Below are 72,089 nucleotides of genomic sequence, written 5' to 3' on the forward strand. Positions count from 1 at the left end.
GATTATTATTGGGACCTACTGTAATGGTTTTTAATTGTTAAGTGAAAGAAATTTAGTATGAAACTATTAGTTTTCTCTAGAAAATATTTTAATACAGAAGCTAAATATTTTGCTACATAATATGTTGGAGAACCAATGATGTTGAAAATAGGTCTAAGGTCGTAATCCTGCTTTGTCAATCACAGAGAGAAGACGAATTGTAGAGTCATGAGGGGTGACAGCCTTTTTCGCGGATTCTGATAGAGAAGCCTTAATAACATATTTAAGGTCGCGTTCCATGGATGACGTGGGATCTTCTGTAATTTGACGATAGGATCCGTCTGCAAGAAGATCTTGAATTATTTTCCTGATATTCACTCGTGATCATGACGCGTGAAGAATTTTCTTTATCTGCTCTATACACTCCAACATACGTTTTATCAATGAATTAAAAAACTAATAATAATCTTGCATTCTTAGATATGATCAATAGAAAATCAGACTTAACATTGGGTCAGTTTGTTTACAGAAAACCTACGCACACAGACCGATAACTTACTGCACAATCTGGCCCAAAAATCATAGGTTATCATGAAATATAACGTGAAAACTAGATTTACAACTTGTCCAAAAATCTCCCAACATCTTCGATCCGTCAAAGACAAAATTCTGTTTGAGATGCCAGGAGTTTACAGCATTCCATGCATATACAGCAAAGAATACATTGGAGAGGCCGGACGAAATATATTAACTAGGCTCATAGAACATGAAAGATCCTTAAGACTACGACACGTAAACTCACCAACAGTTGCCAAATACAACCGTGAAATGAAACTAAAATTCTTGCAAATTCTTCTACCAAAGCAAAATGTAATAATATATCAAAACACCAAAACACAAAAAAGTACATTATTAAAAGTTAATGTTTAAATTCTTTTTCTCAAATGCAAAATTAGCACATTTTTATAATCCTTTGAATAGTGTCAAAAAAGGCTAAATAAATTGCCCCTCGAAGTTCTGCTACGCTGTCGTATCGTCATTTGTCATTTTGTATATAGCTTAAAAAAATCTTTGAGGAAAGTTATTATTAAGAAATGCCCTTAAGAGCCTACAGTTATGACTTGCAGTTCTGAAATAACTTACCCAAGATTTTCTGGATATCTATGTGCTGCGAGACTTCCTTTAAAAATGCTATAAACTATACGTCTGCTGAAAACAAACCAAACCAAGATACCCCAAATCAAAAGCGTGCTTTCAAACATTAAATTCTGATTCTCAATATGCCAGTTCCTGGTACTATAATAATTAAAAATGCCTGTACATAAGAAAAATCATTCGCCGGACCAGATAACAAGTCTGCCAAATAAATCATTTTCCTTCTCAATTTTTCTACCTGAGGACGAAGGGTTGCTTCTACATATCCTAAGAAGATATGCGAGTGGTGGCAGAAAATGCAATATTTTCAATTTTGCTCTCTATCTTAAAAACTAAAAGAGCTATGAAAATTTTGTTAACGGCATCTTTAGTTCCACCAAAAAGTAAAACTGCAACTTTCTATCTATAAAAATAAAGGAAATACACAGAAAAAATACAAAAATTGGACACTTTGTAAATACGAGTAGATAATATTATTATCTTAATATCCAGCTAGTTCGTTTTAAAATACTGGGAGATCAATGTTTGTTCATACATGTCAATTTGTTTTCATAAAATCAATATTTGCATTTTGATAACGCTTCAGATGTATCTGTAGAAATGTAATAATTATTCAAATTAACAAAAAACATAACAAAATTCGGAGCTTTGAAGTTAATTTTTTACAAAACAATTCAGTCTCGTCATCATTATAGACAGGTGAACGCAGTAGTGACGGTCGTTTTCTACGAGTGGTCGTTTTATGAGAGTGGTTTTACTGTATTTAATGTCACCGTACTTTCTATTATCACTAACACCTCCTGCGTCAGTTTTTGTTGAGTCGAGCTAGCTAACGTTTCGCCAATCATCCTGATGGCTTCTTCAGAGCTTAACTGAAACTGTCTCGTATTTTACTCAGTACCTGGTGTTACATTGTTTGAGGGGGACGAAGCTAAATGAGCATATTGCTGACAGGTAGAGACCTGAGTCGTAGTTAAGATTATTAGGTTGTTTATAGATTTCTATAGACTCTCGGATTTTTCGTTGGTACAAGAATTGATTAAATGCAAGAATTTTAGTTTTATCGAATAATGCACCTTAATGCATTGTCACATCACCATCCGGCCCAAAAATCATCGGTTATCAACTCTCTTGTTTACAGATCCGTAAAACTATCTCAGCCCGTGTCATTGAACCCAGAATTAAAACACTTTTCCTCTGCTCTTCTCTCTAATAATTTCCACATTAAAGATATTAAGCGTTCCATTGTAAAATATACTTCACCACAACCTTCCAATACCAATGAAGCCGAAATTAATCCCACACTTGCCCCTGTTGTCCTTCCTTATATTCAAAACATCAATGACCACATATCAAAAGTTCCAAAGAAATATAACGTCAAAACCAGATTTACCACTTGTCCAAAAATATGCGGCACAGAATAGATTAGAGAGACCGGACTAAAAATATCAACTAGGCTCAAAGAACATGAAAGAGTCTTAAGACTAAGACAATAAACTCATCAACAGTTACCGAACACAATCGCGAAACCAGACATAAAATTTAATACGATGAAACGAAAATTCTTACATGTAATCAATTCTTCTACCAACGAAAAATCCGAGAGTGTATAGAAATCTATAAGCAACCTAACAATCTTAACCACGACTCAGGTCTCTACATGTCACCAATATGTGAATCAGTCATCCGAGACGGTGTTTATGCCCCTCATTTAGCTCCGCCTCCCCTCCAAACAATATAAAAGCAGATACAGGGTAAAATATGAGCCAGTTTCAGTCAAACTCTGAAGAAGCCAACAAGATGATTGGCGTAACTTTAGCTAGTTCGACTCAATCGACGCAGGAGGAATTCAGAAGTTTCTTTGAAAAATTAATACCATTTTATTAATCCTATATAATTGAAAAGATAATATTTAACTACAATTACAATACCGATTGGTGAGGTGTTTTATTGCCATCGGCAGGTTATTTTGATAATTGCCCTCAAAAGCCAAGACGATATATTTCTATATCTATTTCTGTAATCTATTATTGAACTTTTATAACAATCACTCTAAATAAATAAAAATAAATGATGACGTGAAAAAAAAAATCAATCCACCCAATTATCAGAAACTTTTCTAAACTTTTATTGTGATCAACCACAGCTGACCACAATAATTCTGAAGACTTTAATTAAAAGCCACATGCAAGTCTAATAATTTTATTTTATTTAAACCTTCATAGGCAGCGATATTACACCCGCGCACCGCCTAATATCATACCAGATAACACAGATAACATTAGAAGAATTGATAAATGAAAATGCCGATTGATTTAAACATTATTGTTAATGGTGCAAGAATAAAAACCGAACAAATCCAAATTAAATTACAAAGTCTCTCTGCTAAACTTCGTTTAGTGGATTTTTTTGTATATTCCATGGCCGGATTGTCCTTTTTTACTGATCTGCAGCTTACGGCATTAAGATTTTAGTGAAAGTAGTCCAGATGAGCTTGTAAAAAGTGTTGTTTTATGTTCATATTACATCCCATTTCCTTAAATTTCAACATGTTTTCTACAATATTTTTGTAATTTGGATATTGTTGCCTAGAAACATAACATTAGTAAATAAAATCCATACAACCTTTTCAGATTCGATCATGGTATTCACAAAAGTTTTAATCTTCCATTAATCGTCTTATTTGAGGTCCTACAAAAATTCCTTCCCTTAATTTTGCATCTAAAGCTTTTACGTACTGCTTCATCAGTATTAATTTAATATGCAAGTGTGGTAAGACTATCGTGAAGAATATTTTCTTGATCCGAGATTTAAATTAACTCTTTTTGGTCAGTTCTTTTTCACCCAGTGTTGCTGTTTCTACCGTCACGGTCACACAAAAAACAGGGGTACTTAGTATATCCTGACTGCTGACCTAGTAGAATAATTTTTAATGAACCACAAATTATCGTCCTCGTATTTCATTTTCTCAAGCAGTAGTTCCAGATTAGCATTATTTCATTTGTGCAGAATGAGCAATAAGTACAGAAGCAAAAACATTTCTATTGTGCAAAAGAGCAGCTTTAAAGCATCTCTTGGGTGAGTCAATAAATTCTGTTTCTCCCTTCCGTAGATATGAATTTTAAAGTCTTGTGTCTTATGTCTTTTTATTTCGAAGTCTAAATGATAAAATTTAGGGAACATCCGTAGGAAAAAAATTCTCTCATTAACTCATTCAGTCCTGATTGTGAAAATAACTACGGTTGCTGAGAAACACTCCATATATCACCAACATCACTAAGGGTATCTTCATCTATATCAGGTTCGGAAAAATTGGTGGCCTATTCGTCTAATTTCGCCTCATTCTCAAATATTGGGACATCTGGTTTACCTTGAACAGCAATTGTATTAGTATTGGTATAATTTGGTATTGACAGGGGAACGTATCTCTAATATTTTTTAAAAATCTTGGCATTTTAAGAAGAAATGTAGCTGCACAACGATCACTAACGATCACTAACGAAACGACTGCCTACAACAAACGCTATTTCACGGCAATGTTTTGACTACATATTTGGGAATCCCAAAAACTGTATTTTACTTTCGGGGATGCCCTGCTAGTATTCTGTTGATTTATGCAAAATGTATGCTAGTGGCGTAACAATTACACTCTTCAGAATGTTATATAACGTTCCTATTTTTAAAACAATAAATATGACACCTACAAAATGAATTCGAAAATATTGCGTGATCGAAACAAAAACAACATTGTTTTGCTATTAGTTTAGTTCCCATATCTCCAAAAATATGAAAAACACCATATCACAAAATCTTTGTTGACCGGTGAATCGGTGCCTTTACTCGTGGATGCCCAAGGATGCCCCTTGGTTAAATATCACGCTAACTAAAAATTCACCAGAGGCCAAGTCTGCGTGTAAATTGGTTACCTATAAAAGGACACCGTTTTCTATCGGCATATCAGTTGATACCGAAGTCTGCTACATTTACGTTCGACATTTACCCGAAAATAAAAAAAACTTTCAAATGAAAATGGTGAGTTTGAGTCGCCATTATTTTGTAAATGTTCGGGAATCTTTTTTTCGTTTTCGTTCATATGGCATTAAATGTGGTCCATAGCCGTGACTTAAATGTATGTAATATTTAATGTGTGTTTTCAGATCGTCGTCTTTTCCGCCCTTTTGGTCCTGTGCTTAGCAGCCCCTCAAAGACTTGGCGACAAAATCGATGGAAATATGTTCGCGTGAGTGTCAAAAACCGTTTCTATAATTTTGGACATAATTTTAACGTCATCTTAATAAATCCTAGGAAAACTGTTTAGAATATTGACAATTCCAAGACAAAATGTATTGTTTTTTAAATATTTTGAGAATTCATGGGAGAGATGTCCTTGAAATTTTGTAGTGTTATTCATTCGAGTACAACTCTTACCGGATTAACTTTTCTCAAAAATTTTTTCGCTTTTAAAAAACCAAAAACAACTAAATCAAACATTAAAACTGCCCAACGCTAAAATCGATATTCAATATTATATCATACCAAACTGGCTACCTATAATAGTAAAAGTACACAATTCGCGCCAAAACCGTTTAAAAATGAAAACATCGCCACTTTTTTATAGCTGTCAATAAAACTACTGGTGTGAAATTTTCACTGGTAATACCACTAGAGGTAAAATTAATATTTTTACAAAATTAATCCTCGTCATCGACTCCAGATAATTTTAAAAATATTCGTGAGCTCGAAAAAGTTTCCGAATCTAATTTGACCTAGTGTGGTATTAAATCAAATAATTAAAATTTATTTTTCGATTTTCAAGAACGCTAATACGTTTTGAATTATTCACGAAATGTTGAATTTAAACTATTTAAAATTCGAAGTGCTAAATGGAAAGAAGGTGAATGAAATAGTGCCCAAATATTATATATATTTCACTATACACAGACATTTAATTTGTTCCATTCCAAGTACTGCATTTTAGCCATTAAGAAGAAAGAAGGTGTCTAAAGAATATAGAAAACATCTTAACCCTGTACCTGAATTGCATCAAAATTACGATTACGATTTAAAATACAAAAAAAAAGTATTTTATGAAAAATTGGTTCTATACAAAACTAAAGTTAGTGTATGTATTAATATTACTTTTTAAAAAACGGTATGGCAAAAGTGTTGGTGTAGTACAATTATAATTTTTATTATTCATTAAAACTTAATTTAATCAAAATATAAACCCATAACTCCAACGTTAAAAAACAATTAATGTACTTTATTCGGTTAATGATTTTTTCTACTCCCGTCTGTAAAATGCCTAATTACACACCGATCTAGCGTGCGGGAACCGTGACTTTACCACTTCAGTTTCGTTTCACATGGATCAGAGCCACTTCGGACATTTCCGGGATTTTACCGCACGGGTTTGTGAACAATCGGATGTTTTCGGAGATATTCGTCTTGTTTTGCGAAAATGTACCCAAAAACTAACGGTCGTTAACAATTTCAGCGTATCGAGATACGAAATTGTGTTTTTTGTTCACAACCTTTGGCGAAATTCCTTAAAATTTAACTTAAAATAATAAGCATATTAAGAAAAATACGTTAGTCAATAGTTGATTGCATACTCCATACAATGGCTTATAGAACCCAAATAATAAATATTGCCAATAATCCCCCTTCTTTACAACATTTAATATAAAAAATAATTTTGCAACCAATAACAAAAAATGAAGAAAGCTCTATTTTAATGGCGCAAATTTCCATTCTAGCTACGAGGCGAAGAACGGTATTTCCAAGAAGAAAGATGAAGCACTGCAAAGCGTGGGTAACCAAAATAATTACTTATATACTGACGCAGACGGAGTCGTCTACACAGTGCAGTACGTCCCAGACGCGGACGGCTTCAAACCGAGGGGAGTTCATTCACCAAAACAGGGCAAATAAGTTGAAATTTTAGTTAGGAAACCCATAAGGGCGATATCATAATGACCGCAAACATTATTTGCACAGTCTTTCCTCTTCTCTTTCTTCATACGTTTAAGAAACAGTTGAGCACGACTACTATGAACACTCACCCATTACCGGCGATCGTCGAGGCTGTGGCTCAGTATTTAAATGGTCCGTCGGATGGTCTCAAAGGGCCTTGGCGTATCAGAGCGTCCTACCTAATCACGACTATTTTGTTACATTAAAATACTGTTGCCTATTTATACATTTGTGGGTATATACAGTTTTTATATACGATGACGAAATGAAACTTATTTTTCATAGTGATCATTCATTTGATTTCAAAATGTAGGGAGTTATGCTTAAAGCAAATGCTCGCCCGACTGCAAGGATTAATGTTTGACGTACCACGGCCCATTCGATCTAAAGATTAGCTCTGTGTAAACTTGAAATTGTAATTTCTAGCAATGTTTTCTCAAAATTTTTTAAATTTAACGCGTGCTAGTAGATGAAACTTGTTTCTTGTGCTAGTGAAACGTCACCAGCCAACGATAAAGTTAAAGCTGCTTTGTTAACTGATATATTTACTTTTCCAGTATTCCACATATCCAAAAACCATGTCCGTTTTCTTTTTATTGCGTTAGGTGTCAAAATAACAGCACCCAAACGCTAATTCGTATATAAATGATGCATTAATCTTGTTTCGAGTGGGGCAGATCAATGTAGCGGTAGGTGACGGCTTATACCATTATTTTCTCTACTGTAAATGCCCCCAAAATTCAACAAGCAAATCTATCATAGACACCAGACACATTATACACGCAACGAACTCTGCAAAAATAAATAACGTTTGGCACAACTGTTTAATCTCGAGTTTTATTGTTCCTTTAGTTGGTGTGTCGTAATAGGTCATGTTAATAAATCGTTTATTGTGCAACTATAGTGTGTCTATTAAGATGACATTTTGGACCAAAGTTTAAAGTTTGTGGCTGGTATTCGCTTAGGTGCGAGTTGCATCAGCGGTATCTCCTTTCTCTGGCAATTAAGCCGAAACTTGTGGCTGCTGCAATAACGTCAGTCGATTGCGGAACGATACTAATGAGCTGCGAATCTAAATTGCAAACTTAGAAATAAAAATCAGCCGCCTTAAACTCCCACGCACATTCATTTGACCCCCTAAGAATTTATTGTAACTTCGGTTATCGCACTCATAACTTTAATTCCCAAGCGCAATTTTCGTGGAAGTTTCACCAAGCGATATTTATCAAGGGCAACCTCGCATTTTTGTGGTGTTTGCAATTAGTTGTTTTTAAGTCCTAATAAACAGTTTGATTTATGCTGCACTTGCTAAACATCCCTTGATATTTACCACTAAAAGCAGTCCTAAAAATCAACCTTGTTCTCTTTCTTTTATTTTGCAATCACTTTGTTATGTATTTTTATTTCGGGGTTTGAAATAAGCCCAAATGATGGCTTAAATTTTTGTACTACTGTTTGTCTAACATTGTCGTCCATATTTCGGCAATAGGTATATTTTATATTGTATTATACCGCAAGATAAAAATTGCTAGTTTTAACGTTTATACAGTTACTAGTAAACATTTTAAATACCTAAGGCGCCATCTCCTGGCAGGGCGATGAAAACAGCGCTAATTTCACCGCGCCTTTTAAACAGTGGACTTTTGAATGTATTTATGTATTTTATTTCTTTTTTTATAAAAATCTAAAACTCAAAAGGTAAAACTCACCTTTTCCGATGGGGTGCATAGCAGTACTCTCGTTTATACCCCCGGTAGACTCAATTGCCTACGTTGCCATCTCTTCAAAGGCGACTGCACTATTTCACGCTGTACGGCATTTTACAGCAATTTAATACTTGTTCGAAAACAAACAATTTCCTGGGCAAAGAAAATAGAAATGCTAAAATTAAAATCGACTATTTAAATTTTACTGTGATCTATTAGAATCAAGTAAAGTAAGTAATTATTTTGCTAAAAATGATGAGCAAAATCATGTTTGTCCCGATTATCTGACATACGCTTTACCAAAAAATAACACTAATAATCGATTAATGCGACTTTTTTATACCGTTGCTGAGAAACACTCCATATATCACCAACATCACTAAGGGTATCTTCATCTATATCAGGATCGGAAAAATTGGTGGCCTATTCGTCTAATTTCGCCTCATTCTCAAATATTGGGACATCTGGTTTACCTTGAACAGCAATTGTATTAGTATTGGTATAATTTGGTATTGACAGGGGAACGTATCTCTAATATTTTTTAAAAATCTTGGCATTTTAAGAAGAAATGTAGCTGCACAACGATCACTAACGATCACTAACGAAACGACTGCCTACAACAAACGCTATTTCACGGCAATGTTTTGACTACATATTTGGGAATCCCAAAAACTGTATTTTACTTTCGGGGATGCCCTGCTAGTATTCTGTTGATTTATGCAAAATGTATGCTAGTGGCGTAACAATTACACTCTTCAGAATGTTATATAACGTTCCTATTTTTAAAACAATAAATATGACACCTACAAAATGAATTCGAAAATATTGCGTGATCGAAACAAAAACAACATTGTTTTGCTATTAGTTTAGTTCCCATATCTCCAAAAATATGAAAAACACCATATCACAAAATCTTTGTTGACCGGTGAATCGGTGCCTTTACTCGTGGATGCCCAAGGATGCCCCTTGGTTAAATATCACGCTAACTAAAAATTCACCAGAGGCCAAGTCTGCGTGTAAATTGGTTACCTATAAAAGGACACCGTTTTCTATCGGCATATCAGTTGATACCGAAGTCTGCTACATTTACGTTCGACATTTACCCGAAAATAAAAAAAACTTTCAAATGAAAATGGTGAGTTTGAGTCGCCATTATTTTGTAAATGTTCGGGAATCTTTTTTTCGTTTTCGTTCATATGGCATTAAATGTGGTCCATAGCCGTGACTTAAATGTATGTAATATTTAATGTGTGTTTTCAGATCGTCGTCTTTTCCGCCCTTTTGGTCCTGTGCTTAGCAGCCCCTCAAAGACTTGGCGACAAAATCGATGGAAATATGTTCGCGTGAGTGTCAAAAACCGTTTCTATAATTTTGGACATAATTTTAACGTCATCTTAATAAATCCTAGGAAAACTGTTTAGAATATTGACAATTCCAAGACAAAATGTATTGTTTTTTAAATATTTTGAGAATTCATGGGACGATGTCCTTGAAATTTTGTAGTGTTATTCATTCGAGTACAACTCTTACCGGATTAACTTTTCTCAAAAATTTTTTCGCTTTTAAAAAACCAAAAACAACTAAATCAAACATTAAAACTGCCCAACGCTAAAATCGATATTCAATATTATATCATACCAAACTGGCTACCTATAATAGTAAAAGTACACAATTCGCGCCAAAACCGTTTAAAAATGAAAACATCGCCACTTTTTTATAGCTGTCAATAAAACTACTGGTGTGAAATTTTCACTGGTAATACCACTAGAGGTAAAATTAATATTTTTACAAAATTAATCCTCGTCATCGACTCCAGATAATTTTAAAAATATTCGTGAGCTCGAAAAAGTTTCCGAATCTAATTTGACCTAGTGTGGTATTAAATCAAATAATTAAAATTTATTTTTCGATTTTCAAGAACGCTAATACGTTTTGAATTATTCACGAAATGTTGAATTTAAACTATTTAAAATTCGAAGTGCTAAATGGAAAGAAGGTGAATGAAATAGTGCCCAAATATTATATATATTTCACTATACACAGACATTTAATTTGTTCCATTCCAAGTACTGCATTTTAGCCATTAAGAAGAAAGAAGGTGTCTAAAGAATATAGAAAACATCTTAACCCTGTACCTGAATTGCATCAAAATTACGATTACGATTTAAAATACAAAAAAAAAGTATTTTATGAAAAATTGGTTCTATACAAAACTAAAGTTAGTGTATGTATTAATATTACTTTTTAAAAAACGGTATGGCAAAAGTGTTGGTGTAGTACAATTATAATTTTTATTATTCATTAAAACTTAATTTAATCAAAATATAAACCCATAACTCCAACGTTAAAAAACAATTAATGTACTTTATTCGGTTAATGATTTTTTCTACTCCCGTCTGTAAAATGCCTAATTACACACCGATCTAGCGTGCGGGAACCGTGACTTTACCACTTCAGTTTCGTTTCACATGGATCAGAGCCACTTCGGACATTTCCGGGATTTTACCGCACGGGTTTGTGAACAATCGGATGTTTTCGGAGATATTCGTCTTGTTTTGCGAAAATGTACCCAAAAACTAACGGTCGTTAACAATTTCAGCGTATCGAGATACGAAATTGTGTTTTTTGTTCACAACCTTTGGCGAAATTCCTTAAAATTTAACTTAAAATAATAAGCATATTAAGAAAAATACGTTAGTCAATAGTTGATTGCATACTCCATACAATGGCTTATAGAACCCAAATAATAAATATTGCCAATAATCCCCCTTCTTTACAACATTTAATATAAAAAATAATTTTGCAACCAATAACAAAAAATGAAGAAAGCTCTATTTTAATGGCGCAAATTTCCATTCTAGCTACGAGGCGAAGAACGGTATTTCCAAGAAGAAAGATGAAGCACTGCAAAGCGTGGGTAACCAAAATAATTACTTATATACTGACGCAGACGGAGTCGTCTACACAGTGCAGTACGTCCCAGACGCGGACGGCTTCAAACCGAGGGGAGTTCATTCACCAAAACAGGGCAAATAAGTTGAAATTTTAGTTAGGAAACCCATAAGGGCGATATCATAATGACCGCAAACATTATTTGCACAGTCTTTCCTCTTCTCTTTCTTCATACGTTTAAGAAACAGTTGAGCACGACTACTATGAACACTCACCCATTACCGGCGATCGTCGAGGCTGTGGCTCAGTATTTAAATGGTCCGTCGGATGGTCTCAAAGGGCCTTGGCGTATCAGAGCGTCCTACCTAATCACGACTATTTTGTTACATTAAAATACTGTTGCCTATTTATACATTTGTGGGTATATACAGTTTTTATATACGATGACGAAATGAAACTTATTTTTCATAGTGATCATTCATTTGATTTCAAAATGTAGGGAGTTATGCTTAAAGCAAATGCTCGCCCGACTGCAAGGATTAATGTTTGACGTACCACGGCCCATTCGATCTAAAGATTAGCTCTGTGTAAACTTGAAATTGTAATTTCTAGCAATGTTTTCTCAAAATTTTTTAAATTTAACGCGTGCTAGTAGATGAAACTTGTTTCTTGTGCTAGTGAAACGTCACCAGCCAACGATAAAGTTAAAGCTGCTTTGTTAACTGATATATTTACTTTTCCAGTATTCCACATATCCAAAAACCATGTCCGTTTTCTTTTTATTGCGTTAGGTGTCAAAATAACAGCACCCAAACGCTAATTCGTATATAAATGATGCATTAATCTTGTTTCGAGTGGGGCAGATCAATGTAGCGGTAGGTGACGGCTTATACCATTATTTTCTCTACTGTAAATGCCCCCAAAATTCAACAAGCAAATCTATCATAGACACCAGACACATTATACACGCAACGAACTCTGCAAAAATAAATAACGTTTGGCACAACTGTTTAATCTCGAGTTTTATTGTTCCTTTAGTTGGTGTGTCGTAATAGGTCATGTTAATAAATCGTTTATTGTGCAACTATAGTGTGTCTATTAAGATGACATTTTGGACCAAAGTTTAAAGTTTGTGGCTGGTATTCGCTTAGGTGCGAGTTGCATCAGCGGTATCTCCTTTCTCTGGCAATTAAGCCGAAACTTGTGGCTGCTGCAATAACGTCAGTCGATTGCGGAACGATACTAATGAGCTGCGAATCTAAATTGCAAACTTAGAAATAAAAATCAGCCGCCTTAAACTCCCACGCACATTCATTTGACCCCCTAAGAATTTATTGTAACTTCGGTTATCGCACTCATAACTTTAATTCCCAAGCGCAATTTTCGTGGAAGTTTCACCAAGCGATATTTATCAAGGGCAACCTCGCATTTTTGTGGTGTTTGCAATTAGTTGTTTTTAAGTCCTAATAAACAGTTTGATTTATGCTGCACTTGCTAAACATCCCTTGATATTTACCACTAAAAGCAGTCCTAAAAATCAACCTTGTTCTCTTTCTTTTATTTTGCAATCACTTTGTTATGTATTTTTATTTCGGGGTTTGAAATAAGCCCAAATGATGGCTTAAATTTTTGTACTACTGTTTGTCTAACATTGTCGTCCATATTTCGGCAATAGGTATATTTTATATTGTATTATACCGCAAGATAAAAATTGCTAGTTTTAACGTTTATACAGTTACTAGTAAACATTTTAAATACCTAAGGCGCCATCTCCTGGCAGGGCGATGAAAACAGCGCTAATTTCACCGCGCCTTTTAAACAGTGGACTTTTGAATGTATTTATGTATTTTATTTCTTTTTTTATAAAAATCTAAAACTCAAAAGGTAAAACTCACCTTTTCCGATGGGGTGCATAGCAGTACTCTCGTTTATACCCCCGGTAGACTCAATTGCCTACGTTGCCATCTCTTCAAAGGCGACTGCACTATTTCACGCTGTACGGCATTTTACAGCAATTTAATACTTGTTCGAAAACAAACAATTTCCTGGGCAAAGAAAATAGAAATGCTAAAATTAAAATCGACTATTTAAATTTTACTGTGATCTATTAGAATCAAGTAAAGTAAGTAATTATTTTGCTAAAAATGATGAGCAAAATCATGTTTGTCCCGATTATCTGACATACGCTTTACCAAAAAATAACACTAATAATCGATTAATGCGACTTTTTTATACCGTTGCTGAGAAACACTCCATATATCACCAACATCACTAAGGGTATCTTCATCTATATCAGGATCGGAAAAATTGGTGGCCTATTCGTCTAATTTCGCCTCATTCTCAAATATTGGGACATCTGGTTTACCTTGAACAGCAATTGTATTAGTATTGGTATAATTTGGTATTGACAGGGGAACGTATCTCTAATATTTTTTAAAAATCTTGGCATTTTAAGAAGAAATGTAGCTGCACAACGATCACTAACGATCACTAACGAAACGACTGCCTACAACAAACGCTATTTCACGGCAATGTTTTGACTACATATTTGGGAATCCCAAAAACTGTATTTTACTTTCGGGGATGCCCTGCTAGTATTCTGTTGATTTATGCAAAATGTATGCTAGTGGCGTAACAATTACACTCTTCAGAATGTTATATAACGTTCCTATTTTTAAAACAATAAATATGACACCTACAAAATGAATTCGAAAATATTGCGTGATCGAAACAAAAACAACATTGTTTTGCTATTAGTTTAGTTCCCATATCTCCAAAAATATGAAAAACACCATATCACAAAATCTTTGTTGACCGGTGAATCGGTGCCTTTACTCGTGGATGCCCAAGGATGCCCCTTGGTTAAATATCACGCTAACTAAAAATTCACCAGAGGCCAAGTCTGCGTGTAAATTGGTTACCTATAAAAGGACACCGTTTTCTATCGGCATATCAGTTGATACCGAAGTCTGCTACATTTACGTTCGACATTTACCCGAAAATAAAAAAAACTTTCAAATGAAAATGGTGAGTTTGAGTCGCCATTATTTTGTAAATGTTCGGGAATCTTTTTTTCGTTTTCGTTCATATGGCATTAAATGTGGTCCATAGCCGTGACTTAAATGTATGTAATATTTAATGTGTGTTTTCAGATCGTCGTCTTTTCCGCCCTTTTGGTCCTGTGCTTAGCAGCCCCTCAAAGACTTGGCGACAAAATCGATGGAAATATGTTCGCGTGAGTGTCAAAAACCGTTTCTATAATTTTGGACATAATTTTAACGTCATCTTAATAAATCCTAGGAAAACTGTTTAGAATATTGACAATTCCAAGACAAAATGTATTGTTTTTTAAATATTTTGAGAATTCATGGGAGAGATGTCCTTGAAATTTTGTAGTGTTATTCATTCGAGTACAACTCTTACCGGATTAACTTTTCTCAAAAATTTTTTCGCTTTTAAAAAACCAAAAACAACTAAATCAAACATTAAAACTGCCCAACGCTAAAATCGATATTCAATATTATATCATACCAAACTGGCTACCTATAATAGTAAAAGTACACAATTCGCGCCAAAACCGTTTAAAAATGAAAACATCGCCACTTTTTTATAGCTGTCAATAAAACTACTGGTGTGAAATTTTCACTGGTAATACCACTAGAGGTAAAATTAATATTTTTACAAAATTAATCCTCGTCATCGACTCCAGATAATTTTAAAAATATTCGTGAGCTCGAAAAAGTTTCCGAATCTAATTTGACCTAGTGTGGTATTAAATCAAATAATTAAAATTTATTTTTCGATTTTCAAGAACGCTAATACGTTTTGAATTATTCACGAAATGTTGAATTTAAACTATTTAAAATTCGAAGTGCTAAATGGAAAGAAGGTGAATGAAATAGTGCCCAAATATTATATATATTTCACTATACACAGACATTTAATTTGTTCCATTCCAAGTACTGCATTTTAGCCATTAAGAAGAAAGAAGGTGTCTAAAGAATATAGAAAACATCTTAACCCTGTACCTGAATTGCATCAAAATTACGATTACGATTTAAAATACAAAAAAAAAGTATTTTATGAAAAATTGGTTCTATACAAAACTAAAGTTAGTGTATGTATTAATATTACTTTTTAAAAAACGGTATGGCAAAAGTGTTGGTGTAGTACAATTATAATTTTTATTATTCATTAAAACTTAATTTAATCAAAATATAAACCCATAACTCCAACGTTAAAAAACAATTAATGTACTTTATTCGGTTAATGATTTTTTCTACTCCCGTCTGTAAAATGCCTAATTACACACCGATCTAGCGTGCGGGAACCGTGACTTTACCACTTCAGTTTCGTTTCACATGGATCAGAGCCACTTCGGACATTTCCGGGATTTTACCGCACGGGTTTGTGAACAATCGGATGTTTTCGGAGATATTCGTCTTGTTTTGCGAAAATGTACCCAAAAACTAACGGTCGTTAACAATTTCAGCGTATCGAGATACGAAATTGTGTTTTTTGTTCACAACCTTTGGCGAAATTCCTTAAAATTTAACTTAAAATAATAAGCATATTAAGAAAAATACGTTAGTCAATAGTTGATTGCATACTCCATACAATGGCTTATAGAACCCAAATAATAAATATTGCCAATAATCCCCCTTCTTTACAACATTTAATATAAAAAATAATTTTGCAACCAATAACAAAAAATGAAGAAAGCTCTATTTTAATGGCGCAAATTTCCATTCTAGCTACGAGGCGAAGAACGGTATTTCCAAGAAGAAAGATGAAGCACTGCAAAGCGTGGGTAACCAAAATAATTACTTATATACTGACGCAGACGGAGTCGTCTACACAGTGCAGTACGTCCCAGACGCGGACGGCTTCAAACCGAGGGGAGTTCATTCACCAAAACAGGGCAAATAAGTTGAAATTTTAGTTAGGAAACCCATAAGGGCGATATCATAATGACCGCAAACATTATTTGCACAGTCTTTCCTCTTCTCTTTCTTCATACGTTTAAGAAACAGTTGAGCACGACTACTATGAACACTCACCCATTACCGGCGATCGTCGAGGCTGTGGCTCAGTATTTAAATGGTCCGTCGGATGGTCTCAAAGGGCCTTGGCGTATCAGAGCGTCCTACCTAATCACGACTATTTTGTTACATTAAAATACTGTTGCCTATTTATACATTTGTGGGTATATACAGTTTTTATATACGATGACGAAATGAAACTTATTTTTCATAGTGATCATTCATTTGATTTCAAAATGTAGGGAGTTATGCTTAAAGCAAATGCTCGCCCGACTGCAAGGATTAATGTTTGACGTACCACGGCCCATTCGATCTAAAGATTAGCTCTGTGTAAACTTGAAATTGTAATTTCTAGCAATGTTTTCTCAAAATTTTTTAAATTTAACGCGTGCTAGTAGATGAAACTTGTTTCTTGTGCTAGTGAAACGTCACCAGCCAACGATAAAGTTAAAGCTGCTTTGTTAACTGATATATTTACTTTTCCAGTATTCCACATATCCAAAAACCATGTCCGTTTTCTTTTTATTGCGTTAGGTGTCAAAATAACAGCACCCAAACGCTAATTCGTATATAAATGATGCATTAATCTTGTTTCGAGTGGGGCAGATCAATGTAGCGGTAGGTGACGGCTTATACCATTATTTTCTCTACTGTAAATGCCCCCAAAATTCAACAAGCAAATCTATCATAGACACCAGACACATTATACACGCAACGAACTCTGCAAAAATAAATAACGTTTGGCACAACTGTTTAATCTCGAGTTTTATTGTTCCTTTAGTTGGTGTGTCGTAATAGGTCATGTTAATAAATCGTTTATTGTGCAACTATAGTGTGTCTATTAAGATGACATTTTGGACCAAAGTTTAAAGTTTGTGGCTGGTATTCGCTTAGGTGCGAGTTGCATCAGCGGTATCTCCTTTCTCTGGCAATTAAGCCGAAACTTGTGGCTGCTGCAATAACGTCAGTCGATTGCGGAACGATACTAATGAGCTGCGAATCTAAATTGCAAACTTAGAAATAAAAATCAGCCGCCTTAAACTCCCACGCACATTCATTTGACCCCCTAAGAATTTATTGTAACTTCGGTTATCGCACTCATAACTTTAATTCCCAAGCGCAATTTTCGTGGAAGTTTCACCAAGCGATATTTATCAAGGGCAACCTCGCATTTTTGTGGTGTTTGCAATTAGTTGTTTTTAAGTCCTAATAAACAGTTTGATTTATGCTGCACTTGCTAAACATCCCTTGATATTTACCACTAAAAGCAGTCCTAAAAATCAACCTTGTTCTCTTTCTTTTATTTTGCAATCACTTTGTTATGTATTTTTATTTCGGGGTTTGAAATAAGCCCAAATGATGGCTTAAATTTTTGTACTACTGTTTGTCTAACATTGTCGTCCATATTTCGGCAATAGGTATATTTTATATTGTATTATACCGCAAGATAAAAATTGCTAGTTTTAACGTTTATACAGTTACTAGTAAACATTTTAAATACCTAAGGCGCCATCTCCTGGCAGGGCGATGAAAACAGCGCTAATTTCACCGCGCCTTTTAAACAGTGGACTTTTGAATGTATTTATGTATTTTATTTCTTTTTTTATAAAAATCTAAAACTCAAAAGGTAAAACTCACCTTTTCCGATGGGGTGCATAGCAGTACTCTCGTTTATACCCCCGGTAGACTCAATTGCCTACGTTGCCATCTCTTCAAAGGCGACTGCACTATTTCACGCTGTACGGCATTTTACAGCAATTTAATACTTGTTCGAAAACAAACAATTTCCTGGGCAAAGAAAATAGAAATGCTAAAATTAAAATCGACTATTTAAATTTTACTGTGATCTATTAGAATCAAGTAAAGTAAGTAATTATTTTGCTAAAAATGATGAGCAAAATCATGTTTGTCCCGATTATCTGACATACGCTTTACCAAAAAATAACACTAATAATCGATTAATGCGACTTTTTTATACCGTCACAGCATTTAGTATTTTTAATAATTGCAGTGCATAAATAAAAATTGGTGACTGTCGTTTAACTGTCATGGAACCGACCGTCCTATAAACTTCATTTTTTTACTCCCGCCTATCAAATACCTAATTATAAATAATATACGTAATATAGCGTAAATACGTGATATAGCTTGCGGGAAGCGTCACTTGACCACATCACTTTCGTTTCCCACGAATCCGAGCCACTTCGGACATTTCCGGAATTTTACCGCACGGGTTTGGGAGCAATCGGATGTTTTCGGAGATATTTTCCACGCTTTGAATTTTGACGTTTGTCAATTCTGACGGTCATGTCAGTGAATGTATTCGTGTTCTGCGAAAATGTACCCAAAAATTAACAGTCGTAGAAAAAGTATAGTATGCAACACGTTCGCTAGACTTTTTAAATCGCTCCGCTCGTGTCAAATTAACTCGCGAGTGAAATGCCGTTTACCGCACTTGTTGCATAATATACTATTGTATTTGACTTCTGTTTCGATTTGGCCAAACTACAAAAGATGTATTCGTTTCATATTCAATCTAAAACTCAAAGACCATGTTGATGAAAAGCTGAAAGGATTACGTTGGCTTAACATCGCCGATAGACAAAAACCGCACCTAGCCTCCTTTTAACATAAGATGTTAAATCCTTGTATACGTTTTAAAAATCTTTATGGGTTACCAAAAATTCACAAAGCTATGTCTCGGAATAAATTTTCCTATGTGACTGCTAAGTTGTTAAATGGATAGCCCGAGATAAGCATGCTCGAACTCATCCATAGCGCATTTTAAACAAAATTTTGAAAGAAGCTGATTATATAATAAAAATAATATTTATTTAAATCAATAAAAATATACAATTTAACCACTTATTGCAATGTAAATATTAAATAAATATTAATACAAAAAAAAAACACTTATATTCAAGGTATACTAAGTTAAAAATTTGACGGCCATCTTTGAACGTAACGCAGATTAATTTAACTATATTTCCCATAATATGAAAAAAAAAACATAATATTCTACCAAAAAAAGACACGATTTTATATAGTTACAATACATTATGTGAATTTGACTTATAATAAACATCCACTTAGAAGCTTAAGTTACAATTTCGCATCAACAAGCCACTAGGTTAATTTTTTTTTAAACAATTTTAATTTAATTTTATTTTCCAGTTCCAGAGGCAGTGCGTTTTAAATTTTTTGACCAGTATAAAAGTAACTTTTTTGTCCAACAGATAAATGCATTTTTTGTAAAGTTAAATTTTCTCCAAGTTTAAAGTGTGTTTCATAGAATTTGAAATTGAGTAAAAATTAAGTCCCATGGATATCGCAGATTTAACTTAAATATAATTTTCAAATTACTTTTTTGTATTACGTAAAGGGGCTGAAGAGTTGTATGATAGGCAGTACCCCAACCAATTATTCCATAAGATATAAGTGATTGTACCAGTGAAAAATAAGTAGAAAGAAGTAATCGCTTATCAGATATTTTAGTAAGTTGCCAGAATAAATACATTAAGGATCGTAACTTTTTCACTATTTCTTCGTATGGAAGTTCCACTTTAGATTTGAGTCAATATGAATTCCTAGGTAGGTAACATGCTCAGGTCTACGTAAAGACCAGCAACTGTTCCTAAACAGTAGTTTTATAGTAAGCTTATTGTTTGTAGGTAGTCGATCATTATAATTTGAAAAGGGCAAGTATTGTATTTTATCTAAGTTGATTGTTAGTAAATTATTGTCAAGCCACTGTGACATAAGTTACAAATCCGAACTAATGCGGTTCCCGACTATGTCCCAATTGTTACCTTCAACAAACAAAACTTTATAATAAGTTACATTTTTGTACTTTTTTTCTCTCGTTTATTATTATTGTTAATCTATTGTTATAGTTAGCTCATTAACTAATTTATTTACGATATTTGTTGTAAAATTTGCCTTATTGTAAGTTGATTTAGCGCACCTTCGCCGAGTGAAAAATGAAGGTGTTTTTATTTATTTAATTTTACTCAATTTAAAAAACAAATATGGCGATTTTCAACCGATTCCAATTTGCGTTGAGCTCATGTGAATCCGGCACTTCAAAATTAGTTGGCATTAAGAGGATGACTTACGGATTACGATTACGCTGATGAGTTCTTTGCAAGCACAAACTTCACATCGAATTCTTATGAGTAAATGTTTAAATTCATTTTTTTAATTAAATAAATATTTGCACTTATATGTTTAAATAAAACCATTGTTTCACAAAATTATGTGTTGTGTAAAAACCTCTAATAAAAGGAAATTTCGGAAATAGTTTTATTTTAACTACGTTGACGATAAAAAAAACTCTACTGTCCACACACGGCAAATTAAAAAAAAGGGGGGTCGCAAATGAAGATAAGTTGCGCACCATGGGCTTATAGAACCCAAACAATAATTGTGGAATACTTGGAACGACACCTAACATAAAAAATAATTTGTAATTTGAAAACAATTGTTGAAAATATCGTGTCTAGACCCGAATTTGGATTTTATTTTAATGGTGCTAATTTCCGTTCTAGCTACGAGACGAGGAACAATATTTCCCAGAAGAAGGATGGAAAACAGCAAACCGCAGGTGCCGGACATAACTACTCCTACACCGGCGCAGACGGAGACGTCTACGTAGCGACGTACGTCGCAGACGCGGGCGTTCCTTTACCAACCCGAGCAAATAATGTGACATTTCATTTAGAAAACCCATAAGGGCGATACTATAATTAGCAAAAGCATTGCTTGCATGCTTGTTGCTTCTTCTTCTTCTTCATAGGTCCGTCGAGATTGTTGCTCAGTATTTAAATGGTTTTTGTAATTTTGTTGGAGGTTCTGAACCGACATTGCCGTGTCAAAACGTAAAGACATTCGAAATTCTACCATTCTACATCCAAAAACAACGGCCGTTTTCCATTTATTTTGGAAGCCTAAATAAAAGCACCAAAACGCTAACTTGTATATAAATAATGCATAAAACTTGTTTCGATGGCGTCACCGCAGCGGTAGGTGATGGTTCTGATTCGATTGGTGATTAACCAGTTATGACAGTTTATATAAATGTTTTTTCTACTGCAATTGTCCCCAAAATTCAAGAAGCCAGTCTAGCATAGACACTAGCAACACACGTTATACTGAAAAATCGTTTCGTAAAAACTTCTTCAAAAATAAATTACGTTTTGCACAACCGCTTAATCTTGGGTTTTATTGTTCCTTTAATTGACAGGACGCGTGTCGTAGTCGGTTAGGTTAATTGGTTGTTTACATCTATAGTGCAGCATATTAAGATGACATTTTAGGCGAAAATTTAATATTTGCCGCTAGTGTCCGCTTAGGTGCAACTTTCATCGGCGGTAAAGTATGTTCATAGCTATAAGAAAGTGACTAACTGATACGAATTAAGAAAAGACCTGGGCAAGCTGTAAGAATGAAATATGGCCGAACAGGTATGTACTTTGCTTAGAATTTAATTATTTGGGGTTTTGTTAGGAAAGATATTAAACAATATTGCTTTATTTATGTTTGTATTTATGTTTAAATCTAAAATAAAATTACAAATTATTTTTATCACCTACTTAAATTTCTTAAAATTATTCACATAATATATCAGTATCACTATCGCTATCATCGCCTGTTCTAATTATTATTTGTTCTATATTATTTGCAATAGGGATATGATTGTTCTGCTTTTTCTATATGTTTAACAGAATTTGCCCAACATTGTGGAGGCATGTTAAAAACTTCGGTTTCTATAAGTTTTTAGGATATCGGTAAAAGGGTGCGGCGATGCTAAAAATGTGGAAAAAAATGTAGGCCTACTAATTCTTCTAATGTTAATATTGTCCAAGTTATGTATCAAGACTCTAAACGCACGTCCATGGTACATTCAACTGATGGAAACAAACACTGGAAAAAACTAATTATTCTGAATAATAAAATTACTATAGAGAGAAAATAGAAGAAAATAAAGGAGGTTGAAGAAAAATATTCAAAATGTGACAAACGAAAATAAGTCAAACCAGATTTTGATAAAAATTAAGTAAAATGAACAAACCATAACGAAGTCAAAGGATATAATTAAATATAAATAAATTATAGTTAATTATGTTAATAATTGCAGGCATAGGGACAACTTTATATTGACGTTAGCCCAAATAACCAATAACTGAAGCAATGCAACAACTCAGATATATTGTGAATTAAAACGATTAAAACCATCTCACTCTCACTCTCATAAATTGGTATATTAATTATTACTTCTTTCAAATTTTCTTTGCTGTGATGCAATGTATACAAACTTTTGAAATGGTCTACAAAAATCACGAACGAATCCAATATTATCAAGTCAAATACTTTCAAGTGTTATTAGGATTTCCAGTATCGTTTCCTCAATATAAATCAGCTCTTTTTCAGAAATGCTTTTCCTATTGTAATGCTAAAGCTTACTGCCTCCTTCACTCAAAAAAAAATTCTATAAGTTCTTGCAAAATCCACACAATGAAACTTTTGCAGATCACATTTTTTTAATCACATTTTATTTTCCTTTGTAGTAAGTTGGTTTTGGTAGTCGTTTATCTTGAATTAAATTTAGCCCTGATATTTAATTCTTATAAGTTTGGTCAATTTTTGTTTTGTGCCATTTTTTCTTCTGGTATTTTTTCTTTTTCAATTTTGCGTTTCTCTATTTCATTTCGTAATTATTTGTATATATTTTTTGAAAAATAAAGATCATTTTTTATTATTATACTTTAGGTTGTCGTATAGGTTACTTTTCTTTTTAGGCAAATGTTTCATGTTTTATAACGGACTCACAGAATGGGTGGCTGATCGGTACATAAGAGAGACTGTTGAAATTCACGTAGTCTCGTTTTCTTTTTCTTTTATAGGCGACAATACCGAATACCTGCAGGAAGTTAACATTACTGCCATGAACTGACAGCTTCTACAACATTAAACACAATTTAGAACCATAGACCAAATTCAAAATATGTATTTTCGAATATAGGAAGAAGTGCCACGGGGGTACATTCTTACTAGAGGCTATAATAAGGGCTCGTCGAGGGAATATCCGATATTAAATAAATTGCACTGGCTTAAATTTGTTTTTTTCGTTTTATTTGCATTTTTGAAAAACTAAAGTTTTGTCTCAATATGGTATTTGTGCTCAATTTGTTTATTACATTTCACATTTATACCAGCAATAGCAACTTTTTTCAAATATCTTGCGCACCCTGTATAATATACGAAAACTGTAAATAGGAAAACAATTTGCGACACTATTTAAACCAAATTATACCATCTTTTAGAGTTTTTCATTTACGAGTCTTTTTGATTTTTTACCCATAACCGATATACTCTATACATAATAGAAAAAATGACCGAATCAGATTCTGTTTAATAAGGGCTCGTGGATGAAAAGGACGATATTAAACAGTTTATTTTGGCTTAATTTGTATTTTCTTGTTTTTCATTTTAATTACATTTTTTAATTTCGTAGGTGTGTTTTATTTTTTTGCGTCACCTTTTGCTTGTTACATTTCAAACTATTCCCACAACACATAAATTATTACAAAAAAAGTGATGCGAAAATTTTTCTAGGGTGTGTATTTTTTTCAATCGGTACGTAACAAAAAAAAGATTGCGTCAGCAAGTACAATTCAACAACAACCGACGCAGGAGGAATTCAGAAAATTAAATAAATAGTATTACTCAATCAACAAAGCCCTGTAGTTGAGGTTATAGCACTGAAAACGTGGGAGTTTCCAAGTACATGGATTTTTATGAAACTAAAACTTTTTTTTAAATATGTCAAGCAGCGGTCTCAAGGTCTTTAGATTTGTGTCCACAATTGAAACACCCAGTATATATTTCCAAAATCCTTGAAATAAAAGTTCTAGCCCGGATCTCCCTTGTGCCCAGGTACAAGAATTTTGAATATAAGAATCTGAAAACCGAAATACAGTGATCCGATATAGTCAATTATGATTAAAAGAAGAACTGATTTTTTAATTTTTGTGAACTACCGACTCAGCCTGTACATTTTTTAAAAATCGTCAAGAATAAAAGCATGTGAAGGCGAATCCTCTGCGTCTGCTCGTTCAAGAATTTTCACGATGGCTTACACAGTATTCGAAAAATGATATTTTTTTCGGACCCTGGCAAGCGCGATTTTTATTTTTTTTTTAATACTGGCCGGCCCCCCGCCCTTTCCAATTTCAATACGTTTCGTCAGGGAACTAAGTTTCATATGAGTTTCAATTCAAATGAATTTCAAGTCGATAGCTTCAAATTTTGGATACAAGTGCAACAAGTGCGGTAAACGGCATTAAATGCTTAATTAACGAGTGAGATAAATAGTTTACCAAACGTGTTGCATATTATACTTTTTTACGACCGTCAGGAAAAAATGACAATTTAACAAATTAAAAATAATAACAAATTATAGGATTACTAAATTTCAAACAAAATATTAATATAAACAAACAAAACAAACAAAATATTAATTTAAAACTGCAAAAACTACTAATGTTCATGCGAACGGTATGTAAAATTTCTGTGGGAAACTTAAATTATAAATGTCTCTTTACTTACCGACTAGTCCACTAGATTTTAATTGTAGCTTATAGCACGTAGTATTTGAATTGTCTGATACATTGCATAACATTTTATGGGTACATTTTTGCAAAACAACACGAATACATTCAGTAACATGAACGTCAGAATTGACAAATGTCAAAATTCAAACCGTGCGGTAGCTCGGAAAATAAACTGACGCGAAAACTAAAAATGCTATAATGTGCATTTGTGCAAACCACCCGAGGCACCGGCTACGGACACCCGAAAGCGGCCGAAACATTTATCCTAATAAAGAGAAAGATTAAAATACAAGTGTGAACACGGCTCAGATAGCAAATTAATTTATAAAATGCGGTTAAATTATTTTACTTTGGTTAATTATCTATATAGGTGCTTTCCACTATACAGTGTACTTACAAACAAAATAAAATGAACAGTTTACAAAATAAAGTAGAGGATATTGGATATGGTATAAAGAACAACAATTTACGCTATTGTTTATGCTAAAAAACTTACAACTTCTATTAAACTTACCAGACGAGAGGTGTAGGTAGGTAGTATTGCATTGGTAACTAAGGGATTTTTATTTTACAATTTAACCTTTTAAAATAGGTCTTTTTAAGTAATGAGCCCAGTTCTTTACTAAAATTTTAATGCAATTTCAATTTTTTCATACTTGTTATCCTGATAACTGCTTAGGTAACTTTTACTTTTTGATTCTTGGGTATGCTAGGTAGCGGGTTAATTTTTGGCATAATCCAAAGTGTTTTAATGGACAACAATATCCTCAAAATAGTCGCAGCTGAAGTATTGGATAAAGATATTGATAAATCATATTGCTTATTGAATAAATTTAAAAATCGTCAATAGTTTTAGCTGCGAGAACCATTGGGCACACGTTTTTATTAACCTTTCATGATTCGTGATAGTCGCCGTATGCAATTTTCCGAGTAAAAGGTACTTAAATACAATTTTACTATGACCGCAAAGATTTATTTAAAATAACAAACACATTTATGATAGGTTTGGCTCTTTGATTAATTAAAATGCCACAGAATCTTTTAAGCTGAATCACTGTAAATATTAACAGATGTATTTTAAAAACATTGTAATGTAAACAAATCATAATTATTCTCTATCGAGGAAAATTCTTTCTCTACGCAAATGCTTTGCCGGCCGACATTTGGACAAATACGGCCATCTCGGTAAAGTGACGCTTCTCGCACACCAGATCGGTGTGTAATTAAGTATTTTACAGACGGGAGTAGAAAAAAATTTTTATACGACCGCAGAAACTTTGGAAAATTCGATTTCATCGATTTTGAGACAGTAATAACAAGACTGCTATCGAAAAATCGTCGGTGAGCGGGGCAAGTGAATATTAAAATTTGTACTGGTAATTTGCAATTTCAAATTATATATTTTTAAATATCTTGCGTCTTCTGCATTATAGACGAAACATTAAACTCTCTCTCGACACAGTTTACGATAGTGTTCATCGAATTATCACATCTTTGAAAGTTTTTCATGTATCGCCAATAATTCACCTGCAAAAGCGGAAATTTCTAGGATCTATTTGAATTTTTTGCCCACAAACGACGTACCCTATATATAATTTCAACAATGTTCGAAATAGAGGATATAGCCCTAGATCTCCTTAGGTTCCTGGAATTTTTCCAGTGGAGTAAATGTTTTTCAAAAAACTACTTGTTTTCTAAAACCATGCAATATGTGATAATATTTAATGACGTCATCGCGTCTAGATTGAAATCTAGAAATAGAGATTTTCGTTTGGATTTTTTCAAATATCCCGAGCAGCGTATGTGATAGACGAAAACCGCAAATACATAAATTTTTACGCTGAAAATTATGACGCCGTTTGAACCAATTAGTCATATTTTTTACGATATTTGATTAGCGGCTAATAATTTACTCTGTAAAAAAACAATTTTCTAGGTCTTTTAGATTTTTGCCTATAATTTGAAAACCGTGTATATAATCGAAAAAATGCCTGAAATAAATGTTATTGCACTGGATCTTCTGCGTCTGCTGGTTAAATAATTCTGCCAATCGGATGAACGATTATGGAGGAAAACATATTTTTCTGGAAGCTAAAATTACCAAAAAAAAAAATTCAATTATAATTAAAAAATACTTGGTAATATTTGATTGCGCCCAATTTCTACAGTTTAAATTTGGACACGGACTTTTACTTCTCTCCTAAATTTGAAGTTCTCATTTAGCACAGAATATCGGGAACCCCTGTACAATAGGTGAAAACCTAAAATACAAAAGTTTTTGCTATCTATGCGGGATATATCGCAATATGAAAGAAAGTGAGATCTTAATCATAGTATTTCAGTTATAACCAATTTTATATAATAGGGGGACCCATTTTTTAAATTTTTTGAATTTGCGGCGCACCCTGTATACGAACAAAAAGATTATAGAGCCGTATCTACTGCTTCTTCTGATTGAAGAATTTTTTTGGTCTCGTAAACAGTTTTTGAAAAATGATGTTTTTTGTTGACCCTTACACGCGCGATTTTTTATTTTTTTGGAATACTTCCGGATCCTCCAGCCCCCCATTTTCAATAGTTTCCTCCACGGGGCAAAGCTGTGTCAAATATGAAGTCGATTGCTTCAAATTTCGGACACTTATCGTGTTTCATAGCAAGGTCCAAAAACAGTCGAAAACCGCGAAAAAAAGATGGATACCGGCGTCTTACAAGCTTATGTGCCTCGTGGAGGGTTAAAAAGTTCGAAAGTTATTCAGGAAAAACCAAAAGACGAGAACGGAGAACGGACAACAAAGAACGGACGAACAGAAAAAAATTTTTTTTTTTTTCGACGGTGATTATTTCTGTACCAACGGCGATCCCATAGATAGGACCTACCGTTACCGAGATATAACATTTTTATACGAGCGCCAGATACTTTCGAAAATTCGATTTCATCGATTTTCGAAAGTAAAAAGTAATCACTTTTTCCGGGCTTCATGAGCGTGCGACGGGATGATGACCCCGTTTATAAAACCGAAAAAAGTATTCGCCACGTTTCGGCAACGGGTCGTATCGGTTTCATTCTCTCCCGACCACATTATACGGTGTCCGTTTTTTTGTCGGGTTTCATGACGGTTTAATTGAAAGAAACCGAAAGTCAGACAACGCCGCCGCCGTCGCGGCCGCCTCCGCCGCCGCCGCTATAAAGAGCGACTGCATCTCGGTGAAGGCCAAGGCCACGGAGCACTCGTATGCAACACTTGCACCGCGCCCGCCACCCAACAAAGTTCGTCGAAAAACGACACAGAGAGAAGACAGCAGACGCGAAGAATCGCGCCCGCGTTCGTTCTCTGTGCCAAGGTCATCCGCGGACGTGGTCGAAAAATCGCGGGCGGCGCGGAACGAAAACGAACTCTCCCGTCTGCGTCGAACGACGTTCGCTAATGAAACGCGAGAGACGGCGGGCGGGGTTCGTCGATCGAAAAATAATCATTCGGACGAAACTCGTTCGCGAAGTGCTAAACAGAATCGCTTAATTAAGATCGATTTCGGAGTTTTAACGTTATTCCGCTTGAACGCGGTATTCCAAGAATTATTTGTTATGCAACCAACATTTGCGGCGAGATATAATGGTTACATGTTCAACTAGGGGTGGAAATAAGTAAAGGCTCCCACAGACGTCGTTCTTTTTTAGCAATTTTACCAGCACGGTTAAAACGGTGCGGATAAGTTGGTCAGTGTGTGGCCAAAAACTGTCCTTTTTGCTGGCGTTTAAAAATATCTGCCACGGCTTGATTTTAACCGTCCGTTTTAAACGCGCTCGTTCAAGTCTGTCAGTGTGTGGTGGGAAAACAGTTAAAAAGGACAGTTTTTATCAGTGTCGACTCACTTATTTTGCACAGCAATAATTAGTGTTAGTTTTGAGTAGTGATTTTAAAATTGTATTGTTGAATAAAAATATATTGCTGTAGTTTTTACAATGACTGACTTAAGAAATTACAACAAGCAATTTATAATTGAGTTCATAGAACTGTATAGAAGCTATCCGTGCCTGTGGAAAGTTAAATCTACGAAGTATTCTGATAGAGATAAAAAAAACAAAGCTTACGAAGATATGATAAGAAAGTTACAAGAAGTAGATGACTCGGCAACAAGAGATTCCGTTAAAAAGAGAATTGACTCTTTACGTGGCTGCTTCCGTAAGGAATTGAAAAAGGTCATTCAATCTAATAAATATGGTTCCGGTACTGAAGACATCTATAAACCACACTTGTGGTACTACGAATATCTATTATTCCTTACAGACCAGGAAACACCGAGGAGCACAGTTACTAATATTGGTGACGAAGCAAGTAACAATGAGGTAAGTATTACAAAAAGTTCTATTAAATGTTGAAAATTCCAAAATAAACTTACCGATCAAAAAGGCACCTAATTTTATAAATAACAAGCCATGTAGCCATGTAAAGAACCTTGTTCAAGCATATTTGAACCTGTTTAGGCACTTTTTTCACCGGAGTATTTATTTAAGCGATTTTAAAGATATTTAAAAATTACAGTCCTTTTCACTAATATGTATATTTTTTCATGATAAATATGAGATTACAAATTTATTTTAAGATGATTTAGACAAAGTTTTGTTAGTAGGGTACTAGTCCCTCATTATGAAAGTAAGTCATAAATTAATTACGCACTCTTTTTGCTTCTTCAGATGCATGTCTGTTGTGTCCAATTTGTAAATTATGAAATGCCTGTTCCGCATTTAAACCACTTTCAATGAGTCCCGTGTTGTGATCTTCTGAATAAAAACAAGTTGAGGGTGCGTAATTTTCATGCCGCTTCCTAATCAGAAAGTTGTGTAGAATGCAGCACGTCACAACGATTTTAACATAATGCTTTTCCCTTCCAGGATGGATCTAACTACATTCCCGTGCAATCCCCGACATCTCCTTTTGAAATTGATGTTGCAGATCGATCGCCGTCGGTATCTTCCAATACTCCTTCAGCACCGAGCTCAGTAAGTTCTTCCAATAGCACAAAAAAGCGGCGCGTCAAGGAGAGAGCTGACGAAGTTTTGGAAAAAGTAAATGCAAAACTGGATATGTATGAGCAAGAAGACAGGTTCACTGTGGTAGGAAAAAATGTTTCCAAGAAATTACGAGATTTACCTCCTGATGCTGCTTTAATGGCGGAAAAATTTATACCCGATATTCTATTTGAAGCTGCACTGGGAAACATTTAAGACATACCAAAATGTCGCTAACAGAAAAAATGTCCGGAAATAGGTTACCACAAGAGTTTGCTACAAATCCTATTAACGTAAACTACCATTACGGAGGAAACTATCAAGCTACATCTCAGATACTACTATCCTCAAATGATGCAAGATCCTTTTTGGAAAATTTTTCACCTGAGTATAATAATTAGTTATACAGGATGTATGTAGATATCTTTAAAAAGTTCTATTTTCTTGTTGTGTTTTTAGAAATGTATTTTTAGTTGGATACTTTTATCGCCCTTTTAAAGAATAAATAATATTTTCTTACCTGTAAGTAATGGTGTTTTAAAACAGAATATATGGCACTCAGTGGTGCTACTAAAGAGAACAGTTCCAAATACGTTTCTTCGTCCATCCGCAGGTAATTAAACCAATCTCCCGGTTCTAGTCGTAATTTATTCAAAAGATTAACATTTGAAAATTGTCTTCGCTTGAGTAACCATTGTTTAACCCATTTGGAACGTTGTTTTTTAGAATATTTTATTTTAATAGCAACTGCGGCCGCCACTGCTAACGTCGTCGTAAAATCCATCACCAATGATTTTTGCCCGCAATTTCAAACAAACTGAACTAAACATACAAAGCAACGCGTATGTGTGGAGCGAAGTCGTTGTTCGTGTTTAACCGTGCTGTTTTACCCGTGCGGGTAAAATTGCTAAAAAACAACGACGTCTGTGGGGGCCTTAATATGCATCAAATTGGTCGCATTCAGCGGACGTAGCAAAGCGCTCCCGGTACGTAGCGGTAGCGATGGCGATTGGGAGCGTGAATTTGCAAAGTCGTAGCGGAAACGTCCGGTGGCACATACGGTACAAATCCAACATGTTGTGAGGTGGACGCCATTTTTAGTAGCGAGTTTATTTTTTGCTAGGTAGCAGTAGCGAAGAGATCGGTATTGGTAGAATTGGGTGTTGAAAGAGGAATTTGGTTAGGTTGTATTGAACACTTATGGTGAGTACGAAATTCCAGCATAAAAAATATATTTTATTTGTTATTATTGTAGGCTATTCGGCTAAAATATCGAAATTTTGAGAAATGTATGCAACCTTCTTAAGTGGTTTTCTGGGTCGTGATGCCTGGTACTTGTCATTGTCGCTCGAGTGGTGACAATGCCGAATCGCCTACATTTTTGACCTATTGGTTGAGATTTATGGCTGTTAGATTATTTTCGCTGGGAAAGTGTTTTTTACCGTTAGAAGGGACCAGTCAGTTGTCGTTTGAGTTTTGACATGCAAGCACTCGTTTGTTTAGCTCTCCGTACCGTTCGATATCAACTCTAATTATGTTAATCTTGACATACACACATTATTAGTATTTACAAAATTTACAACAAAACATTTTTTCAGGGTCCCAACCGGACGCAAATGCAAATTATACTCGCATGAAATAGAAATACCATTTTAAGTTGTTTGCAGAACGTATTTTCACTAAACCGAAGAAATATTGAGTAGGAAATGGAGAAACCTGAAAAAAACTACACAGACATCAAAGACAATATAGCGAAAACTGGAAGGGGTTAGAATTTACTAACAATATTATCCCCAGGTTGATGAAATACACAGGGAGTACAAAACAGTTCACCTCCCTAACCTAATAACCTCGACAGCAGTGTCTGTTATTAGAAAAAAAGAAAAAAGACTTCGCAAATGGAAACCACACCTGTATTCGCCCCCCCCCCCCCTTTGGTTAAATTTCAGCAATTTTTTTATTGGTATAATTAAAAAAAATAAAAAGAATGGAATGTTTTATCTACGAAGAAGACTGACAAATATCGAGGAAGCTTGATTACAAGAAATTAACCTCTTACGAAGCTCTCTTCGTAATTCCTTCCGTAATACTTCTGATTTTTTTGTATTGAACACCTACCACCTTCATTATCCTCAAATCTTCGAATTAGTTCTGCTAATTCCAAAGCCATGTGACCAAATTATCCCCTCCGTCATTTCGCTTTGAATTCAAATGTCGATAACGTTCGTTTCTACTAATTTCTGATGCAGAAATTAGAGTACAAAGACGTTTCCACTTTATTAACACATGTTAAATGAACAGCGCTACAGGCAAACACTGAATAAGATACCTTAAAAAAATCTAAATCTCAAAATCAACAACACCCAAACAAAAATAAGATACAAAGATTAAAATCCCTTGCTGCAAGACGAGCCTTATATTTAACTGGATTTAAATGCTTATAGTTTTTCAGAGAAAATACCCACTTACAACTAACTCTATTTTTACTTTTAGGTCTTTCTACCAAGGTCCAGGTATTACTTAGTAACGGAGAATTAATCGATTTTATTAATTTAATTTCTAGTTCTATACGATTGAGCACATAAAAGATAATCGGGTATACCACCATCACTGTATGAGATTTTTAATCCAATCCTGTTGTATTAAAATGAGTTACTGATTTTGACATAATGTCAAAAATATCAGTTTGAGCTTCAGGGTTACCTATATTTAATTTTACCGTTCCAGATTGAACATCATTTGGTTAGTCAAAAATATCAATTTGACAGATCCAGATTTAACACAATCTGGTTATTCACTGTAAATAATATTAGTTACTTATGCGTGATTTAATACCATTTAATTTTTCAATGTCACAAATATCAGCTTCGGCTCCAGACTTATTTCTGTCTGATTTTACGGCTCCAAATTCAACACCAGCAGGTTTTCCATTCTCAAAAATATCAGTTTGTGCTCCAGAGTTGCCTGTGCGCGATTTGACAGCTCCTGATTTTATGCAATCTGATTTTTCACTATCAAAAATATCGATCGGTGCTCCAAAGTTACCTATCTGTGATTTGACAACTCCAGGTTTAATACCATCTAATTTATCACGGTCACAAATATCAGTTTCGGCTCCAGTGTTACTTCTGTCTGATTTAACATCTTCAAACTTAACAATATCTGATTTTTCACTATCAGACTTATGAGATTGAGATTGAGGTAAACATCTTACGCCTGTTTTTAAATAAGTAGCCTCATGCACTATCTTTCATAATTTGTTGTGTTTTTAAAAATATGAATTTATCTCTACTTATGTCTTATCTCTGTTATGTTATGTTAGTTTTTACGTTACTAAATGTTATAAGGGGTGTTTTTTTTCGATGTATATAACTTTAGGTTGCAATAAAACAACGATGGATTATTCGATTGATATGAATTTTATTTATCCGAAAGATAATCTTGTGGCATTACATTTTAAATATGATTTCTGGCATATGACCGCCACGGCTGGCGCGGATGTAGTCCAATCTGGACGTCCAATTTTCGATGACTTTTTCCAAAATTTGTGGCCGTATATTGGCAATAACACGGCGAATGTTGTTTTCCAAATGGTCAAGCGTTTGTGGCTTATCCGCATAGACCAATGACATTACATAGCCCCACAGAAAATAGTCTAGCGGTGTTAAATCACGAGATCTTGGAGGCCAATGCACAGGTTCAAAAGGTGTCTTTCAATAAATCGATTGTGGCACGAGCTGTGTGACATGTTGCGCCGTCTTGTTGAAACCACATCTCCTGGACATCATGGTTATTCAATTCAGGAATGAAAGAGGTAGTAAGCATAGCTCTATACCGATCACTATTGACTGTAACGTTCTGGCCATTATCGTTTTTGAAGACGTACGGACCAATGAGTCCACCAGCCCACCAAACAGTCAGTTTTTCTGGATGTAACGGTGTTTCGACATACAAATGCGGCAGTTTTGTTTGTTGACGTTGCCATTCAACCAGAAGTGCGCTTCATCGCTCAAGAAAATTCGCTTATGAAAATCGGGAACAACGGCAATCTCGTTTTGGGCCCATTCGACGAATCTACGCCTTACTTGATGAATTCATGATGAATTGCCGAACCAAACCGAGAATAAATCACTTGACAGCTGTTAAATCGGTCGCCATCTTGAACGGTAATGCCAACTTAAAGTTCTATACATCGAAAAAAAAAACATCCATTAAATTAGGGAAATAAAGTATACATGTACCAAGCTGTTTAAAGATTTCCATTGCATGAGAACCTTACCCCCGTCCGTATTTCAACAAAAACAATCGTCAGACGGACACTTTGCATTTTTGCCACTGGTAGAAAATTCGGAAGTAGAGGACATCAGCCGCCCAAAACTTCCAGACAGTCCTTCCGTGTTCTGTTACATATTGTCCATTTTTCGCTACTGATATTTTGATAGATATTCTCAGACTTGAGAAATTTGAGGCACGAGGATCCAAAATCAATGTTATTATTAATTGCTTCTTATAAAAGAAACAATCTATTTTAAAATGGCCGCTATTAAACACCGAATCCAAAATTTATAAAATAATAAAACACATAGGAGAACTTAGCAATAACGTTTCGAGACATCTGTCCAAATGTTTGCCTTAAGATCGCTTGTAAAACTGAAAACACCATGGGAAAATTGAAAAAAATATCAAAACTTAATCACAAAAAATCCGGAGTCTACAAGTTGAAATCCGGTAGAATATTTAAGAAACGCAGGAACACACATAAAAGATCGTACGAAAATAAAAGTTTGGATTCTAACTATGTCATTCAATTGAATTTGCAAATGCACAACTTTGACTATAATTTTGATATTTTACATAACGGATGATTTAAATAGGTCTCCGTTGTTAAATTTAAATTTATAACACTTCAATGGTAATTAAGAATCTATTACTACCTGTTTACATATATAGCTGTTGGAATGTTGTCATATTTTGTATTTGATAAAGGCACAGTGTTGCCGAAACAGCTGCCACAAACAAATAAATAACTGTAAACATTTTAACATTCTTTGTTTTCATTTAATTTAATGAGATTAAATGGATTTTAATCAAGTAAAAGTTCAATTTAATTTAAAAGTCCCGTAATTTGACTTTATCGTGTATTTTCATATATAATTTTCAACATTTTCAATAAATTTATAAGGTCCTATTTATTGAATTTTTTTGTTGTTGTTTTATCGGTTGTTGTTAAAAATATTATTACTTTCATAAAAAAAAGGGTTTGACCTTTGCCACTGATCTGAAGTCGATCAATAGCAAAGAATGCAAAAATTTCACCGCAGCAATTAGTCTACGTAAATTAATAGCAAAGCGGCGAATATAAGAAATATTTGTTTTAAATTTTGTTATTGAACTGCCAGTAGGAACCAGATCCGAAGAAATGAAGTTGGGGGTGGGTTGTTCTCCATTCAGTATTTAAAGTTCTTCCGCAACTACTAATACGGATAGCCGTAGAAATAATTTTCGACCAAGACACACCATGTCAGAAACGGTACTGCGCTGATTTTTCTTTTTCCAGAGAGAACTATGTTTATTTCTCAAGTTGATTTGTGAGGGTTGAGTATAAGTCACGCAAAGACATTATATGGCGATTTTATGTAGAATTGGATGGGGAAAAGGAAATGTTTCTTAACATTTTTTCGTGGAAGATCGACTTAGGCGGTGGTTTTCAGCACTTTCAGAAAATTTTCCCTCTAAGAACTACGGTACCATGGTCGTGCCCATGCTCACGCATGGGGTAGTGACATGGTGGCCGGGGACCAAAAGAGCAGGAGCAAGGCTAGTTCTTGACAAACTGCAGAGCCCTAGAGGCTCTGGTGGGGTTGCCCTCTCTGGCGGATCGGGTGGAGATGGAGGCGGCCAGGACATCTGTGAGGTTGGCGAGTTGCGGGCTCTGGAGGGAGGGAAACTTCAATCGGGGCCCGTACGACATTTTAGAGGGCTGGCCCGGGGATCGCGGTATCATGGGCATACCGAGTGACGTCTTGATCTCCGAGATGACCTTCTTTGACAAATGGACCTTTCTCTTTCCATCAAGGGAAGAGTGGAGAGAGGGCAGAGTTGACTCCTGGGATGGATTTGTCTGTTACATGGACGGGTCCAGAAGTCCAGAGATTTGGCTGGAGCTGGAGCGTACTGCGAGACAACGGGATAGAGCTTGTGGTTCCCTCTAGGTCAGAATTGCACCGTGTTTCAGGCAGAGAGGTGCTTCGGCTCAACCATGGAAGCAGGAGAGTATTCTTCTGTTCTGATAGTAGGTCTGCACTTATGGCGCTGAAGTCAGTGCGCACGCGCTCCTTGTTGATAAAGGAGAGCAAAAGGGTACTGAGGAAAGTGGCCGACGCGAGGAATGTTACGTTGGTCTGGGTCCCGGGTCACACCCGGATCCGGGGCAATGAGGCAGCGGACGCCTTAGCCAGGGAGGCCTCCTCGCCCAGGCATATGGGACCAGAGCGCCGCTTGGGGATCGCCCCGTGCCTGAGGCGGGGAGCTCACGAAACCTGTGTGAGAGAACGGCCCGCGGGATGGACGGTTGCTCCGGGAATGAAGCAGGCAAGGCTTATGATGGATGGACCCGCCCTCCCTCGGACCAGGGAGCTGCTTGGAATGAGCAGATGGGAGTGTAGGGTACTAACATGGGCCTACAGAATACATTGCAGTCTTAGGAGGCATCTTTGCTTGCTAGGCATTGGAGACGATACAGAGTGCAGGTGGTGCATGGAAGGGGAGGAGACCCCGTATCATCTGCTCACCGAGTGCCCTGCTTTGACATGGGCAAGATTTGGAGTCTTCGGAACGGCCCTGATCGATCCGGACTCAGTGCAGAGTATTGGGTTAAAGGAGTTGCTTACTTTCTATAGAAGGGGCGGTATTCTGGACTCCCTCTAGCGCGGTCTGGGGACACAACGGGCCCATCTGGTGGCCTAAGTACTTGGACGCCTTCGGGGGGCGCCGTCCTTTAATACCAATACCAATACCACAATTATCTTGAACAGTAGAAGTAATGTTGCTGAGGAGTCGGTGCGATTTTGGTTTGATATTCAATTGCCTAACCAATATTCACTCTAGTAATTCTACTTTTTCTGTTTAGGCTGACACTCATTCCTATGCAACGCGTAATGAATACGAGTTAACGATTCCCCGATACCCTCTTAATAAATCGATTAGAAATTCATTAATTCTAATATAAAACGCATTGGTAACAATTCTTTTAAGAGAGCTGTCGAGAAACTACTGACTAAATTTCAAATTTTAAACCTGTGTAACCTGTCTACTTTTACAAATTTGTTTCGTGTGTTTTGTGCTTTTATTTAAATATCGTTTTATTTATTTATATTTTGTTTTTTTTTACTTGCTAGACATACATTTTGTATACTGCGGTTAAATAAGCAAACCTAATGTTCGGAACGCATTTAAATTTCAAGGGGCAACTTGTATCGCAATTTTCTCTATATTTTAACGTTTTTGTTCCAACATAAAGGCAAACATTTTGTCTGAGGTTTGACACCGTTTCTTTAAAAAACTTTTTTATTAGTTATTTTTTCCAGAAATATGTAAAATAATAATTGAAAGTAACTGCTTTTGTGCTAGCCCCCATTAATTCGATAAAATAAAATTACGTTATTGTATCTTTCTGATGATAAGTTTTGACCCAATATTCCAACATGGCGTTTTGCCACAACGCGCTCTGGCACTCCCTAAGCTACTTACAAGGAAATGAAGTCAGCCATCCGGAACCGAAGAAAAAAAACATATATAGAAAAGAACAAGTGCACTCCAGAGTTCAACCCGGGGGTCATAAGGTTGCGTACCTGCCGGAATGGCCACCGGTCAAGGGTGGTCCTTCAGGAACAACCCTTGACTGTCACTTTTACATGTTTTATAGCCGGCCCGAGTAAAAGTGTTACACGCACGAAATTATAATTTCAATGCGCGACGACCCTGCCTACAAAATTTGTACGATTTTATTTAGGCAGTTTTATACAATCGAACCGGTTTCTAGGTCGTACGTTAGATATTTAACTAAAGTTTCTTTAATAGAAGCCGGGGACGGAGGTTTCCGCCTAAAAAAAATGAACGGTCAATTTTATGTCCATTTTTTAGCTCACTTTCAAAGGGTCCGTTTTTCGGGCGTTTTCACCGCTGCTTAATGGCGATTTAACAACGGTTTCATGGATTTATGAGTTGTCCTTTGCGTTTTATATGGGGTCGGTTATGATGCCCCGCTTATTTACCATCGACAAATTTATATGTATCTGTATAACCGTTTAATAGTCTCAATATTTTTATGTTTTGTCGTTGAATGTTATATTCCCGTCTACGATTTCTTTGGATATAACTTATAACTCATTAGTCAGTTGCATCTTAACCATCTTTAAAACATTTTCTTATAACTTTTGATACCAATGAGATAATGAACTTTACTCGTGCGCTCACTCACCCTATGCAGCCCCCAAAATAGTTAAAAAAAAAAGGCACAGATGCAGCAAAGGATTGGATGTTATCGTTATCGCAGTAGACATAGGGTACTTTGTACTTGAGATTTTCGCGACACTGTGCTACTTCTTCGAGGAACAAAAAAGAATTTTCATAGCGCTTTTGATTTTTGAGATAAGTTATTCTAAAGCTTATTAGAAAAACAAAAAGTAGTTTTTTTGCCGTTTCCTACGGAAAATTCAGTGGCATACTCAGATTTTTTCGAGAAATTAACTAAACTTATAATTTTTAAATGTATACTTTTGCATAGTCCGATTCAGTTTATCAAGAGTATCTCAAAAATATATAAATCTCTATGGTTGTTATGGATAAAAATATTCAATTCTTTTAACCATGACAAGTTATAAAGAAAAACTTAAAACAGTACAGTTTTGGTAATTTACATTTAATATAAAAAAATACACATTCTTTGATCCCTAATTCGTTTTAATTATTCAAAGGAAAAATATTAAAGTGATGGCTTGTGCAACTCTATAATAAGCCTTGCTTAAATTGTTCAGTAGAACGTATTCTGTTGAGGCAAAAGTGTTGTAGTACTACTTCACTTACGGATACAGATATATCAAAGCACGCTCTGTAAATTTAACAGTAGATTTTGACAGGGTTTTTAACAGCTTAGTTAACTTGAAACCATTAACTCCCATTGACTAACAGCTATAACTCAATTTAATGTGCATAGGAAATGTAAAAAGGGGAATGTTCAAAAGGTTTTATAAGGCCATTTAGTTATGAGTTTTAAAAATTTGCAACAACCTTTGATATTAAAGCTCCAAAATTACAAACGAATATTAATAATAATAATATAATAATAAGAATATTAGTAATATGTGCTAAATTTAAAATTAATTGGCAATCTAGAAAAAAGTTTTTAGAAAAATTCATTGAACAATTTTTTTGACACCCTGTAACTTCGTTATTTTTGAATATTCGAAAACGCACTATTTGCAATTTAATAATAATTTTTGCTATTATTATTTTTTTCTAATGATTTTTCGTCACTCTGTATAAGTCATCATCACTTCCTGTTCGGTTGTGTGACTTAAAATTCGAGGTGGATCTATATAATGTTCTTCTGTATAGTTTTAGCGGAAAGACTAAATTCATTACTTGTTGGAGTCTAACAGATACTTCCAGTGTGTGATAAGTGAATTTGAAGGCGGTGAGGTAGTGGACCAACGAGATGATGGGATGCCCTTTCGCGAAAGAGGCTACAAAAACAGAAAAACGAGTGAACAGTAGAGGGAAGCTGCGCCGCGACAGGTATCTTATTGAAGGATTTGTGGGCTACAATCGTACCCTTCTCGAGTTGATATTATAATAAATCAATAGCTGCAGGCACGCAATGGTGTGAAGACCTCGCAGTCAAGTTCATGTTTCTCATTTGTTTTTTATAGAGCACTTGCTAAGGACTTTATGGTTTAGGTAGTCATAACAGTAGGAAGACGATTACTTCTAGCCCTTCGCGTGTCACAACATGTCGCGCTGCCTTTTCATCAGCATCTGCAGGATTCAATTTTTCAGCAAAACAATGTCAGAATGACTAGAAATTTCCTGGGACCGTAACTCTTCTTTCAACCAGCAAGGTTACTAGACTCATCTCCTATTGAACATGTATGTGATATGATAGATAGAAGGTTGAGTCTGTTGCCAGATGTTATACTGTATTTGAAGTTGTATTTATTGAAAACAGGTACAATCTTATGATTATCGAAGACGATATACAAAATAAAAGCGTATGAAATGTAATAATTAATTTTAATGTATTAGAACATTTTTGCAACGCAAATTCTTAAACTTAATACCAATAATAAAAAAAAATGTTTGGTCATATGACCATTTTTTAAACTATTTGAATCAATCTGTCTGGAATGGAGTTAATTAAATTTATTTTAATATTTGAGCTCTAGTGAATACCTTATCATAATTCATGGGACTTGTCTGGTCATAAACTTCATTTATATATTTCTTTTACAATTAGACGCCAAATATTCTCTACCGGACTAATATAGGAACTGTAAAAGGGTCATGTCCATTTTAGTGTAGCTTTTTACTATTACAAAACGGTACGCCTAATTCGTTCCAGGTTAAAACTATCGTGGAAGAATCTAGAGAGACATATTATTTGTGGAGATGCAACTATTCAGTGTTCTAGACTTTTTTTTTAAATAAATTTATATGAAAATTTAAGAGTGCAATTTCTGAATTTGCCAAGATCTCGCAGTGCATAGAAAAAAATGGTGATGATTTTTTCAAAAATAAATTACTGTTTAAAACCGAATAAAAATTAAAATCAATAACCAGTTTTTTTATATTTTCAACACACTGCATACTAAAAATAAAGCCATTTCTGATCTGCTGCATTGACATAAACTTTTTTCCTTGGAACAATCCAAGAAATTAGGCGCTCTCATCTGTATCTTATTATGAAACACCCTGTATATTAATATTACACATAATAATTTTTACGTCACCCAGTAAATAAGCAACGTTTAAGTATTTTTTTCTCAAAGAAGCTTCCAAAGGCTACTGTACATACTATGTTCAAACGTTTAAATATGTTTGTGATCCTTCAACTTTGTTTAACAGCCATTAATGTCTTAGACGGTTGAACAACTTGCGCACCCCTTAATTATTTGTTGGCCATAAACAATATGTCCGGCAAAAAAAAAATCAAACGCGATGAAAAAATAAAAACTCGAGAGAGAGAGAGAGAGAGAGAGGGACAGCGCCACGCAAAAACTCGTTAACATTCCTTACAAAATTTTAAACTCGATCTAAGCAACAAGAGAAAAACAAAAGAGCAACAGTCAAAAAATAAATGGTAGTAAAAACCTTGAGACGTGTCTTGCGACTTTGCGCGCTGCGGCAAAAAAAATGTTAACGTTCTCTATGCACCCGTGTTATTGTTTTTTAAAGTTTGATTTAATATTCAGTGGCGTCGCGCGAGATGATTTTTTAATGATTCCGGTTGTTTTGTTCTTTTTTTTTTGCCCCCCCCAAAAACGATGTCATTGTTATCGAGGATTGAGCTAATTGAGGACTAGGGATAATAACAATAATAATAATAATAACAATAATAATAATAATAATAATAATAATAATAATAATAATAATAGTAATAGTAATAATAATAATAATAATTAAGGATTTTTGTTGTAGAAAATATTTAGATCAATTTTCCAAATTAATATATTCTACATTAAAGGAAACTCAACTAACTTGAGCACTTGTTCATAAAGAAAAAATTATATATACAAAGGGGAGCAAGTAAAATGCAGTTTTTGGTGCAAGTATTTCGGAATTTAGCCAGTTGGTAGTTTTTTAAGTGTGAGAGATATATTGATATTTGGTTTAAACAAGACCATATACTCTCACAGTAACGACGTATGACCCATAAAACATACTTTTAATCTTTTTTGTAATAATCTTCTATATTCATAGAACTTTTTAAAATTGAAAAACCGTTTTGTATGGATTTGTTCATGTGGTCCGTGAATCTCAATTCCCGACCCATAACCATCCCTAGGTTGGTTATGATTATTTTTCCGAAAGTCCGATTAATGAACAATGAAAATATCACATTTTTCTAAACAAAAATTAACTAAATGTGCGATGTACAATATACACAAATTAATAGTCAAAATTCCAACCGCATCAACCCCAATAACTTTTGATTTGATTTTTGATATTGTTTTTAGAACTTCTGCCTCAGAAATTGTTGCAAAACACAACTCCGTAAGAACGTTTTCTTCTTTGTTTTCATTATTATATTCAATGGATAATTGATAAAGTATTGGTTAATTCGCCCATCGTTCTCGAGATTTTTAAGTCTAGTTGAAGTATTGCGTTGTGAAAAGTTAAGATGTTTTAAATGTCTAGACCTGGTTTATATTTTTTCGCCTTCTTGTATTACTTTTTCTCCATAGATGATGATAATAACTATTTTATTTATTCAATCGTGAGCAAACAGTCAAAATCGATGACGTAACCAGTCAAACCAGGTCTATGGATTTCGTCGTTCCACTCTTAACTTCTATTTATGTAAATAGCCTGCCAAAAATGAGCAGCAAGGTTAGTGGTTGGTGACCAAATTTGGAGAGACTGATTAGTACGTTGACATTCCTAACTTTGCTCAAGAACTCGGAGACTTCGACTTGGCGAATGCATTTTGACATCCTTACAGACCTACGGTACTAGGCATAAATAGTAGCGTTTCATTGGTTGACACTTTTGAAACTACAGGATACCATGGATATGCCACCAGTAATACATTATTATTATAATTTTTCTTTATTATAATTTAATTTAATAATAATATAAATTATTTATTTCTTCGAAAGAGCATATTTCTGAGTTATATTGTAAGTGACTTCATGCATTTTTCTTGTGCTTCAATTTGAAAATATAGCTATATAAGCTAATTAGGGACTAATACAAACTACCATGTTTTGGAAAGCTATCGATACTGCTGCATTACCTGATGAATTTGTGAATATGATAATGCTGTATAAAAGAGAGAAGAATTTAAAATCTATGTAAGTCCTTTATGCATGGGTTAACGCATTTGGTAAAAAGAGTGGAATGGAAGAACGTCTTCTTCTCATGGGATAAAAATTATTTGTTAGCAACAAGTTTTGGTTAGCGGTGAGTCTTTTCCAGTTGTGGTATTAAATCATACGTTTCTGATCACTCAGATACTTTCAAATGCAAATATTCGTTTTCATTTGATGAGGAACTGGATGGTGTTGGTGTGTTCAATGGTGTTGCAGGTCGGTAAAGGATGTTGAAATGATTCAGGGACTTCAGCCTATATCCCTACAAGATTTAACTGATCTAGAAGCTTAAAGTTCATGACAATAGCTTTTTGTGCACTCGCTAGGTTTCAAATCATATAAATAACGAACTGAATTTACACCGGAAAATCATTTTTAACGATCAGGCACATTTTTGGATGAATGGCTCAGTTAACACTGAAAATCACCGTATATGAGATGACACTAACCCACGCGAGGTGATAATGCATCCTTGATTTTGAGCTGGCTCAATTTTCCCTACTTTTTCGAAAACGAAGATTGACTAATTTGAACTATATGGACCTAGAAGGCAGAGAACGCAGAGAACTAAGTAAGTCGCTATAAAATTCAGACGGATCCATTCGGGTCAGTGTCAAAACAAAATACTAGATCAATTCCATCAATTCCAGAAGTGCAATCGGTAAAATATCTCAGCTTAATTATCGATGGACATATGTGCTGGAAGGAGCTGATGAATCTGAATTGAAACAGTTTCACTTTAGTGCTGAGGAAGCCAGCAGGATGGTTGACGAAACGTCAGCAAGTTCTTAATTGTCGATAGACATATGTGCTGGGAGGAGCTGATGAATCTGAATTGAAATAAGTTCACTTTAGTGCTGAAGAAGCCAACAGGATGGTTAACGAAACGTCAGCAAGTTCGAATCATACCTGACGTTGTAGCAAACCTGAAGATTTGTCATTATTATTACAGTAGCCTGTGGAAGTTTCGTGGAAAACTTACAAAAATGGATACGTAGAAAGCCTGTAGTACACCTTAGCAACTTATGGTATAAAGAGTTGAAGACAAGAATATTAATGATCATCAATAGAGATCAAATTCAACTTGACAACGTAATCCACATATGTGACACACGTTACAAAGAGATGTCTTAATGTCCCTAGGACTCATAAGACTATGTTTCAGAGAAGCATTACCTCTAGCTCTAAAAATATGTAATATCCTCCCTGTAGAGTTAGTAAACAAAAACATTCTGCGAGCAAGGTGCAACTCCTGACTGTATATTTGTACTACTTCTGTGGTAATTCGTTTATACAGGTTTAAACACGTTAAAACTATATTTTTGTATTTCTGCATGCGTAATTTCCAAATACGATTAAGATTCATTTCAATTTGTTGTAGGGTTTTTCATTAGAATTTTAATCTATCCAGCTAATATTTCAACAGAAAAATGTCGGGGAGCAGCTGGACAACATTCCGAGTAATAAAGCAAATACTTTATGATACTTTTACGATGAGTTCAATACATTTTTCAAAATTAAATTTACTTCTGTATTACTCTCAACTTCAATTTCTTTTGGAATTTTTTCAAACTACGAAGTCTTAATGTATTTTTTGTGTCATTTAAAAATAAATTTGCTAAATAAATTTGTTGATTTTCAAAAATTTTAGATATATAGAAATGCAAATAATTATTCTTCTTCATATCATGGATTTTTTATGGTGATGTCAGCTGATATTTGGTGTGGTGATATTCATCAATTTGAATTGTAATTGCTGTAAAGGTAATACGTAGGGACAGTTTTATTTTACTTTTAATCCAACCGTTGGCTTTTATACAAAATCCTGAGACGCCGCTGATTTCGCTCGTCGGGGTTATTGCTTGTTAGTTGATTGTTATTTTGGGCGATTCCTTCAGGTTGACGGACGACAAATGAAGAAATAATGGCGCATAATCAGACAATCTGCTCGGTTTCCACTACAAATTTGTACTACAATGAGTGCTGCGGCTTCGGGTTAATTTTTTATACGAAAAATTCTGCAGTCGATTGACGCATTAAACCCCCTACCAGGGCGGATACGTTTTGGCGAAGCTTGTGGAGAGGATTTTGAGTATATATTGCCAACTAGCATTTTGGTTTCTCTGTTTTATACAGCAACTCCCAAATAGCACAAGGACGTCCGTAAAACGGATATACTGTTTCAGCTAAGGGACATCCTTAAGACATCTCAAGGATATACGATGTTACTAATTGGAACGTCCACAGAATACCAGATACGTATCTCCGTAGGATGTTTGTTAGAACATCCTAAGGATATCCAGTTATACTAGTTGAGGCATCGTTAGTATATCCGACTGTGAGGATATAGGATCTTATATAGATATACCAGTGGACTTTACTTATTAAGTTATTTACAACAGCCTATGAGAAATACTGGAAAGGTAATGTGCATGTGTAGTAGTCCAATTGGTTGTACGACTACACCCATTCTATCCCATGAAACTATATTTGAAACATACAAGTTTTTTCCAATTAATATTTAATGTTTAATTCTGCTTTTGATGGCAAAAGTGAAGGACTGCCGATTGATACCATTAATAAAACACATTTTATACAAATCTGACTTTTTTATATTGTAGATATGAAAAAATTATAGTTATCTAATATAGCAAAAATATAGAACAACATAACCTAAAGTATCTTAAATATAGAGTAAGATACTACATCTTGACCCACACTCTAAAAGAATAACTAACATTTGACAGATTTTCTGTCATTCTTTGGTGAAAGTAGCTCTTTTCAGCCAAGGAGCTATTGAATTCTCACATTCTTTTGAAGTTTGTGATGTGTTTGTCTTCTTATCCGCATCGGAAAATATTTTAGTATTGAGAAAGACAGGTTTTATATATCTGTACTTTATAAAAAAATGAATAAATAGAACGAGACTGGCATCTTATATGTTCAGAAAACAGATTTAAAAAATCCATACATTCGCATGATTTGACGCTTATAGTACTCTCACGAAAGTGATTTTAGATGCTAATCTGCACGATGATGTATGTATACATTTATGTATTTCATTTCATTAAACTCTCATCGGTAAAATTTCATGTAGGTACTATCGCGCTCAAAAAAAAACTAGAACAAATATGACTTTTCAATTTGATGGTAAAGGCCTATTTTCATGCAATATTTTTTGTCAACCTGAAAATTTTGCTATATTTTTTTGCTCGAGATGGTACCTACTATCATAATAAAAACAAGCCTTAAAAAATAGGAAAAATGTTTTCATGTGAAAATTGTCGTTATGCAGGGTTAATACTTTCTTTTTGGGGGGTGATTGTTGCAACCATTTTAAGAAAAAAATATACTAACTACACTATATAACTATATATAACACTATATAATTTTGTTCTGGGGCATTTTCTCTAACACTGCTTTCTTAAATAAAAAATTAGTTTAGTTTTGTATACTTAAATTTAACTGCTCAAGAACATGAATGTGTAATATATATTTCATTATATATTAATTAAATATTTTATAAAACATTATACCTACTTATTAATTATTAATTTGGCCAATTTTAATTTCAAAAATTTCTCCTTTTCCTTCATGCCCAACCAATTAAATTTCATTGCATATTAATTTGAAATCAAAGGGGTCAAAGCTCGTTTTACAAACTCATAACTGCTGCCGCCGCCTGATATTGCGTAGACTACATAACAATGGTTCGTTCAGCTTAGAATTTATCAAATCGTATGTTATGTATTACCATAAAGCTTTATTTGCATGAATTATTAGTTCTTCTGTAGTAATAATACCACAAAAAAATAACTGAAATGAAAGCACTGAAAGCAGTAAGCACAGCACCTAAAATACTCAAACCAGACGTCAAGATGGCGGACGACGAGACGGAGGAGAAGCCGACTCGAGCGAGTCCGGCACGGCACGACCGCGAGTAGTTGCGTCATTGGTTGCAGCCGAACAGTGTTGTCAAATGGGATCTTATGAATAAATATATTATTTTTACGTTTTTGTAATTGTTTTACTTAGATGAATCCGTATTTTCTGTGTTGTGTTTATTAAAAAAGCGTTTCTATGGTATATCATGTACAGTAAATCCGCAAGCTATCCATTCAGAGGATATCCCTGGGATGTATTTTACAGTATATCCTTAGTATATATGCTTGGCCGGATATACCGGGGATATTGTGTGCTATCTGGGTTATGACACCTATTAAAACGTGGGGTTGGGTAATTGACCTACCACCTTCCCTTAAATGACAAACTGTAATTATTAAAGTGCTTGTAACGATCAGCTTCAGGGTTCTTTTATTTAATGCCACAGTAAGCAGCCAGAATTCGGTGATTTATTTTGAAAATAAGATAGCATATCATTCTACAATATTCTTTTGGTTTAGCCATCGTCAAAAAGAGCTCAGGCTCTATCATAATAATGTTTTTATTCTCTGTGGAATGTTAAAGGAAAAGTTAGAGAAAATATAATAAGCTATCATCAAAGTTGCTATATTTTTTTATATATTATAATTTGTAAATACTTGGCCAATTCTAGATGCATGACTGTAGCACATAATATTATATTTTCGATGTATTCATTATTTGTAAAAAATTAGAAGATTCATAGCCCTCGATCTTCAAAATTAAGTTAAGATTATTGATGTTCACAACCAATTATCACATAATATTACGGATTCATATGGATAGTGGGATGAATTCTGAAATATTATAACCAAACAATTAGATCAGTACAGCAATTTTAACTATATGTTTTTCAGAATATCAGGATAAAACTGTTTTTTAATGTTATTGGTATCGCCAATTGAAAATAAATAGAAAAAAAAAAACCTTTTTCATTAATCGGTCACAAACTTCCTAAAAAATCAAAATAAATAAGAACTAAAAGTTCAGATTTTCACGAAATTTTTACATGACAATTGTTTCGACGATCTTTGTAAAAAAAATCGTGAAAATCTGAACTTTTAGTTCAAAAACTTCCTAGGTGATTTTCACAAAATTTCGGGTTTTATATTGTTGCAGTTAAAATAAAATTATTCATTCCAGTCCCAGGAAATAATGCAATTAATATTCATAGACGAAGTCATGGTATATTACTGATTTTTGAAGAAATTCAAGGCGTAGCTTGCCTTTAAGTCACCACATTACTTTTGCGGTGGCCGGTGGCCTACTACTATCAATTTTTTTAGATTACGCAATCACGAAAACCCCTATGGTCGAATGTTAAGAAAATTTTAACCGATTTCGAGAATAAATTCTGCGATCTCGATAGCTTAGTTCACACGACCACACGCACTAAATTAAAATGGTGAATAAAAGAAGAAGGGAGTCAATAAGAAACTTATTCATTGTAATCAGTCGTAAAGAAAAAAATTGGCAAAGGCGACTTTTATAGCTAGTTTATCTAAAATTGGATTGTCTATACAAGTTAGCGAAACAAACCAAGCAGTTTAGAAATAAAGATTGCAAAAAAACGAAGAAGGTTGACAACATATGAATTAATAGTGTTAATAGTCCTTAGTCCCTGACGAATTTTAAAGGTAAATAATAACTCAAACAATCAATTGAGGCCAGGTTAGAGAAAATATAAGTAAACATTTAACAAGGAGAGAAACAGAAGGAAATCTGTTACCAATAAAAATATTATCTATTAAGAAAAACGTTCAGTTCTAAATGAAAAGCAAATTCATTTTCATGGCAGTTCTACTATACCTGCTAGGATCTTGGAACTTGAAACTCATTTGTAATTTTGATCATATGTGGATAGAGATTTTTGTAGCTAGTTTAAAAAAATAATTGCATGTTTTAGAATTAAAGATTGCAGAAAATGAGTTAGGATATTAGACTGCCATTGAAGAAAGAAAAATTAAATTCAATTACCCGCGTTGCATCGTACTTGCATCTATAACATGTGAAGAGTGCGGAACAAGCATTGAGTCTCAGTAAAACACTGTTTTAAGCAATTTCATGCATTGCATCAGTTCTTTGAATGCATATCGTAGTGTAGCAATGGTATTTTTCTTTACATTAAACAAAAGAAAAGGAAAAGCTTTTTCCTGAGTTTTCCCATCAAATCAAGCATTTAAAATTTAATATTTTTCTTGTAAATTAAGCAATTAAAAATGAAACTGTTTTGTTCCTTCTTCTTTGTCCTCAAGACGCATGTTCCTTTTTTAATTATTTTAGAAGCACAAACAACGAAATTCGTGATTAGTAAGTATAATCTAAAATCAAAAATGGAAGTTTTTTGTTCTTTCTTGCTTGTCTTCAAGATGCATGCATGTTCCTTAAAAATCTTCGTATTGAATTTTGAAACACTCTGTCGACACCAGTAAAAATAATGGAAATGACTTTGCACCATTCTAATGTCCGACTGCTTCCAGCCAATCTAAACGCAACCTCGGAACGTATCGGTATTCAGTGGACCAAAAACAAGCGCAAGACCGAAACCAAACAATATAATCAGAGGGGTGCCTTACGGGAGAAACAAGAGACTCGCAGCGGCGTTTCTCAGGACGATGCGAGCATCCATCATCGTCACACAATGCAGCCCGATGCACAACTCTGACACTTTAAGGGATGCTTTGAAGATATACGACCTTGAGCGGATATAATAGAGAAAGCATATAATACCATTCGAAAATTACTACGTAGGTAACGGATACTAGATGATTAGTTGCAATTCGAAGACTTTTGGGTTTGGTTTTCGATAACTTTCTTCGCGTCGTCTAAAAATGTATGCTTCAGAAATTAAAAAAAAAAAGATGTGTCAGTATTACTCTTAAGCTTGCTGATAAATAAAAATACTTTTCAGTTGTTCTAGTCGCACTAAAACAAAGCTTTCAACGAAAAACGTAGAAATACCAAGAGATGCGGAATTGAGACTATTCATGCTAACTGAGAGTTGATGCCAATTTGCCGTTGTGCAAAAATAAAATAAAGACAACGGAAGTTCGACCATCTCTTAGTATTTAACTGCATCATTATCGAGCCAACGAAAACGCATCTACTTAATATAGGCAAGAGGTCTTTGGTTTTAAAGTAATAGATTCAGTGCACTTATAGCAAAGAGTTTCGATATTGTATTACTTAAAAAAAGAAAAAAATTAGTTTGAGGCATCTGCATCTATCTGCATCTGCATATTATACGAATACACTTACGAAAAGCAACGTGTGTGGTATATTACCAAAAAAAAAAAGAGACAAGGCGGATTTTCTTATGACAAATAAGGATTTAGAATAGGCAGAGTTTGTCTTTCACTGTTAATGTACAAGGTGTTTCTTAACTACGTGTATACGGAAATACTTTCGGAATTTCAGACAAAATATTTTCGATAAAATAAAATGCGGTTCATGACTCCCATTATGTGTAAAAAATCACCAAAAATGTGTAAAAAAATGTGTAAAAAATCACCACCCGGTATTAAAAATTATTCAATTTTAATAACCGTTAATTTGTATAGTACAGTACTAGGAGATATAAGCGTCATAAGAGCAGGATTTTTTTGGAACAAAGTGGATGGTTTATTTTTACAAATGGAAAAGACAAAAAAATGTTTAATAAAAATTATACAATTTTTAAAAATCTTTGTACAAATAGACCGGAATCCACGGATCTATCGATGGTTTGGCATTTTATTTCATTCTAACATGTTGAACTGTTTAAACCACTGTGTGTCTTCTTCACAGGCGATCAACGATCAACGATCAACAGTTGAGTATTTCGCATAGCGGAGAACCCCATGAACCAGAACTTACGTAGAATATTATATATTAATATTTCCTTGTTATGCTCTGACAAGTTATTCCTTGATGCAGTTGAGACGGGATTTGCTATTAACACGGCAAAGAAATGTCAATGCTAGTCAAACTTAGGCCACTTCTTGGGTGTCCAAATGCATCTCCCGTTAGCCTGACCATAGTTACCATTGAAAATTAGTATATAGTGTTGCACTATATTTTAGCTCTGCGCACCACATAGTGTTTAAAAAATATATAGTCCCCAAAAATACTAATGGGTGTTTTTTTTTTATGTATAGAACTTTATGTTGGCATTACTGTTCAAGATTGCGACCGATTTAACAGCGTCAAGTGATTTATTCTCAGTTTGGTTTGGCAATTCATCACGAATAGAGTCACGCCTGAACAACGCTTGCAAATAGTGCAATTTTATTTCGAAAATAATGGTTCTATGCGGAATACATATCGCGCACTACGTCCATTTTATCGTCGACAAAATCGTCCATCAGAGCAGTTAACTCGATTAACCATGGAACGTTTTCGCACCACGTTTACCCTTATTCATAACTCGCATCCCCAGAGACGCCGTAAGGTGCGTACAGAAGAAGCTATTGCTGCTGCAGAGCGTAGCATTGAGGAAGACCAGAATGAGTCTATCCGCCATCGAGCACAGGAATTTGATCGGCTTACAAAATCCAACTCGTGCAAGAATTGAAGCCGAACGATCATCAAGTAAGGCGTAGATTCGTGGAATGGGCCCAAAGCGAGATTGCCGTTGTTCCCGATTTTCATAAGCGAATTTTGTTTAGCGATGAAGCGCACTTCTGGTTGAACGGCTACTTTAACAAACAAAACTACCGCATTTGGAGTGAATCTAAACCTCAAGTGTATGTCGAAACACCGTTACATCCAGAAAAACTGACTGTTTGGTGCGCTTTATGGGCTGGTGGGATCATTGGTCCGTACTTCTTCAAAAACGATGATGGCCAGAGCATCACAGTCAATGGTGATCGGTATAGAGCTATGATTACTAACTCTTTCATTCCTGAATTGAATAAGCATGATGTCCAGGAGATGTGATTTCAACAAGACGGCGCAACATGTCACGCAGCTCGTGCCACGATCGATTTATTGAAAAACACCTTTGGTGATCGCCTAATTTCACGTTTTGGACTTGTGAATTGGCCTCCAAGATCTTGTGATTTAACACTGCTCGACTACTTTCTGTGGTGCTATGTCATTGGTCTATGCGGATAAGCCACAAACGCTCGGCCATTTGGAAGACAACATTCGCCGTGTTATTGCCGATATACGGCCACAAATGATGTAAAAAGTCATCGAAAATTAGACTTCCAGATTGGACTAGATCCGCGCCAGCCATGGCGGTCATATGCCAGAAATCATATTTAAAATGTAATGCCACAAGATTATCTTTCGGATAAATGAAATTCATGTCAATCGAATAATCCATCGTTGTTTTATTGCAACTTAAAGTTCTATACATCGGAAAAAATCACCCCTTATAAGCCAGTTTTCTTTTTTTTTTTTCATATTTTTTATATATTGAAAAGTCATCAAACATCGATCAACTAAAATATCATTTTGAAAGGCGCCTATCAAATCTGAACACTGAATTTTCTTTGCATTGCTGTTTGCTGGAGCTTCATTTTAGTTAATGTGTTATTGAACCCTATTTTGAAATAACTGTTTGCAAATAAAGTTGTTTTAAATTATAGGATTCTCTTCATTTCATCGAAAAAAGTTCAAAGATAATAGATTCTTTGGTATCTCGTAAAATTTTGAACTCCATATAGATGTGGTGACCGTGGCGTTGCTCTTGTCCGCAAGGTAAATCTTGATGTTCACGTCATTTTGTAAGTCTTTGGTGGCTGCTTACACCTTTTTGGTCGTATTCGCTGCCCTTTTTCTTCTCTTCTCTAAAGCAGTTCTAGCTTTCCATTGTAATTCGTCTGTTTTCGGTAATTCTGTTGTAACGGCTCTCGAGGGGGCATATTTGTTCAGAATTGGGAAGGTTCTTCGAAGATAGAATCATTATTGTACGTTTCATCTTATTGTTGTTGGTTGTTGTTTCAGGCAGTTGTTTTTCAAATTCATAATTCATGATTTCCTTCCATGTCCAATTTTGTCAAATGCTCCATCGATCTCGAATATATAGGAAGTATTACAACTACTTGGTATTTCTACTGAATCATCTACAACTTTGAAGAAAACTAGGCAAAACTAAACCAAATTTGTATTTTTATCGGCTGGAGTTTGAAGAAGAATTTAAAAAGAACAAAATATATAAATAAAATAAAACGTTAGTAAAATCTTCGTTAACAAATATTATAGAATAATGTGGAGATGCGAGTAAGGATTTTAAAAATACATTTTTACTATATTAAAAGGATTTGTGTTTGTTTTTCTTTCTCTCAAATGTCTAGATTCCTCCCGCGTCGGTTGTTTATAAATCAAATTTGCTAACGTTTCGCACATCATCCTCTTGGCATCTTCAGAGCTGGACTGACACTATTTCATTTTATTCGTTTTTTGGACTTGCCATCGCAGCTTGACTCCTACAAACATATCGTCATTATTAACGTTATAATTATTAACTCCAGCCTTAAATCGGCTATTAATTTACTGGGTAAGTATTAATATCGCCGTTTCCTCGACAGCCGAAAGTGAAAAAGCACGGCTTAAATCCCCTTTTAATTCGTTTTTAAACGGTCAATCGGAAGTGTCCATCTTAATCGGGGTTGCATTTGATAGGGGTACCGTCGAAAAAAAGGGAACATCAATGCGGAAGGGCCCGTTGCTCGAACTAACCCTAAATTGGTCAATTGTATCGGTTACGAATTCCAGTACGGGACACTGGTCACACACACGGAAGTTTTTTTAAGCCGCCTCGTTCGGCCCCCTTTTTCGAAATTCCTTTACTTTTCGATTGTTTCACAGATTTGGACACATTGTGTCCATTTTCATTGTATCAACTCGCCCAGTTCCCATGGCTATTTGGTTGCTTTTTGTTTCGCCGTGAATGTTTATCTGTCATAGTCACAATTCAAATTTTTCTAAAAATACCTAAGCTTTTGTTTCTACATTTTAGATCAAGTTGTTTCTTATCACTTTTTTATTGCCACCCTGCATAGAAATGTGACTTAATTTTAAAAAAATGTATTCCTTAGATTCACTCTCATATGGAAGCTTGCATTGAATCACTCACACAGTTTGATCATTGCATATTTATGGTTAGGTTGTTTGAATTAATAAACCGTCAATTCATTTCAATAATAATAAAAAACATTTATGGGTAAATAAAAGTAAATAAAAACAGTCGGGGCGAGATACAGCGCAACTGCTCATATACAGAAAATATTAGAATTATAATTCAACAATTTAATGAAATCAAATTTTTATTAAAAATAACATCGATTAACTACCAAGTCTTCCACGTATCGATATATTTAATGCAGAAATTGAAATTGAAATCTTCAGTAATTATTTTAGACTGTTCTCAAAGAATTTGCAAGGTGAACATGATTTAACAGTAGCGGTTTAGTTTTTAGACTATCCAATTTTATAAACCGAAGTTGCTAGGTGGATGATGTCTTTCGGAGAGATTTATCCACTTAGATTGTCTCAGATAGGCAGAAATGGATGGTATCTTTTGCTGACATGTTTTATTTTTTACAATTAACATGTCCAGTAAATAATATCTGCATCCCAAGTTCCATAATATTGGACGGTCACATAATTTTAGTCTAATCTTCGTCGTAAGAACGTCCTTGAACATACAATATATCTTCATTTTAAGAAATTATTTCTTTATTAATGATGTCACGTTGTCTTCGTACCTTTAATTAACATCTATAGGACACCTAAGTTCTGATAAAAGTCAACAGGACCTAACCTAGCATTATTTAAGGCTATGTTAAAGTTATGGTTATAACAGACTCCCTTTGTGTTGGGCCCAAAATAATTAATTTAGTCTTATTACTATTAAGAAGAGGCCATCAGCTGAAGACAACTGATATATTATACATATATCAGTATTGATTTTATGATATGTATACATCAGGATCACTATAGATAAAAAAAAATTAAATGATTCAGCTGTACCCAAAACCGTCAGATATACAAAAAAAAATAGCTTTTAAAGTATCAAAGCTGGTGAACTGGAGTATTCTTCCGTAAGCATTTTGTAGATTACACCATTGGCATTACAAGAAACCCGTTTTTGGAATGATAATGAAAATTAAAAAAATAATATTAATCAATATAAAAAAAGTTTGTTTAGCAGTCAATTTCAGCTTCTTTGATTCATTATTTAGGATTTTTCAAAAAATATTTCATGAATAGAAATATAAATTTTAGCTACAAATTTTAAGTGTACCCTCTGCGTTTTTGGTTAGTTTTGCAATTTTAGTAATATAGAAGCACCAGTTTTATATTAAATTGTCTTCTTTAATTTCTTCACTAAACCTGGGGGAAAACGTCATTACAGGACAAAAAAGAGCCAGAATTCCAAAATCGAGTTGTTTATTTTTTTATTTTTGTTGAAATTCGGTCTATAAGTCAATAAACAACAATTATTTATTTACATAAAATGGCGATTAATACGGGCTCCGCTCAGTCTTAAAATAGGTAATAATTCTTTTGTAGAACTAAAAATGTACACAGAGTCACAATAAAGAATGTAAACTAAATAATAAATTAAATTAATTAAAATAGCGATTAACTAAAAACTTGCGCTTACAAAATCAAAATTGGTACATTTGAGTATTATTGCAACTTATTTCTTAAGCACTTTGTAGAAATAAAAATGTACAGTGTGTCCCAAATTCGATGGGGACTATTGGAATCTCGGAAACCGTCAGAGATGCGAAGGCTATTAAATAGAGGCAAAGTTGGGTATTTTGATGCTTAACTTAAATCCGTTTTGAAATCGAGAAAAGTTCTATTAGTTGCGGAGATATCTGAAAAAAAAAACAAAAATCAGAAATTAAAAAAAAAATCGTGCTTTAATTAAACAATTTTTTGAAAACAAATGACATTCATTGCAACTTTTTTCTCTACAAGTTGGCTTGCTAAGTTTGAAGTATGACGTTTCAGTTTTGTGTGCCCGTTATCAATTTAATGTTTCTAAATACAGACACACATTTTCGGAGGGCTCGTCATTTTGAAGAAAATCGAGTATTTACACTTAATGATTTACTAAACAATATTAACAGTGAAACCAAATTATTAGAAATAACTATGTTGATTATGAAACAAAAGCATTTATGTTTGTTGCGACATATTTATTAATTAAGTTACTTTTTGGTATTGTATGTGATTACAGACTTTGCAGGCAAAAAGATGTTTTGAAAAGTTGAAAACGCAATATATTATTAGAATTAAGTCAGTCCATTCCAGAATTGCTAGCGAAAGCTACCTACCTAAATCAATATCCACAACGAGTGTAACCGCGTTGGTTAAGATTGCTTAAGATCAATCAGATATTTTGAAAATTGACTTCAAATTCCGAGAATGCCATCCATCTATTTATACAAAATTCAGTTAAAATGTTAAATATAATGGGGGTATTTGAAAAATCATTCATATCGTGAGACCTTGAATGAAATAAATGAAAATAACACCCCCTATAGTTCGAGTTTTTTCTACTTGAAGAGTGGAGTAAAAATAATTAAAGAAACTACCTTTATGACGAATCTAGTGCTTGGAGGCTTGATCATAGCGGATAATAATGTTGTGGAGAAAACTGGCGAGTATAAAGATTTGGTCACCAAATAAAAGTTGTTAGAGAAATAGGCTTTGGCTGGGCAGCGTGCGGAAGGTAGAAGGATGTTTTTAATAGCGGTCCACTAAAACGCTAACTCTAGCTAAAAATCCGTATCGTATCCAAACTCAGAGTCGCCCAAAGAAAAACGGAAAGCGCAATGCTGGGAATCAGGCTGCAAGAATCAGAGCTGATAGGTAGACTATCTGGATCGTAAGCTGGAAACCTCGTGCTGATACAAGAAGTAGACGAACGCCTCCAACGCGTTGGAGTGATGACATCAAAAGGATACGTTCGGCAGTGCACTCAACGGTGATGATGATGATGATTCCTGCGTAATCAATTCAACTACTACGCCATACTAAAATCGCGAAAGCTTATCGCAAAATGCACTGAATAAGATGATTTTCAATTTGAATATCTTATATGATTCTGATCAGTATTATTATATAAGAAGATTTTATCTTTTCAATATTAATTTAATAAGTGTGTTATGTTGGGATTAGTGGTCTCTGACTTTCTACTAATTTTAAGGGGAATTCTAATTTTTTAAGCACCTAATTACATAATTATTCTCGTTAGTATACTGATGATATCGAAATATACTTTTTATACTCAGTCACGAATGTAGCTTTGTCTTTCAATGGCATAAGTGAAGTGAAGTGATTGCTGGAATCTCCAAAGCCCATGGTCTGATATTGAATGACTCCAAGACGCAGGTTTTTCTTTTTGGTAATAAAAGAGCTTTCCTTGAATTAATTCCGCTTAATTTTGTCGACGAATTTAAAACTAAGGAGCCTTCTCTTATTTACTACAGAAGTTCTATGGAAAACTGAAAGTACTTTACGCTATTTATCCACTGAGATTAGAATCAAATTGTGTGACTCTCTCGTACTGTATTGGGATATGCGGACGTTGTATACTGGAAGGCTCTAAGACGGAAAGAGTGGTTTGGTACATCTGTCTAAATTAGTGTTTAAAATTACTAGGTAGCGAAAGCAACGATATCTCTATGATAGATTGGTCAGGGGTTGTGATATACATAACAGAGGAACTTGTCACCGTAGCCAGTTCTATGTTCCCAAGCATAGCACGGCTTCATTTCTGCGTTGTTTCACATATAAAAAGTCACTTCAACTGGATATTATTGCTTGTTCATCAACTTCTACATTTAAAAATAAATTAAAAGAGTTGGTGAGATGAAGGAGACGCTGAGCCGCTTAATTTCTTTAAATTATTTTATTCTTTTTATTTTAAGAGAGAGGTACAGAAACATTTATTAAAGTTCCAATCTTTCTTTGTTTGTCAATAAGCACTATATCCGGCCTGTCAGTTAACAGTCTGGTCTGTTGTTATAGGGGGGCGGTTCCAGTAGAAAAAGCTGGGAGTCTCAAACATGGGAGAAGGTGGGTATTTATAATAAGGGAGGCATGTCTGCGGCAGTCCATTTTTAAGAGCCAGTTGCTGATGTTCTATCTTGGCCAAATTATTATGGCGACCAAGATATGCATTATTTGTAAGTATTTGACAGACCGATGGACTCTCCAGGCTGACCACATTTCCTAGATCTGTCCTCGACACTGAGCCCTAGGCAATACCTTTCATAGTTTCTTGTTCTAATGACTCCATCTTGAACAGCAACTAGAAATCCTTTCTCATGATAGAGATGACCAGATGTCTCAGAGATGCTTATCTATGGATATTTTTGGTGTCTAAACTTATTGGATATATTTCGTGTAATGTCTACTCTGAAAAACCGGCATGTTCTTGCTGCCTGTATTCTCAGTGTGACTGTGGTGACATTGGTGAGTGAAATTTTTAGTGTAATAAGTTGGAAACGGAACAATAAGATTTTTTTTTTATTGCAACGAATGGAAAACACATGACGCAATTTTAATTGGGTCTGAATCGCGGTTGCCAAGATTCCCGAACTTGCGAGAAACAACGACCTCGACATTCAAAACTTTCGCCCTATTGCACTACTACACGCGAAAGAAATCGATGAAAGTGCCCCATCCCTCATATATATATATATATATATATATAGGTTATCGCGAAGAATAACACAGGGGTGCGACGATGATAGATAGCTGCTCGGTGCTTCGACGGTATAGGGGGATGAGTTCACACGACTGGGGATGAGAGGACTGCATCTCGCCGATTCGAGATATAATTCAAATGCAGTTCCGTGTATTGTTAACAGTTCCCATTCTTTTCCCGGTCCCGTATACGGAGGTGATGCGCGATTATTCTTCCTAATGGTCTTTTTTTTCATTGCTTTTTGTAATTATTGTGAAAAGGAATCGAAATGGCTCAATACGCATTATTAAGTTTATGTGGTTTTTGACGTATCGTATTGTTTGAGATGCTCGAGGAGGACGTTTTAATGGAGAAACAATCGTGCGAGGGAATCGGGTGGCAGAGGGGTGGAACTGTATTTTACAGTATTTTATTTATTTATTTATTTATTTATTTATTTATTTATTTATTTATATTTTCACCTTTATATTTATTGCATTTTAGGTATAAGAAATAATATAATAGTAATTAAAATAGTACAGTATAAGGACAAAACTCAATAATCATAATCCAAATCTAGTAAAGATAATAACATCTAACCGCCTCACAGAGGTCGGATTTGGTAAGAACATAATTATAATTTATAATTGTTGGCTAAAAAAGTGCAATTTTAAATTGTCAAGGGGTTCAGATATTTAGTTGCAGTAATAATTAGCAACAAGCGTTTCGCCAGAGATACGTCCCGTGGTGGGACGACTCTGTGTTAAAGGACATTGGGCAAAATATTAAAGTTATCTCGGTGATAAAAATTATGGTGTGCCCTATGGAAATGGTTGTGTTTCATTTCATTTTCGAAAGATTTTTTCCAAATTTTTGTTTGGACAGTTATTGAAACTAAGAAGTTTGAAAATAGAAGAAACAAATTAATAAAGTATAAAATATGTAACATGAAAGTTAAGATGAGATATTTTTCCTATACAGTTGGTGAGTTTGCACCTATATAAAATATACTTTTTTTTAAGAGAAAGCTATTTAAATGTTTTAATGTTGGACATTTCGAACAATATTAAAATTATTGTCCTGCGATAAAAATTATAGTGTTACATGGCCTTGCACATAGTTACTTAATTTCACTTTTAAAAAGTGGTTTCTGTGTATTCTGTGTTTCTTACGTGAAAGTGGAAAGTTTCAAAATACAAGAAACAAATTAACAAAACATTAAATATTAACTAACATATTTTTAAGTGATTGGATAAAGAGTACTTTACTTTTCTTCTATATGTTGGTGATTATTACCTTATTGCTTCCCGCAGAGCTGTTTATGAAATCTAGCAGAGAAGAACGTCTACTATTAAAATCTAAAAAGTCAGCTATTCTAATTGGTAGCAATTAGGACAGACATACCACAGGTTTTTGTTGGAAAGTCCATTTTAATTAAGGTGAATTTAATTTATAATATTTTTTGTTTTAAATTTCGTTAATGGAATTATGCCTTCATTTGTAAAGACAGATATTTTATAGACGGTTGGGGTTGGTTATTCTACAATAATAACAAGAATCAAATTGCTTAGCTATAATATCATCATTAATCATTATTGAACAAAAAAAACTGGTAAGAAATCTCAGCAGTTTTGGAGCTTTTAGAATACATAGTTACTTATATACTTAATTTTAAATGTTATTTTAATTGTTCTATATTAGTTCAATATTCAATATAATAATTATTCAACTTTGTATGTGTATTAATGTATTACCCGGGTATAATTGGCAGTATACGAAAAAAAGTTCATAGCAACCTTGTCCTTTCAAAACAGAGAAGAATTTGGCTCGTTTTCTAAATATCTTAGTTTGAGGTCAAGCAGGAGCGATATTCGCAGAAAATCAGAATCTAGTTAGAAAATTTTTTGTCATTTACACCTTACTCACACATATATTAATAGTATGCTGTTAACATAATGTTTTATCACATGATTTATTTCTTTATAAATATTCAAAAATACGTAAAAAAATTTATGTCGCTGGATTGGGTTTGACAGACACGCTGTTAAAACCAAACGTCCAGTGCATTACACGGGATCGTTCCACCATGTGATGCAGTAAAGAGGACATTTATTAGGGAATACTTTCAGTTTTGGAATTTAAATCTTCTTCCAATTTTTATTTTGAATATCGTAAGGGTGATTGTTGAAGCGCTTCCCTTTTAATAGAGATGATAATGAAAGAGTGATGTTAGGATTATTAATTTGCGTTTATTAAATTTTACAATTATTTTTTATGTTTCAAATTAAAAAAAGGTTTTTATGTCCCGCAAATTTCACTGCCTAGTTCAATATATTTTTATAATGTCAGATCTTCCATTGGAAATAAACTCAAAGTTTGCGCATATGTGCGCTACGAATTTAAAGCAATTTTTGAAAATCAAATTTTGCATTTGATATGCTGCAATCAATATTCAATAATATTATGGGTCAATTTTTAATTAACTGTAGCTTATAGTTAAATGGCAATTTTACGTCTATTTGCGGAACAGTCAGGTTTGTTATATGTAATTAATAGTAATGATAAATTGTGGGGGTATTTAGTGCATTCTGATTGACGGATCCACATAAGAATAACAAATTTTGAATTAATGACACCTTGCGGTAACAATAATAATTAATGACATAAATATGCCAAATCATGTAAAATTGATACATTGTCTTACGTAAAACTTCGTTTGTTTTTATTATTAATTTGTCCTATATCCTTCTGAGATTTTGTCTTATATCCTCCTGAGATCCAGCGTCCATTTAAATGGACCATCTCTTTTTAATTTATTATTAAGATTATCTGTAATTTTATACTTTAACATTCAATTGTACATTAAAATGGTCGTATTAGTACTGCCATCTATGCAAAAACTGGTGTAAGATATACTATACCTTCCAAATTTTATGAACACCTGTGCGAAGTAAGGATAAGTGTCTTTGGTAAACAGACGCTTGACGTATTTATGATTTTGTGATAAAAATAAATAAAAAAAAAGAACTTTTAACAAGTAGTAAGATATCTAGCTATCCAGGTAGCATGTGTTACAATGAAAAAAATATCGTTATATTTAAATGGACATTGAGCCCTAATGCCTATATTTTTTGCATAACCCTTGAAATTATTTACGTTCTCTTTATTTTAAGCAAGTTTTGGTGACAAAAAGTATCTTCGTTTTGGAGAAGATGATGAAAAAATATTTGCTTGTCAATTCTAATGTCATACTTAAAGTTTCCGCAAATTAAAATGTATTGGGGAGATTTTTTAGCATTAGAAGTCATCTAACATTTGTCGTGGACAATGACTACTTATCAACAAAATAGAAGATACCTGTTAATCCTAAGAACGTCATCCTGTAATAGCTATAGATGAGCAAATGATTCCTTTTACGGGTGTGTGTAAAGTTAAGCAGTTTGTCAGAGGCAAACCTAACCCTAAAAATTTGTTTGTGCGACAGAAGGATTCGTCTTAGACTTTGAAATCTATGAAGGAAAAGGAACATTTCTTCAAGTTCGTAATGTAGACTTGGGAGTAGGACCTAGTGTTGTCATCCGTTTTTCAAATTTTCTGAGAGCTTTTTTACAACAATTCCGCTTTTGAGTATCTTTTGAGAGAAAATAAATGTGTACAGGAACAATTATGACATAAAAGATACCTGCTGCAGTACATTTGACAGCGGAGAAAGTATAAAGAAGTTTGCTAGAGGTTTTACAGCACAAACAGTTAGGAATGATGGTCAAATCAACGTCGTTCAATAGTTTGATACGAATTTTAATATCTTCCACATCATTAGGAGCCCAACCTGTAGATAGCTGTAAACGATGGTGTAAAAGAAGTACATTCAAGTCCCACGTCCACACATAATTAAATGTTACAATGACTGCATGGGAGGCATTGACCTCATAGACAGGATGATGAGCTGCTACTGGATGTCTTTGACTGGGACTGTAAAAATCATTTTTCACCTTTTTGATTTAGCAATAGCTAACTCGTGTATTTTATATCATTAAGGCCGGAAAAAATTAGGCTAGAGGCAAAAGGATATTTTAAATTGATTTTAAATTTGAAATTGCAGACTACTAAGATAGCCCAAATTCTCACGCCGAAACTCCCAGCTTCACAAGATTGAAAACCACAAACCACAATCAGAAACAGTGCGGTGTGAGCAGACAAATTGTAAGGAGAAAACAAAACAGAACATGATTGCTCCGTGTCCACAGTGTTTACATTTTTAGATCTATGAGTTTATGAAAGCTAACGCTTTGCGCTGATTTAGAAGCAAAAAAAAATCGAAAAAAACAGCTTTTATGAAAAAATACATGTAGGAATTGCGTCGTATCTACAGGGCTTAAAGAACAAAAACGCCACATTAATTACAGAATTATACTGAGTCTGACGCTTCTGCTGCAATTCTGCGCTGCTTAACGTAGTAATATACTAAAAGAAATGTAAGGAACAATGTATATATTTAATAAAATCTAAAATAGTGAAATATTAATATCAGGTATTACTGTTTATACATCTTCTGGATTCCTCTTCGGTTGTTTATAAATCAAACTTCCTGATGTTCTGTCATTCATCCCGTTGGCTTCTTCAGAGATTAACTTAAACTGCTTTTATATTGTTTGAGCATTGTCTCGGATGACTGATTCCCATATTGGTGGAAGATAAAGACGTGAGATTATAAAACTTTTGGAGGACGCCCAAATTAAACTACGTTAACCTTAAACCACATTTATTCCCCTTGCTAAGAAAGCAAATGCTACTAGGTGCTTTGATTACCGAATTATAAGCCTGATGAGTGATGTACTGAAAACCCTACTTAACATCATCCACTCTCATATATATATATAGGGAGCTCAAAGAAAACATGAGCAAGGTTCAGTTCGGATTTAGAAGTGCATTGGGAACGTGAGGGAACTGTTTTTTATTCAGGTCCTGATATAGAAGGCCAGGGACGTAAACTGCGATGTCTACGATTGTTTTATCGACTTGGGGAAGGCGTGTGACGAGGTGCAACATTACAAATTATTTCAAACAATAATGGAGTCTGGTATCGACGGCAAAGACGTGCGCCTCATAACTAATCTCTATTTGTACCACAGAACGACTGTGCGTATAGATAGACAACGAAACTTCTCAAGAATTTACAGTTAATCGGGGAGTACGCCAGGGATGCATATTATGACCATTTCTGTTTCATACTTACTCCGAAATATCGTTTAGACAACCGCTGAGTAAAACAGAGGTAGGCATTAAGATGGAGAAACCATCAATAATTTAAGATATGCGGACGATACAGTTCTTACAGCAGATAGTGCTGAGGGATTGCGAGGTGTAGTCGAGGCATGTAATATGTATGGTATGAGTCTCAACTGCAGGTAAATCAAAATTTGTGTAGTTAGTAAAATCAATGAGGCACAATACCATCAGTTTGGGGCGAATAATGAAAACTTGGAAACAACATATAAAATAACGTACGTGGGCTGCAGCCTGAATAACGAATGGGGTCATACGCGGGAGATCAAATGCCGTATAGAAAAATCCAGAACCGTTTTAAGCGGCCTCAGAAAAGTCCTATGTAACATGCAGCTCAATATTACTATAAGAACACGGGTGTAAGTGCTTGGAGGTCCTTGAAATGTGGTGCTATCGCTGCATGCTCAGGACATCATACTCCTACCATGTAACCAACAACACCGAGATGGCGTACCTTGGGCGTGTGATGCCTAATGAGAAATATCAATTTATCCAACTAATCTTGAGGGGCAAAATAGATGGTCGAAGAAGTGAGGGGCGACCGCGAACATCGTGGCTGAAAAATATCAGACAGTGGACGAGAATGACGACTATACATTTATTCAGGGCGGCTTATAGATTTCTAGAGATTCTCGGATTTTTCGTTGATAGAAGAATTGCAAGAGTTTTAGTTTTATCGAATAAGATTTGATGATGATGATGATTTTCGAAACGTCAGCAAGTTCACATCAACACCGGACGCACCGGGAATACGTAAAAGATTTGGCTGCATGAACTCTTATTCTTGACAATTTTTGAAAAATGTACGGGGTGCGCCGCAAATTAAAAAAAACTGAAAAATGAGTCCCCAATTACGGAAAATTGGCGATAACTAAAGGACTGTGTTTCAGCTATCAGTTTCTTTTACATGGCAATAAAGCTCGCATACACAGCTAAAACTTTTATACTTAAGGTTTTCATTTATTGTACAGGGTGTTCGCGATATTCTGTGCAATATTAAGAAACGTAATAGGTGCATTAAATTTGCAGCTACCTACTTCAGATTTGGCAGAGAAGTAGAAGTTCAGACCCAAACTTAAACCATTAAAGTAGAACGTAATTAAGCATCGCAAAGTATTTTTTTTTTAATTCTTGAATTTTTTTTTTGGTAATTTTGGCTTCCAGAAAAACATGTTTTTCTCCATAACCATTCATCCGATCGGCAAAATTCTTTAACTGGCAGACGCGTAGGATCCATCCACATTTATTTCACGCATATTCTTCGATTATAAGCAGGGTTTTTAAATTGTAGGCAAAAGTCTAAAAAACATTGAAAATTGTTCTTTTTCAGAGTAAGCTATTAACCGCAAATCAAAAATCGTAAAAAAATATGGCTAATGGGTTCAAACAGTGTCATAGCATCAAGAGCTACAATTTTTGTATTTGCGGTTTTCGTCTATCACACACACTGCTCGAGAAATTTGAAAAAATCCATATGAAGATCACTATTCAGGGGGCTGTCAAGGAGCGATGACGTCATTGATTATTGCGCATTGCATGGTTTCAGAAAAATTTTATTTTCTCGAAAATCCTTTACTATTTTAGAAAAATTCTTGGACTACGAAACGTAGAAGATCGTGTCGATTATGGTTAAAAAAAGACCCCGAAAATTGCCATTTTCGTGGATAAATTATTAGCCGTAATTGAAAATATATAAAACATGGGATAACTTGGTTTCAAAAGTCTAGCATATTGTGTCGAGAGAGAGAGCTTCAGGTTTCGTCTATCATACAGGGTCCGCGGGATACTTGGAATAATATTATGGGAAATCTTTATTACTTGTACAATTTTTGATATTAATGAAAGTTTGTTAACTTTGGACTTCGGCGATAAGTAAAGAACGCTTTATACAGGGTGTATGCACAATAAAATTACATCGATTTTGCGAAAGTTCCATAGTGGTTCGCAGGAGCACGATAGAAAAACGTTGTGTCCCTTTACCACGAGAAACTACAAAAATAAATACTAGGTGCTAGGTGCTATGAACTTGCCCCACCCACCCACAATTTTTCGAAAGCAATCTTGTTAATTTTATTGATCGTTTTTCTATCTTCAACTCATTCTTATTTCTAAATGACAATGTTGTCATCCTTAACTTGAAAGTGCATTTTTTTTCCAAAAGCTAGCAACTTAGCTCCGGCTCACACGATAATCCGAAACAGTCGCATCAACAGACGACATTGTCAAAGCACGTTAATCCCCTGAAATTAAAAACCGTCTTCCGAAAGTTTCCCCTGCTTCCGTTGTAAGTGTAAAAGAGGAGGACGCCCTATTTTCGGTCGTCAGCAGGTGAATGCACCCCTGAACGCGGTGCAGGTTTTCGAATTGAAAGGGGGATGCTGTATGTGGGGCGGACGAATTGGTTTCTTCCGCTGAATGCGGTGCGATAAATCGTTAAAAGAAAATCCAAAATTACGTCTGGATTTTTTTTCAACCGAAGATGTTTTAATTCCGGCGGACAAAAGTAAATGAAAAGTCAGCAAGCAATGAACTATTTTTTCGACGGTTTTTTTAATATTATATATAAAAAAACTGCCTACGTTTCATATGTAGGATCAGAAAGAAAGAATGCTCTATAAACTAGAAGAAACCCTTGGCTTGAAATCCATTTGAACATGACAACTGCTTAATATTTTCACGAACCATATTAAAAAAATAAGAAAAGTTTAAAACTGTGATTAAAGCATTTGTAAAATACCAAACATTCTAGAGCATATCTAAGAATCTAGAATCGCGTTCAAAAATGTGTGTTAGTTTCTATTGTTCGTGTCTGTCATATATTTAATATTATTTATACAAAGCACATATTATTGCAATTGAGATTTTGTATATCTTTTATATTAGATCTGTTAGAATCTGCATAGTACCGAAAATGTAACCAATAGTCTATCTGTCAATCTATGTCTAATAGTGACAAATTGCATTTTTAGTTTGTATTGTAAATGCTCTCCATTTGTAACTAAAATCATCTACGCTTTTAGGTCCTTTTGCATTGTGTAATATTAAATGCGTTAAGATTTGGATTTCTTTTTCAAATTGCTAAATAAATAATGCAATAACAATTATGAAAGTAATTTCAATATTGTGGCTCATAATTTGAATATTATCTTTTTGAAAGAAATGATGAACATTATAAATTATATTTATAATATATTTTAGAGATTGATTGATAAAAGCTCAAAACTATTCAATAACGCATAGACTATTTAAAAGTCACTTAAAATGTGCCTAACCATTTTGGCAAACTTACATGGAACGGGTACCGGACGAATCGTATTTTAACCGTCAATTTACAATTGGCCGACACTATGGACATCATTGGTTGCGCAGGTGTGACTGACAAATGAACTCCTATTGGTTTCAAAATCGTAGTACTGTAAAACATCTATATTAAATATAGGAAAATTAGACCTTAACATTACTCTAAACCACACCACACAATGTTTTGTAAAAATGAGATACAAAAGTTCAAAAACTTACGCTGTAATTTCTCATTGGCATCAATATGAATCTTAAAAATTGTTTAACATTTATGGATGCATATTCCAGTCTATATCCATTAATAAATCTCAATATCGTATGGGCAGATTTCCACTATGCTAAAAATGAGAGCGAGTGAACCACTTTCCATATCTAAGGATTTTCACATTACTTATATAGCTTTAAATGCATAGCCCTACGATCAATTCTGTGAACGGCCTTTGACATACATGTATAATATATTACAGAGTTGGGAATCATTCGTCATAAGCAAGTACTTGACTTTCTCTTATGCAATTTTAACGTATTATAAAAATATATTATATATTTTCATATTTATGAAATGAATGACCAAGTATTTATTTCATTGAGGCGCTTTTTCTGTTCCAATATTTTTTGTATGTGCATATCTTTTAATTTGTAGTATATTTAGCTGTTTTTTTTAGTCCAAAATTTCTGAACTACTTTTAGCCGCTTGTCTATTGTGCGACATTTAATGCGTTTTGATTTAAATTTTCCCGTGAAATTTAGTACTACTATTACTATTATTATTGGTATTATTTAATTTGTAATAAATAGAGAAGAAAATTGTGTTTGTAGTGTGCTTTATAGTTTTCTTAAAATGGACATAATAAATGATTCAAAAATAATACGACCGTTAAAATTTAATTTTTTTTTTAATGAGGAAGTTAAAGAAAATATAAACAACAAGAAAGTACCATAAATAATATACACCGTATCTTAACAAAAAAATAACTTTGAAATTGACGTAATCTCTCTTCAAATTTTGGATATTTTGGAATAAAATCAATCGCTCAAATTGTTAGCTGCCATTCATGTGCTTTCATGTGTGACATGAGCGTTTATCGACAGTTCAAAATTGCAGAAGGGCTAATATACTATTATGCAATAAGTGTGGTAAAAAGTATTTGAGCCACGAGCGTTGTTTAATAAACTATAAATTATTTAAAATTTGCGTCGTTGAAAATTGAAAGACCCAAATTAGGTGATTTAAGTGGTTAGATTATGTAAATTAAGTCCAAAAATTAATTACAAAGAATTTTGGGTTTCGAGTGCTTTTTGCATTTCTCAGATATTAAGAAATCCCGCAATAAGTGAGCTACTTTGAGTAGTAAGTTCTGCGATTTTTAGAAACCCTTACTACAGTAACTAAAGTGTATAATGGATAAAAAGTATAAATTCTAAATAGGGTATAAATTTTGAGGACGACACAAACATTCTAGCACCTGGACCAAACATAATCAGGTAATAATTAAAACCAAAAATGCATTTTACGAAATCAATTTGTGGTTTAGGCAAAACAAACTAATAGTAAATAGCAGTGAAACGAAAATGATTTTATTTCGAACAAACCAAAGTCAAACTCACTCTGATTCCTAATTAGATAGAACCAAATAAAACAAATAAAAATTTCTTAATAGTTCACATAAATGCCGTCAGAGTAATCTGGAGGTATATGACAAGAGACGTCGTAAGGAATTTTTGTATAATATTTTGGGGTATTGCTTCTGCTATAAGAAAAGTTCTTATTAAATAAAAGAGGACGATAAGATCAATGAAAGAAATTGAGAAAAAGAGTTCTTATAGAGGAAGCTTCAAGCAATTGTAAGGGATTACTGTTTGTACAATCTACAATGTACAATGTTGAATGTTGAATAATTATTTATATTAAAGAAAAAAGAAATCGCCGGAAATGTAATATAAGACTACAACACTTGAACTCAGAATGTCATGCTATGGGATCACTGAGAAGGACCTTAATATACTATCCACTGACTTTCGGAAAATGTATCCACACACTCACACTGTCAAGGAAATGTTAGTAAGAACTGAACCACATTCACTTCAAGAATACTTTGGTTAATTATATGGATTAATTGATGTTGTCGACATACTTTTATTTTTGTAAAATCGAATTGAAATAAAGAAGCATTTTTTTATTATCATTATTATTATGGTTATAAAAAAACACAACTTAGTGGTAATACTTGACACCCGGAATTGAACCACATTCACTTCAAGAATACTTTTGTTAATTATATGGATTAATTGATGTTGTCGACGTACTTTTATTTTTGTAAAATCTAATTGAAATAAAGAAGCATTTTTTAATGATCATTATTATTATGGTTATAAAAAAACACAGCATAGCGGTAATACCTGAGAACCGATGTTATACAACTGCCTTGAATAACGGTTCGATTGAATACGCGAGGAATTTCTCACATTTGTCAATCGAATCTGCCCGAAACGCCAATATCGAAAAGGGTTGTGATTTATACGCATCGGAAATAAATCACGTGCATGTAGATCACATGTAAATAATATCACGAAAATCCCCGAACAATGCGTCGCGTTTTATATAGTCTAGTTGAGTCGACCCCATTCCGATTATAAATCTTAAGTAGCGCAAAAGGGTTATCTTTAATTTAAATTTCCGACCCCTTCGGGTAAGGGCGCGTATTGTCGAGCGTTCGTTAGATAGGATGGTCCTGTATCGGAATCAAATTTGGCGGTAGATTTTCTAACGAATTCGAGCCCGGGGGAGCTCAGGTAATTTTTCGACGGCTACGACCATTACCCGTTATCTGTCAGTCTTTATAAAAGACGCGATGTTACAATCCCGGGTCAAAGACTCGGACAACAAAATTTTTGGCGGGCTCGGAATGGAAGTAACGTCCCGAAAGGTACCTTGGATCTATCCGATGATAACTATACCGACACATCCTTGTTCTTCTTCTCTTATTCTTATTTCATTGGTGGCAATTCGAAAGCCTCTCAGGTTTGCCAACCAAGATACTGTTCTTCGACTCGGTCGTCTCTTGCTGATGACTTTGACTCGAAGGATCTCTTGTAGTAGTCCGTTCATTATATTAGACATTTTGTGCTGTCCGTCAATTCCTGCTTTTTATTCATTTTTCGTAGCACTTCTTGGATAGTAACTTTGCTGTAAAGCAAGGGTTTAAATGTTTCCAATATTCTGGCAGTTTCTTTGGACCATAGCGGAGGACCGAGAAGATAAAACAACCTAAAGTCTGTCCAAAGATAAATTATGGGATTTGCGTTTATTTTGGCAAACTCATTCATTTTTAACGGTCTCCAAATTTCACTCTTTCTATACCTAGTTAATTGATAAAAAGTTTAGTTTCATGAATATTCTCTCCAGTGTCTCATTGTTAGAGAATTGTTCTTTTAATGTTGAGTCTTATCATCGTTTTGTGATATTTAGGTTTATTTATAATATAAATTTAACCATGCAAAATCTATTCCGTTTCCGGGTCAGTCTTTTGTAACAGAATAAACAGTAATAAAAATAAATAACTTTAATTGCAGTACCATGAAGCGAGCATTAAATAATGGTGAATAGGAAGCAAACGTTAGCATTGAGAAGCTTCTATAATGACAGTACACAATGACTTAAAATTATAGTAAATTAAAACCTTGCAAATAACAAGCAAAAACAAAACAAAATCAAAGAACTAACCAAAACTGAAGTAAGCTAAAAGAGTATTATGAACAGTGTATGCAAGGATCGTAATCACAATATTTATACTTATGATATGAGTTTATGAAATTGACGACCGCATAAGATCTAAAATTTGGTGGAAAATTATTATAGGATGGCCAGATATTGTACGAAAATGACGAATGATAAATTTTAAACGTTACGTCTCATTAAAGATTTAAAGATTGCAGGACAGTACATACAATAATAGTAAAACATAAGTTTATTTATTAAATAATCGTGAATATGAAGCAAACGTTAACACTGCAATATAGCTCTAATGGCAGTAAATAATGATTTAAAATTATAGCAAATCAAAGCAATACATATAACCAACAAAAAAAAGAAAATCAAAGAACTAACCCAAATTAAGATAAGTTATAACCGCATTTTGAATAGTCTATGTAAGGGTTAATATATCTATATATATTTTAAAATTTGGTGGAAAAAAATTATAAATTGCCAAAAAATTTAATGAAAATAATCTATCGCAAGGAGGTGGTTTTAAATTTTAAACGCTCTAAATTCAAATTCCGTTTCCGGTCCAAATTTATGTTTTGCAGTAGAACAAACAATAATAATAATAAATAATCGTGCAAACAATAGCATTACAAAATGGCTAATATGGCAGTATACACGGATTTATAATTATAAATGAAAACCACGCATAAGACAAACAAAGAAAAAACACAAAACTATAGAAGAATTGATCAAAACTAAAGTGAGTAGTTAAAAAGAGTA

The 72,089-nt window shown here is 34.2% G+C and overlaps 4 protein-coding genes and 1 long non-coding RNA gene across 5 annotated transcripts; all 5 read left to right on the forward strand.

Annotated features, from left to right (window-relative positions):
* Positions 1-5,106: 5,106 nt before the first annotated feature.
* On the forward strand, positions 5,107-8,958 carry LOC132696601 (cuticle protein CP14.6-like). Its single transcript, XM_060661523.1, has 3 exons — positions 5,107-5,166; positions 5,292-5,374; positions 6,894-8,958. Exons 1-3 carry the CDS (start codon positions 5,158-5,160, stop codon positions 7,066-7,068), a joined length of 267 nt encoding a protein of 88 aa, XP_060517506.1. The 5' UTR covers positions 5,107-5,157; the 3' UTR covers positions 7,069-8,958.
* A 933-nt stretch (positions 8,959-9,891) lies between these two features.
* Positions 9,892-13,742, forward strand: LOC132696661 (cuticle protein CP14.6-like). Its single transcript, XM_060661617.1, has 3 exons — positions 9,892-9,951; positions 10,077-10,159; positions 11,678-13,742. Exons 1-3 carry the CDS (start codon positions 9,943-9,945, stop codon positions 11,850-11,852), a joined length of 267 nt encoding a protein of 88 aa, XP_060517600.1. The 5' UTR covers positions 9,892-9,942; the 3' UTR covers positions 11,853-13,742.
* A 933-nt stretch (positions 13,743-14,675) lies between these two features.
* LOC132697298 (cuticle protein CP14.6-like) lies at positions 14,676-18,847 on the forward strand. The gene is made up of 3 exons (XM_060662668.1): positions 14,676-14,735; positions 14,861-14,943; positions 16,463-18,847. Exons 1-3 carry the CDS (start codon positions 14,727-14,729, stop codon positions 16,635-16,637), a joined length of 267 nt encoding a protein of 88 aa, XP_060518651.1. The 5' UTR covers positions 14,676-14,726; the 3' UTR covers positions 16,638-18,847.
* A 3,230-nt stretch (positions 18,848-22,077) lies between these two features.
* Positions 22,078-24,260, forward strand: LOC132697308 (uncharacterized). The gene is made up of 2 exons (XR_009618135.1): positions 22,078-22,212; positions 23,653-24,260. It is a non-coding gene; the product is annotated as an uncharacterized LOC132697308 (long non-coding RNA).
* Positions 24,261-29,140: 4,880 nt separating this feature from the next.
* On the forward strand, positions 29,141-30,586 carry LOC132696295 (uncharacterized). The gene is made up of 2 exons (XM_060661040.1): positions 29,141-29,707; positions 30,254-30,586. Exons 1-2 carry the CDS (start codon positions 29,324-29,326, stop codon positions 30,584-30,586), a joined length of 717 nt encoding a protein of 238 aa, XP_060517023.1. The 5' UTR covers positions 29,141-29,323.
* The last annotated feature ends 41,503 nt before the right edge of the window (positions 30,587-72,089 follow it).

Source organism: Cylas formicarius, unplaced genomic scaffold (genome assembly GCF_029955315.1).
Source record: "Cylas formicarius isolate icCylForm1 unplaced genomic scaffold, icCylForm1.1 PGA_scaffold_1__22_contigs__length_36826433, whole genome shotgun sequence".
Taxonomy (NCBI): Eukaryota; Metazoa; Arthropoda; class Insecta; order Coleoptera; family Brentidae; genus Cylas; species Cylas formicarius.

Excerpts from the sequence above, each read along its gene's own strand:
- LOC132696601 (XM_060661523.1), top strand. Across the intron at positions 5,375-6,893 it reads ATCGATGGAAATATGTTCGC|CTACGAGGCGAAGAACGGTA; the intron begins GTGAGTGTCAAA and ends TTTCCATTCTAG.
- LOC132696661 (XM_060661617.1), top strand. Across the intron at positions 10,160-11,677 it reads ATCGATGGAAATATGTTCGC|CTACGAGGCGAAGAACGGTA; the intron begins GTGAGTGTCAAA and ends TTTCCATTCTAG.
- LOC132697298 (XM_060662668.1), top strand. Across the intron at positions 14,944-16,462 it reads ATCGATGGAAATATGTTCGC|CTACGAGGCGAAGAACGGTA; the intron begins GTGAGTGTCAAA and ends TTTCCATTCTAG.
- LOC132696295 (XM_060661040.1), top strand. The coding sequence starts at position 29,324 with ATGACTGACTTAAGAAATTACAACAAGCAATTTATAATTGAGTTCATA. Across the intron at positions 29,708-30,253 it reads ACGAAGCAAGTAACAATGAG|GATGGATCTAACTACATTCC; the intron begins GTAAGTATTACA and ends TTTCCCTTCCAG.